The 70,946-nt window shown below is 47.1% G+C and overlaps 1 protein-coding gene across 4 annotated transcripts; it reads left to right on the top strand.

The window, feature by feature from the left end:
• Positions 1-16,167: 16,167 nt before the first annotated feature.
• On the top strand, positions 16,168-43,500 carry LEMD1 (LEM domain containing 1). 4 transcript variants are annotated; one of them, XM_047705056.1, is made up of 7 exons: positions 16,168-16,244; positions 17,667-17,787; positions 18,595-18,717; positions 21,350-21,420; positions 23,449-23,526; positions 41,605-41,681; positions 42,838-43,495. In XM_047705056.1, the coding sequence occupies exons 2-7, from the start codon at positions 17,706-17,708 to the stop codon at positions 43,031-43,033; spliced, it is 627 nt and encodes a 208-aa protein (XP_047561012.1). In that variant the 5' UTR covers positions 16,168-16,244; positions 17,667-17,705; the 3' UTR covers positions 43,034-43,495. The 4 variants fall into 4 exon arrangements, with proteins under 4 accessions (XP_047561012.1, XP_047561014.1, XP_047561013.1 ...); XM_047705058.1 differs by lacking the exon at positions 16,168-16,244 and adding an exon at positions 16,891-16,926 and having other exon boundaries at positions 42,838-43,500; XM_047705057.1 differs by lacking the exon at positions 16,168-16,244 and adding an exon at positions 17,251-17,448 and having other exon boundaries at positions 42,838-43,500.
• The last annotated feature ends 27,446 nt before the right edge of the window (positions 43,501-70,946 follow it).

The following is a 70,946-nucleotide window of genomic DNA, read 5'->3' as shown; positions in this document are numbered from 1 at the left end:
GATCCAAAAGCCAGAAATCCCCCAAAGCGGGCAGCCCCAGCTCCAGGCTCTGAAGCTCAAGGGTTTCTTCATGGGTACTGCTCTGTCTCCCCGTCCTTGGGCAGCCTTCCCCCCACCCTCATCTCATTCCGGTGTTCCATCCGAGAGGCAGAGGTGGGAGGAAGGCTGCAGGAGAAGACAGCAGGACCCAGCCAGGTCCTCAGGACTCTCCCCAGCCTTCGTCGCCGTGGCAACGCTGCTATTTTTATCCCGTTGTTCATGATGCTCAAAGCTCTGACTTTCTCTGTTCCAGAGAGGCCAGGCGGGCTTCTGCCCTCATCCTTCAACACAGCACCTTCTCCCAGAGGCCTGAGAAGGAGAAAGAGTAATGGAGGAAAGGGGGAACCCTTGGTCTTGCCTCAACTAGAGGAACTGTCTGGCGGTGGTTCGCCTCTGCACTTTTGAGCCTTTGGTTTTTGAGCTGGCTTAGGCGCTCCGTTTCATATTTTCAAGGAGATCAAAACTCCCCACGTTCTCCCCAAGAGGCTGCTCCAGAGAAGAAAGGAAGAGCAGCTACTCTGGATGTCTTTTCCACAGGGCTGTGACACTGGTGGTGGTTGTTCGGGGGAAGTGAGGGGCTAGCTGCTGCTCCTCTTGGGAAATCAGACCTCGTTCTGCAGAATGTCTTATTGGTACAAGCCAAGCCTTGGCCCCTTGAAAGGGGGCGGAGAACAAAGTCTGATTAATTAGCAATCAGATACACTTAACATCCCTGGGAACTCTAAACCAGTATCTCCCTTCTTTCCTCTGCCCCTCCACCCAAGAACTAGAGCAATTGGGTTTCATGTCTTCATCCAGGCTTTATGCACAAAGCAAGTTAGCACATATCCTCCAGGCTGAGTTCCTCTCCTTCCTTCCCTAGCCCTCCCCCATACCGCCATGTTTCTTCACCCCGGGATTGAGGTCTTAAACTTTTTTTTTTAATGATTTTATTTATTTATTTGACAGAGATCACAAGTAGGCAGAGAGGCAGGCAGAGAGAGAGAGGAGGAAGCAGACTCCCCATTGAGCAAGGAGCCCGATGTGGGGCTCGATCACAGGACCCTGGAATCATGACCTGAGCCGAAGGCAGAGGCTTTAAGCCACTGAGCCACCCAGGCACCCCGAGGTCTTAAACTTTGACAATACCCCTAAAGTCAGGGTTTAATGAAAGGATTTCTTTTTTTTTAAAATATTTTATTTATTGAATATAGAGAGAAAGAGATCACAAGTAGGCAGAGCACCAGGCAGAGAGAGAGGGGGAGGCAGGCTCTCCACTGAGCAGGGAGCCCGATGTGGGGCTTGATCCCAGGACCCTGAAATCATGACCCGAGCCGAAGACAGAGGCTTTAACCCACTGAGCCACCCAGGCGCCCCGAGGTCTTAAACTTTGACAATACCTCTAAAGTCAGGGTTTAATGAAAGGATTTTTTAAAAAATATTTTATTTATTGAATAGAGAGAGAAAGAGATCACAAGTAGGCAGAGCACAAGGCAGGGGGCGGGGGCAGAGAGGCAGGCTCCCTGCTGAGCAGAGAGCCTGATGCAGGGCTCAATCTCAGGACCCCGAGATCACGACCTGAGCTGAAGGCAGAGGCTTAACCCACTGAGCCACCTAGCCACCCCAATGAAAGGATTTCTTAGGGCTGATTCTACTCTGTCCCTTCGCCTGGCCCAGCCGCTGGTCCTCCCCCTATGTCCCCACCTCCCCCACAGTGGTACACTGAGAGTCAATGGTGCTAACGGTCCCCACCTATATACTCTGATGGTCAGTTAGATTTGAACCCAGCAGCTGGGGCAGCTGGGCTGGGGGGAGCCCCTCAGGCACATCCTCAAGACCATGACCCTGGAGACCCAACAAAGTGGCAATCATACTGTGTCGGGCTCTTACAGTGAGGTTCCGCCTCAGCTGAACTGACTCGGGGATGGCTCAGTTGTCTAGGGTGGCTGGGATGCATGTACTAAGCTACTAATTGGTTTCATTTTGGCTCAAGTTGCACGGTTTCCCAAATCCATGCACCTGGAGTAAGCACTTTTCTGGTTGCCTCTGAAAAGCACGCCGGCAAATGCTTCTCTGTTAATTGCTGTAATAAACAGACTTTATTATATCCCTTTGCAGTAAATGAATTATGTTGTCAGGGTAGATGGGGTATCCGTGTTTATTTCGCACTGTGATACGCTCCGGCAGCAGAAGCTCAACATTTATTTCCACCAGCTCTGCTGGGGAGAGAAAGGGGCATGGAGAGCAGGAGGAAGTCAGGAGCGTGGACATAAAGCGAGGTGATAGGGCTTAGAAGGAGGCTCTGGGACATGAACTGAGCCCCTAGAGCTGTGAGCTTCCCTTGTGCTACCTATAATACATTGAGGGAAGGCAGGCCTCCTACCTCCTCGGAGTCCCAGAGAAACAGTGGGACCAAGCTGGCTGGAGGAGGTGGGCTGGGAAGTGGGGAAGGTTGTTTAAGATTATAATACAATCGCATAAGCTGAAAAGTGCTTTCGTTTTTTACAGAAAGAATAAAGACCTTTAAGTCGGGCTTCTCAGGACTGTTGACAGAACAAATGGGAATTTCCAAGCTTACAAGGAGAGCAAGATGCTACAAGATGGCATAATATTCAGGATAAGAATTATTATGTGGTATGTTAATTGCATATCAATAAAAGTATTTTTTGAAAGAATTCTTTGGGATGCCTGCCGGCTCAGTCAGTAGAACATGGGACTCTTGATCTCGGCGTCGTGAGTTCGAGCCTCACGTTGGGTGTAGAAATTACTTAAACATAAAATCTTTAAAAAAAAAAGAATTATTATACCATGACTCCACTTTGATCAGAGGGACAGAGATTCCAAATTACCCCTGAAACAGGGGGACCTGAGAGGAGTTTGGGAGGCTAGAGCCGTAAGTTCTAACCCCAAAGCCAGCATCCAGTAGGCATGGAGTGTTTTGGGACAGGACAAGACTAAACTGAGGTTTAGAATAGTGGATTCCCTGCTTCTCCTGCTCCAGCCACCATGCTGCCTAGCACAGAAGCACTCAGTGTTTGTTTTTTCTTAAGGATTTATTTATCCATTTATTTAGAGAGAGGGAACGTGAGCAGGGGTAGGGGCAGAGGGAGAGAGAATCCCAGATAGACTCTCTGCTGAGTGGGGAGTCCCACACTGGCCAATCCCAAGACCTGGAGATCATGACCTGAGCTGAAATCAAGAGTCAGGTGCTTATCGGGCTGAGCCACCCAGCTGCCCCTCAGTGAGTCTTTAAATGGTCTGTGGCAGGTCAGTGCCTTCCAACTTTCAGTCTTCGGGAGTCAGCCGGGGACGCCGCCTTTAGCCCTTAGCCTGTCAGTACCGGTCCTCACCTCCCTGTGTGGGGAAGGTGTGCACTGTACTGCTGTCAGCTCAAGCCCTTCAATCAAGATCTTGAGTTCTGACTCTGTGCAAAGTTCTGTGGGAGGAGCTGCAGGAAAAACAGGGAAATCAGACATTGCTCTTCCCCTTGCGGAACTCACAATTAAAAAAAAAAAAAAAAGCAACATGCCAGGGCTTGAAGGATGCAAGATGCCTTAGGTAGAGTATATAGCAAAGTGTTTTAAAGCTGCAGGGGTCTGAGAGAGCAGAACTGTTTGGAAAATGGGGAGGAATCAGGGAAGGCGTCACAGAGGAGGTGAATTTCAGCTGAGCCTTGAAGGATGAAGAGGATAGAACATTTAAAGCGCAGATCCTGGGACCCTCTCTCCTCCTCGCCAGTCTACAGACATCTGCCTGTGGTCAGATGTCCAGCCAGAGCCAGCCAGAACCTTGCAAGCAGGTGTTGTACATAGCCTCTTCCATTGCAGGTGGGCCCTATTGTTCTCAAATTCCTCTCCTCCCCCAAAGAGTCTGAAATCTGAAATTTCATTAGTGCTTCCTCTCTTTTGCTCCAGGCTTTGGTCCCCTTGGGTTTGTAATCCAGGAGGGAGGCAAACAGGGGTCGATTGTCAGGCATCACCAGCTACATCAGATGCCCTCCAGAAGCGGGTTTCATTAGGACGAGGGGAAAAGCATGATAGCATCAATGGGCATCTGGCTGGGGATGACGTGGTGGGGAAAAGGGGACAAAGAAAAGTGTAGCTGGGAGGTGTGACAAGGAACTACCTCTACCTCCTCATTCTGCCCAGAGGGGGCTATGCACGCCTGTGCCTGCTTCTGCTCCTCCATTCTCCAGACCTCCTCCCTCCTCTTCCCTTCCCCTTCTTTTTCTCACCAACTACCTTTTTCTCTACCTTCCTTCCAAAGAGACCGTCAGAAAACCTCAAAGACATCATATGATGTTCCATCAAGTCCCAGCGCACTGCCTGCGTCCAGAAGTTGAGGACAGAGGTGGGAGCCGGCAGTCCTAAAGCCACCCCCCCACAGTGTTTTTATCCTGGCTCTGCTCCAGCTAAGATGCTTGGGAGGTGGTCAGACAGCCAGTGTCTTTGTCTGTTTGAACCTCAGCTTCCCTACTTGTAGAATGGGTGAGTCTCTGCCTCCAACTCCCTTCCTCTGAATTGGCTATGGAGGAAAGAGTACCAGACTTGGCGCTCTGGTCTGTTCTCCTCATTAGCTGTGGCGGTCGGGAGAACTCACTTAATCTCCCCAAACCTCTGTTTTGCCTATGTAAAATGCAGGTGATAATGCCCAGCCCCCCACCCCCCAATCTTATCAAATAAGATAGCGTGTGCTTAAATGCTTCCTTAGCTCAGGGGCTAAAGACGAGTTACCCGACATGGTCATTTGAAAGAAGAGTTACAGGGGCGCCTGGGTGGCTCAGTGGGTTGGGGCCTCTGCCTTTGGCTCAGGTCATGGTCCCAGGGTCCTGGGATGGAGCCCGGCGTTGGGCTCTCTGCTAGGCAGGGAGCCTGCTTCCCCTTCCCTCTCTCTCTGCCTGCCTCTCTGCCTGCTTGTGATCTGCCTGCAAATGGATAAATAAAATCTTAATTAAAAAAAAGAAAGAAGAGTTACACAGGGCAAAAGATTTTGCATATCTCTCCTGTTGTACTGCCTCTGGCACAGCGTTGGGTATGGGGCAGGGAGTCCGTAAACACAGGTCAAACTGAATTGAAGACGCTTAGGGGTAGGTCAGGAGTTACTAAGTAAGCTCAAAGGTGTCCTAGACCACGTCTCCTTTCTCCGGTAATAGATAAGAAATGGTGCATAGATGGGCTGGCCCCTAAGTGCTGCGCCCTGTGGCGTGCGGGAAGCGAGCTCGGAATCGTCTAACTTCGCATTCTCCACCCCGCCCCCACCCTGCGTCCCCCACCCCGCGCCAGCAGCCGAACCTTCTCGGACCCGCACTTCCCCCAGCTCCATGCGGGGCGCGTCCTGCAGGCGGCGCTCTCCCATCATCTCAGCGTCGGCAGAGTAGGGGCTGGGGTAGGGAGCGAGGGGGAGAGGGGAAGTGTGGAGGAAAAACAGCCCCACGCGTCGCTCACATATTTACATCTGAACTGTCAAAATAGTTATTTTTAAGTCGAGTTCCGTCTGCTGCGGGTTGGGAAGCGGGCGGGGTGGGGGCGGGGGCGCCCCGCGGCGGCGGAGGGGGCGGGCGGTGGGGCAGAGCGCGCTTGCGCGCCCGCCGTGGCGGGCGGGGGGTGCCGTGGGGGGTCCTGTGAAGGGTGCCGTGGGGGTGCCGTGGGGGCTCCGGGGCTCCCGGCCGCGGGGGTGTCCTGGCCGCGGGGAGCCTGAGCCCCGGGTCTTGGCCTGTTTGCTCGCGGCCGCGGCTGACTCTGCAGTTCCTGGTGGTCCAGGCTCGAGCGGAACGGAGGCCCATCCTGGCCGAGGTGGAGCTCTGTCCACTCCTCCCTGTCCGGTGGAAAGCATCTGCCACGACTGGTTCTCCACGTGCTCCGTCCCTGATCGCCCTCAGTCTGCAAGTTCTTAGCCTAGCTCCGTAGCTCTAAGCTACACCGTGGGCCCAGGTCCAGATCCACATCCCATTTTGAGGACCGGGCTCCCCACCCACACACCCGGCCATCCGCCCCGAAAGCCCTTCCCAGGAGGGAAGGAATTGAAGGATTCTTTGGGAGCGGGTCAGCGTTGGGTGGGGGGAGGGGGTGTGTAGCCTGAAGATAACGACCCTTGGGTGTGCGGGCAGGGGCGAGAATGACTTAGCCCTAAATGTCCGCGGAGTGGCGAGCATTCATTTTTCTCGGCAAAGTGAGGGGCCAGTGGGTTCGACCCTTATGACGCTTCTTTCTGGCGCTCTTGCTTGCTGTCTGAGGGGCAGTGGGATTTGAGACAGACGCTGGCTGGCCCGGCTGCCATCAATATGTGTCCCAGCCCTGTCCAATGTCTGCTCTGTAATGAGTCGTGTTTCGGAATGTCACCTCTGTTAATGGGGAAATGGCACCTGTGCACAGCCGGAACCACCTCTCTGTCTTCATTAGGAAGTCCGCAGCCTGGCTGCCGGCGGCCCTCGCTGGGTGACAGATGATGGGGATGAGGAGTGAGAGCAGCAGCCTCCTGCTGTCCAGGATTCATTCCCAGACAATGACTCTGAATGCCCGTCCCTGCCCTCCCCCTCAAAATAGACAGCTGGTGGGGGGGCGCGGGATGCCCTTCCAGGGCAAAATGCAAGGACTGATGAAAATCGGGGGAAGGAGAGTTGGAGGTGTCATTTTCAGAAACAGACACCTGCCTAGCCACCGTGGTCTTCTGTCTAGACTGCATTTGGGGGCACCTTCTTCCTCCCTACCCCACCTGTCTTCACAGGCCACCTTTTATGTCCCCCCTAATTTGTACACCGCGCAAAAGCCACAGGATTGAAATTCTAACGCGAGGCTTCCCTCTAGCCAGGTCTGCATATTGCTTCCCAGGCAAATCCCACTCCTTTTGAATTTCAGCCGTCATGACTATGGGGACAGAGGACATTGAGATAAGCCAAGCCCCAAAATGGCATGAGACACAGACATGGCTTCAGAGGACCCCTGCTATGATGATAAAAACATCACCATGGAGACCATATTCCTCTGATTCAGCTTAATGCTCTCACCCTCCCCAAGAGACTGTGGCATGTCCTTCATCTCCTCCACAGCCCAAGCAAATTAAGCTGGACCCAGAAGCATCCTTCCGTACTCTCTCTGTGATTGGAAGTGGAGTGGGTTAGTACCAGCTTTGGAGGGTTTGGGTGATGGTGGTGGTTGGAATTTCCTCAGGCAACTGTTTGATCCAAGGAGCTACGTAGGTCATTGGTTTCTTGACTGGAGCTGGGGGTAGAAGTGGTTTCATTTTGCCAGGTCTTCATTTTGAAAGGGCCTGTGAGGGGGGGCCCCTGGGGCTCTGAGCTCTGCTCATTATCCCTCTTGTCTCAGTAAAGGGCATCCTTGTCCCCCTAGATGTTGGAGCCAGAAATCTTCCTTCCATTCAAGCCGGAGAGCCATTCTTGACACCCCATTCTCCACCGGACATTTGATCCATCCCTAAATCCTGTTGGCTCTCCCTCCTACATCTCCCCCAGATACGCTTACCTGCTTCTCCACCGCCTTCACCTCAGTCCAAGCCATCACCTCTTCCTGCCTTGTTTCTCTGGTCTCCTCTCTCCCATGCTCTTGCTGATGCCATTGAGGACCCCTGGGCTTCTTGTTCTGGGCACTCAAGCTAGACCCTCCCTGACCACCCAATCTGAATGAACCCCCTGCCCCCCGAGTCCTTCCCTGTCACATCAGACTGTCTCGCTGTCACACTCTGAAATTGTTTTTGTTCACTTCATTTGCTCATTTGTCCGCTTTCCCCTCCTAGGACACGAGCTCTAGGAGGACAGGAGCCCCATTATTTTGCCCTCAAATTCGCGGCACTAAGAACAGTGTCAGGCTCGTGGTAGAACTCAGGAATTATTTGTTGAATGGATGAATGAATGAATGAATGAATGAACGAATGGCTTGCTGTAACCTAATGATACCCTGTGTCCAGTCGTGCACCACTCCTACCATTCTCTCTGAAGCATCTAGAGGCATCCCTCTCAGACGCAAATGTCATCAGGTCACTCCTTTGCTCATAGCCCTTTGCTGACAGACAAAATGTTCACAACCGTGGAAGCAGAGTGAAAGGTATGTGTGAGTTTCATTAAACTTTCACTTTACTTGCTTATAATTTCCTTCTGCTTGAAACTTTTTATTTTCATTTGACAGAAAGGGAGAGCACAATCAGGGGGAGCTGCTGAGGGAGAGGGAGAGGGATAGGGAGAAGCAAGCTCCCCAAAGAGCGGGAGCTCAATGCAGGACTCAATCATGACCTGAGCCAAAGGCAGGTGCTTAACCAACTGAGCCACCCAGGCGCCCCTGCTTGAAACTGTTTAAAGCTAATTGGGTTTAAATATTACAGAAGTGAGGGGCGCCTGGGTGGCTCAGTGGGTTAAGCCTCTGCCTTCAGCTCAGGTCATGATCCCAGGTTCCTGGGATTGAGCCCCACATCGGGCTCTCTGCTCACCGGGGAGTCTGCTTCCCCCTTTCTCTCTCTGCCTGCCTCTCTGCCTACTTGTGATATCTGTGTCGAATAAATAAATAAAATATTTTTTAAAAGATTATGGAGGTGCGCCTGGCTGGCTCAGTCAGTGGAACACGCAACTCCTAATTTCGGGGTTGTGAGTTTGAGTTCCATGTTGGGTGTAGAGATTACTTAAAAATTAAAAAAAAAAATCTTAAAAAATTATGGAAATAAAAAATGTCCCCCACTCTCCTCAGGATAAAGTCGAGAGCTCCTTGTGCTTCCCAGCACTGCCCCCCACCCCCCAACCCACCACCATCAGTGTTGCCCCTTAGCTGTCACCCCATTGCTCTGTACACTCAGAGGATTCCCCAGGAAACATCCACACTCCTTATTACCAGGAACAGACAGAATTCTCTGGAACAGTTTTGTTTTTATTTTATGAGTATAGAATGGACTAGATTTTTGTATGGTTGTTGGAAAGCTAGGTCAAATTGGAAATCCTCCGGCAAGTACAGTAACCGTGTATATGGGCCATTAGGGTTTCCTTCTCACTCAGCTCATTCTTGGCTCTGTTTCCTGTTCCTACTCAGTCTTCCTTCTTTTGCTTCCACCGTGATTATCTTTCCGTGGCTGTCCCAAACTCTAGCAGAGTCTCCTTTACGCCATGAGAATTGACCTCTCCTGGGTTTTCAGGACAGGACTGGATCTCCCATCACACCCTCTCCCTCTGCTTTGTCTAGTCTTCTCTCAAATGTGGCCGCTTCTTAGTGAGCGTTCTGAGTGTTCGTTGTGCTAAGCCAACACCTTCCCTTGACTGCATTGGAGGCCCAGCCCCCCAGGGCGGTCCCTCTCTCTCAATGTTCCTTGGAGTAATAGCTTTATAGTTCTTTATAGAAGGACAAGCTACTTTTGGTTTCCCTGGCTTCAGGAGGAAAAGTGGGGTTGAGGTCAAGAGATGCCGCTGTCACATCTGTATCACCTCCCCACGGACACCCCTCGGATATGTCCCTAATGCCACAGCATAGAAATGAGGCTTCCCTAACAACTCACACCTTTGAGCACTTATCTGTGGGCACTTCCTGGAAATAGTGTTTTAGGGGCACCTGGGTGGCTCAGTGGGTTATGTGTCTGCCTTTGGTTCTGGTCATGATCCCAGGGTCCTGGGATTGAGCACCACATCTGGGGTCTCTGCTCAGTGGGGAGCCTGCTTCTCCCTCTACCTCTCTGCCCACTTGTGCTCTCTCATACTCTGTCAAATAAGTTAATAATATATATATATGTATCTTTTTAAAAACATTTTATTTATTTGACAGACAGGGATCACAAGTAGCAGAGAGGCAGGCAGAGAGAGAGGAGGAAGCAGGCTCCCTGCTGAGCAGAGAGCCCAATGTGGGGCTTGATTCCAGGACCCTGGGATCATGACCTGAGCCGAAGGCAGAGGCTTTAACCCACTGAGCCACCTACGCGCCCCTGAAGTCTCTTTTTTAAAAAAAGATTTTAGGGACGCCTGGGTGGCTCAGTGGGTTAAGCTGCTGCCTTCGGCTCAGGTCATGATCCCAGGGTCCTGGGATCGAGTCCCACATCGGGCTCCTTGCTCAGCAGGGAGCCTGCCTCTCTCTCTGCCTCTCTGCCTGCTTGTGTGCTTTCTCTCTCTCTCTTAAAAAAAAAAAAAAGATTTTATTTATTTGACAGAGAGAGAGATCACAAGCAAGCAAAGAGGCAGGCAGAGGGGGGGGGGAAGAAGGCTCCCCACTGAGCAGAGAAGCTGATGTGGGGCTTGATCCCAGGACCCTGAGATCATGACCTGAGCCGAAGGCAGAGGCTTAATGCACCGAGCCACCCAGGCGCCCCAATAAAATATATATTTTTAAGTGTTTTAAGCACTTAGGATGCATTTATTCGGTTGTCAGTAATTCCATGAAGAATGTACAATTATGTTTCCATTGTAGAGCTGTAAAAGCCAGGACCTGGGGACACAGAGCTTATAGGAAGTGACAGGTCCATGATACACACAGAGGCAGTCTGACCTGAGAGTTTGTGCTCCTGACCACTCTGCATTTGCATCTCAAGGCTCTGCCAGGCCAAAGCCTCTTTGCATTCCCTCCACGACTGTTCATGACCATTTCAAGGGGAGACTAGGGTCAGGAACCCATGGCATCTCCCCAGTGGTATCTCTTCCTCTGAAATGCATCTTGTCCTGCACTGCCAGGCTGGTCTTTCTGATGGCCTTGCTCTCATCACCGGGGATCCTCTGTCAGTGGCCTCAAGGGGCGACCCATCATTGCCATCAGAGCACCCCAGAAGGGGAGGATCCTGGAGGCAGAATGGTCGTGGGGGCCTATACCTTAATAGGAAATCCAAGGACTCTCTGGTTCAACTGTATCCATCTGTTTCTCTAAGCAAATCCTTTGCTGGAGCTACTCCATTCCTTTGTTCATGATGTGTCATTGCCTAGAATGCCCATCCTCCTGCTTCCTGCCTATCCAGACCTTGCCCGTGCTTTAGCTCACACTCTGAATTCCATCTCCTCTGGGGAGCTTTCCCTGAACACTTACCATCCCAACCAGTGCTGATTTTTTTTTTCTGCTTTTGAACTTCTGTGGAACCCATGGGTACCACTGTGTTGGTATTCGATTATGAAATTTGATTTACCTTTTCCTGGTGTGTTTTTGGTTTCTCCATTTAGAACATAATCCCTATGAGGACAAAAAGCACATTTTAGATATCTGTCACCGTGGATTATCCAAAATTTCTTGCAGGTTTATGCACAATCAATCTCCATATGCAGGGCTTACAGAACACTAGGAGGGAAGCCCTCAGGACCATAACTTGTCAGTATCTAAGGTTTGGTTTGTCTTCATAACACGACTAGATGTCATTTTGGTTTTAGGAAGCAGTTCAGAAAACGGTCTAGATGAGTGGTTTCCTAACTTTGTATAGCAGTGAAATTCTTCCTTTAAATACAGGCTTCAGGGGTGCCGGGGTGGCTCTGTCGGTTAAGCATCTTCCTCTTGATTTCAGCTCAGGTCATGATCCCAGGGTCATGAGATCAAGCCCCAAGTCAGGCTCCGCTCAGGGCATGGAGACTGCTTAAAGATCCTCTCTCTCCCTCCCCCTCTGCCACTTGCCCCCCAACCACTTGCGTGCCTGCTCCCTCTCTCTCTCTCCCTCTCAATCAATCAATCACATAGAAGCAGTCTTCATAAGAGCTCAATTTGGAAACCAGACAGGGGTAGAGTTCCTCTGGCTGCCCTTGAGTGGGGCGGCTCTGTGCCCGCACCCCTCCTTGGTAGCTCAGAGGAAATCTTGGGGTCAAAGTATTATGGCTTAAAAATCATGCGGGGTGGGGATCACATTTTACTTCACATAAGAGGAATTTACAAACTGGAGTTACTGAAAAAGGAAACTATATGCACTCATTTTATTAAAAACATATTTGCTGGTATCTTTGTAAAATAGCAATTAAGTGGCTTTCTCCCCTTTGTTTCACACACATTTGTTTTGTTTTTTTCTCCATTAACCTTGTTCATGCCTTATTCTCTTGAGAAGACGCTTCTGCCAGAGGCCTGACTGCATTTGATTAAACGATCTGTTTACTCCTCCGTTGTCCCCCGTCAAACAGGCAGCAGAAGTCCCATGGGGTTCGCCTGGAGGCTCAGCCGGACGCGGGTGCCCGGCGCATAGTAGGTGCTCAGCGACTGAACCCCCAGGGGATCTGAGTCTCTGGTTGTATGCAGCCTCTTGGAGAGCTAGACCCGGCTCAGGGCCCCCGAGGATGATTCACCAGGAATTTTAACGTGAAGTGGCTTTCTCCTGCCACTCAGCTGGAATCTGAGCAGCTACCCTGCTCTCCCCCTCCCCTGCCCAGCTGTTACAGGCTCAGAGAATATTAGTTAATTTTAATATTAGCCTAAGAAAGATTAATTAGGAAGGCAAATTTGCTCTAAAAGGTGTAATTAATTCCAAAACCAAATAGGAGAGAGTTAGGGATTATCTGCATCGTTGCCGCCTTCAAGTAGTGTGGGTAATCCAGGGCTGACTAGACGAGAACGGAAGCCTTCCCGTGTCAGTGCTGTGTAGACCACACTCCGTATGGTTCCTTCTGTAAGGCGACTCATGGAGGAGACAAAAGATTGATTTATTTATTTTAAAAGATTTTATTTATTTATTTGACGGAGAGAGACACAGCGGAAGAAGGAAGACAAGCAGGGAGAGTCGGGGAGGGAGAAGCAGGCTTCCTGCTGAGCTGGGAGCCGGGGGTGCCCAGGACCCTGGAATCGTGAACTGAGCCGAAGGCAGAAACTTAGCCAAATCACCCAAAGATTTAGATGGAGCTCGTGCCTGCACCAGTGAAGTCAGGAGGAAACATCCAATCAGACATCCTGTCCTGGCTATTCCAGCTCTTAAATCATTCACGAATCATGGATCTTCCTCTCCAGTCCTCCCCGTGCCCCTGGCCTGGTCCAAGTCTGAATCAACTCTTTTCCGGACTGCTGTCACAACTCCCCAAGTAGCCTCCAGACTTTGCATTACTAACTCAGTCTCCACTCAGAACCAAACCTAAATTACATCACATGCATGAACATGGAACCCCCAGCCAGTGCAAAAGAGAAATTTAATCTTGCCAGATCCCACTTCCAAACTTCCAGATGTGCCCAGAGGTGAAGGGTTAACTTCCACGTGGCCCACAGGCTCCTTCACAAATCAGGGGCCAACCTGTCCTGCAGCTCATTTCCCTTCTATCACTATGCTCCTAGAATGGCTCTCCCCAACCCCCCTCATTATAGAGCTCATTTCGGAAGTCTCCGCCTAAATGAACCTTTCAACACTTCGAGGCTTCCAAATCTGGGCTCCGATAACTCTCTGTTAACAGCTTACCTGATTCCCCCATCATTATTTGTTCTCTTTTTCTTAAAGGAGACAAAGAGCCCCTTAAAGGGAGAACTGTATCTTCAGATTCTCCTCTACCACTCTCCAATTTAGGCCAAGCATGATGTCTGTCCCATAGGAGACGATCAATAAATATTCGTTGAAAGACTTAGAGTTCCGTTAATGACTCCAATGATGATGCCAACTGAATTTGCCCATTTGAAACCCAAACTTCCTCTTCTCTCCCCTAGTCAATAGTCAATGCAGTTCGAAATATCTGGGAAGATGCCTCACTTCACCACTTCCTTTTGCCCGCCTCGCGGAGGCTCAGAGGCAGGTGCCTTCAGAAGGAAAGTCTGGGATAATGACAAGTGATGCAGACTTCAGCCTGACAACTGCTGATCTTTTTGCTTCAGCTGATTTCCCCCTTTGCAAACGGTTATTGGCAATTGAAACCGCAAATCTACTATCTGCTCCCCTATGTAAATTGCATTTACATTTAAATTGTGCATTCTTCCAAAGGAAGGGGTTGGTAAATAACAGCAGATTAAACTTGAGGAGAGGAAATTGTGCCCCACGTCAAACCTGAGACCGAAGGGACATCTGGCTTCTACTATTTCCGTTATTTCGGCTTAATAACAGCATGTGGCATTAAGGGAAAAGAAATTGGATCTACATTTTAATGAAAAGAGGAAGCTCTCAGGGTTTAGATACCTTATCATGTTGAATACCTTCTCGATTGGCAATTAAAACCTGCTTGCCTCAAGAAATGGAATAAAATATCTTTGCAACCATGGAGGGAATAAGAAACAAAAACTAAACAAGGGCCCAGGACTGCACAGATGAAACCGAGGGAAAGGGGAGCTGCAAACATCAAAATCAAGTATTTCCGGGTCCTGCAGAGTAGAGGAATTCTTAAACAGAGTAATGCTGGGAACAGAATCCTAGATAGGCTGGTGGATCTTCCGGAAAATAATTTCAGACAGAATAGTTTGCACATAATCGGAGGCTCAACCCAGTCAGATGGTCTGATAGAATCCTTTGTCGCCTAGTTCCTTTAAACTGCAGAGGTCTCAGAAAATATTCTAGAAATGCCTGTTTCATCCTAATAGTCTGTTTAAATGCAAGCAGTTCCACCTGCTGGCTGCTTTTTTGTTGAAAGCAATTCTGGGAAATGTAAACAAAATGCTTATGCATCCTAATAACCCAAGCCTATCATTTGTTTGCTTTCATTGAAACAAATGTGTCAATTTTCCAAGTCTTTGTTTGGGGAATCCAATGTTTGGATGTTGGCAAATGTTTGCCTTACATGTTTGTTTGGAAACTGATGCTCTATTCAGAAACTCTGGAGCTGTAGCCCTTGAAACCACAGCCTGGAATCAGTCTCCTGACGATACACAGAAAGATGTTTAATCTTTTCCCAGAATCCGGGTGGCGTTGAAATGATTGAGTCCCATGGACAAGTGTGAATGGGATGGGGCCTCCTAGGAAGAAACTACACGTGGAGGCTTTGAGGATATGGTTCACGAATAATTAGAATAATGGGAAACATGTATATAGTGCTTACTAAGTGCCAAGCATTTCATGTGTATTATATTGCCACCGAGTAACAGCCCTGTAAGGTAGGTACTATTGTCATCCCCGTTACAGAGGAGGAAAAGGAGACACAGGTTAGTAACTTACCTTCCTGATGTCACCCAGCTGCTAAGAAATAGAGCTAGGATGGCCTCCAAGCGGGCTGGCTCACTGTCTGTCCCCTTAACCCTTTCAGGTGACTCCCTCCTATCCCTGGCATTTAATGAAGGTAAGGTGTTCTCCCATATTTAGGTTTTGTCTTGCATAACTGTTTCTAAATTCTCAGCCATTCTTTTTATAAAAGACTCAAGCTGATCACCTAAAGGATCTTCTTATTCTTAAACGAGCAATTCCTTGACAAGTTAATATAGCCATCTTCTCGGCCTAGAGTCCAAGGCCAAATTACCTGCCTACCACTGTGTTGGGTCCATGGTCAAAGGAGCGAGACTGATACAAAGCGAAGGTCAAGCAAAGCTTTATTTCGCGCCAAGCATCAAGAATCAAACTGACCGGCCAGGGCCGTCTCTTGCAAAGAGGCGACCCCTCCCAGCCTCACAGACTAACTTTTATAGAGTGGAGGCCATGTGGTCGAGCCTGGCCACACACAGGTGGCCAATTGAATTACAATTCACCCTATAATAGTTATTTGAACTAGCCTATCACTCTGGTCAGAGTTGGCGCCCAAAAGGCAGGGCCTGCATTCTTGGGTAGTTAGGGAGGTGCTTTCCTGATTGGATCATCCTTGTATTCTGGGCTCTGTTACCTCCCTCTGACCTGACACGTCCTGGTATATGGGCTCTGTTATCAGGGGCTGGTCAGTCATATTTTACTGGTTTCCCAGACTTGTTTCTAAGTAAGTTCCTCTGGGTGGGGGGAGCAGGGTCAATCTAAGTTTACTGCATAAACAACAAAATGGCTCGCTCTGGCTAAGCAGGCCCTTACACACTGTGGGTCTTTTGAAGATGGCCGAGACCCTTGAGTTTGTTTGATTTTTCCTTTATCTTCCCAGTTTCCTGGCACTGTTTGGTTGGGTAGCTGCTGGTCTTTCCCCTCACTTCCTGTGCATAAATGATAACTTCTCTGCATCCCTTGACATTTTATCATGGCAGACTGCCTCTAAAGTCAACCAGTGTCTCCTTCCGTCTGAACTCAGGTTAAATTAATCATCTGGCTTTCACATCAGTCTGTTGCTATGGGGTTTACTGATGTCACACTGTCAGGATTATGATTACCGTAATATCTAATAGGCAAAGAGGCACCGGTTGTTACTAGAAACCCTTGGGTGAAAGTCCCCCAGCTTTAGTAACCAACCCAACTGCATAGACTTTAGACAACCATGTAAAGGGGTAAGTGGATTAATCATCCCATTGGATTCCATTTGAATCTTTTTCTTCCGTATGTGTGTTCCCTCTAGGCAATTGCCTAGTGTCACTTGAAATTGATGAGGGTTCTTTTTGGAGGTTATTTTGGGGAAGGCGGCAAAACAATAGACAGCTGTTCTCAAGAACAAATGTCATGGGGCGTGCCCAAGCTAGCTTCTAATGATAATAAGAATAATTTTTTAAAAATCTGAGGTGTATTGTCCTTTTCCTTTCTATATTAGGTTGTTTCCTAAGGACCAAAAATGTTAATTCAGCTTCCCCAACACATAGAAAAGAAGGGAACTTCCATTTACTAAGCCCCTACTGTGTGCCAGAATGTGACTGTGGTGCAAGTGTAGCTTTAAAGAGGAGAACTGTAAAGGAGGCGTTCTCCAACAACCCTGTTATACATGACTACTCACAGCTTCTTCTAGCTTGTATACCACGTACTTCCTAATTGGACATTGACTGATCACCAATAAAGGCAAAGTCATTACTTAAAATTGGTCCAGACCCTCTTACACTGAGTGATCGTCTTGCAGTGGTTTTCACAGCAATATTAAAAAACCTGGAAACATAATAGAAGTGAGGTACAACACATACACTTCTGTATTACAGATCTCTGTTGAAAGGTGTGACAAACGGGTCTTTTCCAAGACTTTGTTAAGTAGGTGGAGGGGTCCTTTTGGGGGGATACATTTATCTGGTGCATAGATCTGATGGAACTTGAGGCTGGTGTAGGATGGGTAAGCCAATCATGAGTGCTGTAAGCTTATATAAATCAATTTATGTGCCAGAGAATGAATAGCTGACTTTTTTTTTTTTTCCAAATGCCAATTCAGCAATTACAAAGTCTGCTGGCGGTTAATTAAAAACTACCATCTCTTTATGTTCAGAGTTAAATTACAAGTGTGAAAACTACTAGTGTTTGCAGTAACTGAATGCTCTTGACTCTCTGTACTCTCATCAAAAGGAGGGCAGGGATAAATAACTTTTATTTAACTCACTAGAAAATCTCTCTCAGCTCTTTCATATTTAATTAACTTCTTATCTTCTCGGAGCCCGAGTCTTACTCAGAGTTCCTAAGCTGTCATAGAAGTATTTGTTCCCGTGTTCATTTGAGGCAGAAGACTTTTCTCCCATGAGATGGTAGAAAAGTTAGAAATAATTCAACCCTGGAGACACTGAGGAAAGTAGCACTGACCCAAAGCTTTGCGTGGAGGCAACCTCAACCCAAGAGAGATGTATGGTAGAGAATGGTGGTTTTGGGGTGGGAGGTGTGTTATTGCCTGCGCATCTCCAAAAGTGGAGGGATTGGGTTGTAAGCCCTTCTGTGGACTTTTGGGAAAGTTCTAGTTCTTCTTTGTAAGGCTGCTTTAACGAGTTGACTGTTTTCCTCTTTCGTAGATTCCACTGTCTGAAAGAGACCCAACTCCTCGTCACACCATGGTGGATGTGAAGTGTCTGAGGGACTATGAGTTACAGCATGAACTTAGTAAGCTCGGATTCTCACCTGGACCAATACTCCGTACGTATGAGGCAAACATCAGAGACTCGTCCTTTATTACTTACAAACTACTTCCCAAGATTTAAAATTATTTACAGCGGAAGGGACATACACAACTAAAAAACATTAACATGGAAATAGAAAAAAAAAATTTCTTAAAACGCAGAAAACCGGGATGCTTGGGTGGCTCAGTGGGTTAAACCTCTGCCTCTGGCTCAGGTCCTGATCCCAGGGTCCTAGGATTGAGCCCTGCATCGGGCTCTCTGCTCAGTGGGGAGCCTGCTTCCTCCTCTCTTTCTGCCTGCCTCTCTGCCTACTTGTGATCTCTGTCTGTCAAGTAAATAAATAAGTAAAAATAAATTAAAAAAAAAAAAAAACACAGAAAACCATAAAAAGGGAAGGAGTGAGAAATACACCCAGATTCTGTGCACAGATCACTAAGTAGGTTGCCCGAGAGAAAGGATTGGTTTCTTCCAACGAGGAAAACCCGGTTACTCTTGGTTCTAGCACCCTGTTGTTGTTGTTTTTTTTTTTCATTTCTAGTCTGTGCACTATGTTAACTTTATGTACTTATTGTTAATACTCCCCGTAGATAGGAAGTGCAATTTTGTCAGTCTAACTTTTGGATATATCCAATGGAGACCTCACCTTAATTGCTTGTGGAAGGAAAGGAGTGTGTTGAGTAGCTGTGGGGTGGACCCAATTGTAAAGACCGCAATTAACCATGTAAGGTACAAGAATAAGGATCCCTTCCTGAAATACCGCGAGCGCAGTGAGATCGCCTGCAGGAATGGCACAGCTTAATCCGTTCTCCACCTCCTTCTTCAGCTTCCACCAGAAAAGTGTATGAAAAAAAGTTAGTGCAGCTGTTGGTCTCACCTCCCTGTACACCACCTGTGATGAATGGACCTGAGGGGCTGAACGGAGCTCAGGATGATGACGGCAGTAAAGGTACGATCAGAAGCTGTACTGTTTGATAACAAATGTGGGCTTATTCATACCTGGTCTGGGATGCTCTATGCAGCTGGAAATGCTATGCAGGGTGAACTATGAATTGGCCTTATGGCCTGGAGAATTGGCCCCTGGGCCACAAAAGGAATCCATTATTCCATGGCTATGTTCATGCCAACAACTCCACTGGGTGGAAAGAGGGGGAAGGACTGATCAATTTGCAGGTCCTCTTATTAGCCAGAGCCAAATCTGTGTTTGATTTCTAACACCAGGAGTTCCTACAGGTGGTTTTCCACATCTCCTTTGAGGCCCCAAACTCTGCTTTGCCTCAGTCAATAAATGGGACGATTATTTTCTTCAGATTAAATGATTTCAAATCCATTCAGAAAGATGAACCAAACAGAACCTCCCGGAAGTCCTATGCCTACTGCCCTCCTGGCTTCATGGGAGCTGACCACAGCTGGTCTCCTCCAAGCTCCAGGGTAGGTGCAGAGCTGTGGTCTCTGGTATCTGGCGGGGGGGGGGGGGGGTGCCGGGGGGGGGGGAGGGCTTCTGTTCCAGTAGCCCCTCCCCCCACGGGCACCATTCTCCTGTAGGGGGTGGGCTCAGAGATTCCTACAATCCATTCCAAGGCTGTTTCATTCAGTAAATATTTATTAGGAGTCCTCTAAGAGGCACAGTAAAGTAACAGGAACTGCCATGCCTGGAAGGCCCCCCCACCCCCAGTGCACTTCTGGCCTAATGTGCAATATCTCATTTAACTCTCACAAACTTTTAGCTGACGTTCTGATAGGCAGAGTGACCGACCCAAAAATCAAATAGCTAGGACACAGCCCCACAATGTGCCATGAACAGCAAGGTCCATTGTCTCCGTCACCATTACACAGCCAGCTCCTGGAACATTCCCAGGCATGAAGTGGGAATGCAGGATGTGTTTGTTGAAAGAGGGTGACCGAACTGAGATTTGAACCCAGGTCTGGTTCTCATCATTGTGCTCTTGCACAAGCCTTACACTGCTCTCATGATCTCTACTTTGAGGACGAACACATTACCTTTTTTACTGTGTTTGACCTACCAAAAAACGGCAATTTCATACAGCTCAAGGGAGTAGTTGAACAAGTAAGATAAGTGCCTGGGGCCTTTTGAAAAATCTGCTGGTGATGCCTGGTATCGCCATAGCACAGTTCTGAGAGATTTCCCTAAGTCCTGCGGGGTCAGCCTCATTAGAAAGAGCAGCAGGGCTGGGGGACCGGACCCCATGGGCTCCTGAGCATACCCCAGGCCCTTTCTGCAAGGGGGATATGTTCAGAGTCCTGTCCCAGACCTGGGACTGCGGGTGTTTCCTGCCCTAGACAGGAGCTGAAGGGACTAGACCAGTTCTCTGATGAAATGGAGGGCCAGGCTGGAAGGTTCCAGAGAGGAAGGCTTGTGTCCTTACTGCTCACAGCTGCTCACGACGGTGATTCAGAGCTGCACAGCCAAGCTGTGGTGGTCCCAGACCAAGCTCTCCTGCTTCCCAGCACGCAGCCCTCCACAGAGGGGCACGCATGCCCAGGCTTCGAAAAAAATGGGTCCTTCCATTTGTAAGCTTTGCCATTACCTTACAGACTGTGTCCACCTGATGCCAGACACGTGCAGGCACTTAGGTCAGAGGAGAAAGCTCTGGGTCAGTCCCTCCCTTGTCATGCAATTCTGTGGTGTCAGTGGACAGTGCTTAGGTCGGGTATGCAATGACTGCTTTCTCCGGGTCAGGTTTGAATCAGACATTTAAATCTGCTCATTGGAGGAGCCTCAGAGACCCCAGTGCCATTAAAATGAAGGGGTTGCCACAGGACTGATAAAGTCCTGGGGAGATTCACAGAAACACCTCATCCTGGGGGAGGGGTGGTCAAGGTGGGGAACGTGTGGCAGGGGCCAGTTCAGAGGCGAAGCAGTAGGTAACCCAGACAACGGGTGGATTTGATTTTTTTTTCTCATTTTCACTCGTTTTGGCACCGAGTGGACATAGCTTTTATGGTCGAAACTCTTCTCCAGCTTCCCAGATATTTCTGAGTCGGAGGGCTCCTTTAAAATCCCCTCCAGCAGCTCTGCTCCGTATGCAACAGTCATGATTGCTGCGTGTTTATCAAAATGCTTCTCCACGGGCTGAGGCCAAGGGCTGATGAATGACCACCTTTCCTGCCCCTGGCAGTATCCCCGATGGTAAAGTCCTTTAGGGCAGGTCTGACCTTCCCGCCTCTGGGGGCTTCTTCTGACCTGGAAGGAGAAAGTCCTCCCGCCAACCTTGACATTCAGGGACTGGTGAGGCTTGCAGCTGGTTCAAAAGGGCAATAACTAGACTGAAAACAGCTGCCCAGAGGCGTGGCAGGCTGTGAGCTCCTGGAGTCATACAGACATGACAACCTTCCTGTTAGGAGCCCTCCCTGTATCCCCAGGGGAAGGCCGCAGAGCTTTGCACAAAGGCCACTGCAGAAATGCCCTTTACCCTCAGTAGAGCAAAGTGAATTTTCTTCCCCTCATGAAATTCTTCTGCCCTACAATTGGGAGAATGCACCCCGATGACTGGTGTTTATTTCCTTCTCTAGCTCATATGTTCTCATGGCCTATTCTCCTTTTGTTTTTCATGATCCAGAGCTTAATGCCACTATCATTTTGAAAGGAAATATCATTCTCTCATCAGAAAAAAACAAGGGACCCAAAAAAGTATGTACAATTCTAATGCATGAATACTTTTACCCATACTATATTAAACATAGGAAATAGCACTCCTCCTATGTATTAAGAAAGGAAATAGCAAAAGTGACTACATTCTGTTCCAGCGGGAAAATCCTAGTTTACAATAGTTCACTGTAATGCAGGTTTCTGTCTTGTGAAACTATTGCCATGTTCTGGCTCAAGACCCAGAGTCACCGTCCTCCTGTCCCTCCCTGAGTTTGCGGCTGCCCTGCTTTGCCCTCCGACCGCCATTCCCCACCCCCACCCCCACCCCTGCCCCTTTCCCTGCCCCAGGGTCCACATTTGCAGGGAGCCCTGGGCACCCACCTTGAGCAGAGAATCAATGTGAGTTCCTGCTTCCTTCTCTCTCTCTCTTTTTTTTTTTAAAGGATTCTTTTTTAAAGATTTCATTTATTTATTTGACAGAGAGCACAAGCAGGCAGAATAGCAGGCAGAGGGCGAGAGAGAAGCAGGCTCCCCACCAAAAGCAAGGAGCCCGATGGGGACTCAGTCCCAGGACCCTGGGATTATGACCTGAGCCAAAGGCAGCCGCTTAACCGACTGAGCCACCCGGGCGTCCCCCTGCTTCCGTCTCTTTTCCAGACACTGAGCTCTGGCTTCTATCCTCAATGCTGTGTTGAAGCTCACGGCCAAGTGTGTGAAGGTCAGAGGTTTTGTCATGAGGTCTCACTGGCTTAGAGTCCTTCTTCCCCCGGCTTCGTCCTGGGGCTTCAGGGAAGTCACTTAACAGATGTCAACTCCTCATACGGCTTGATAGCTGGACCTACTTCATAGCATGGGGCGAAGGGAAAGCTCTAGAATGAGGCACGTAATTAGTTCACATAATGAACTCCAAGATGCCAACCCCAAGGATTTTTCCAGTCTTCTGACCACTGTCCCTCCGTATTTAGAGATGCCTGTCTCTTTCCATTTTGAGGACACAGTGGTGGCTTGGTTCCTGATTCTGCCCTTCTGACAGTTTCCATTCTGACTATCTTCAGGCCCCTCAGGGATATCTGTCTCAGGCCCCCTCTCCTCCTGCTCTGCATCGTTTCCTTTGCCCACCTCCTTCCCTTTGCCTCCTGTCCTCTTTCCACACAGAAGCCTCCACACGGGCCCTGTCCCCCGAGGCAGAGGCCTTCACATCCAGCCACTTCCCGGAGAGCTCTTTCCTTTGCTTTCCTCGTCTTTCTTTCCTTCATCCCCTCCTTCCTGCATTCATGCAGCAAATGTTATAATGGTGACACTTCATAGATTATACAAAGCGTATTTATTCCTCTCCCCAGGGTGAGCTCTATCTCCCAGCTCCTCCCACAGAGGACATCTAGGACCATGCTCATTTTCACTCACCCCAAACCTGCATTTGTGGCCTCTGTTCACCTTGATGCTCTCACCACCTTCCGGCGGTCCGGGCTCAAGGTCTCAGAGTTATTTTGGAACACTGATTGCCCCTCACATATAAAGAGTTGCCAGTGGATTTGAATTATGATTTTTAAAAATCCATGCCTCCTTTCTGCTCTCCTAGCTTGCATCCATATTACTCATGACCCTGAGATCAAGACCTGAGCTGAGATCAAGTCTGACGCTTAACCAACTGAGCCACCCAGGTGCCCCCATATTACGCGTTTTAATTTTATTGGAACAATTGTAATATCCTCCTAACTGACCTCTGCCTCTAACGTTCCCTGATTCCATTTGACACATGTGAGCAGTGTTTGGGCCGTCTCATTCACTCGTCTAGAAACAAGGTACAAACTTGCCATACAGCACGAGGAGACCCCAGTATCTCCCACATCCTCCTACAAATTCTTCCCTGCTTTCCCACCTCTCTCACTTCCTCCCCATGTGCTTTTGCCTCAACTGTTCCTTATGCCTGGCATTCTTTTCAGCCTCCAACCCCCCACTCCATCCCCTGCCCATTTTTCTTCTGGTTAAAATCTTGTGATTGTTTAAGGACCCGACTCCAAGGCCATGCCTGTGCATTCCCTTAAAATTGCCATCCATCCCCTTCCACAGCTGTCACAGGCCCTTGCACAGAGTAGGAGCCCAGAGCTAACCCCAGTGCATCTACCAAACAGCTCTAGCGACAAACAGGTTAGTTTGCCAGCATAGCCCAGTACTGAGTACTCCTCACTGAGTTTCAGTAAATGAGAAGGAAACGTGAAGTACACATTCCTGTAGCTTTGGTTTCCCATTAGGAAAGAATTTGAATCTGATGAAGTAATTCTGATAGTTTATCAAACATTCTAAAAGAATTTTTAAAATCTTCCAAATGGCTCATCAGAGGGATCCTTCCCATTCAGAAAACCTGTCGGCAGAACACCCCTTTGTCTAGTTCCTGCACAGACACAGAGGGGAAAAAAAAAAAACAACCTGAGTATTTGCAGTGCATGGGGATGGGACCGGAGCCCTTGGGTCTTTGCCTTCCGTAAACCTGAAATAAAACCACATCAATACTTTGAATTGGCAAGAGAACTCAATAGAAAGTTTGTGAAGCCCCAAATGTTTGGATCTGAAAGATATATAGAAGCCATTCTGATTCTCAGAAGGGCCTCAAGACATCTGTTCAACTTTAAATTCTGAAGTAAATGTAAATAAGCATTTAAATTTCCATGTAAAGGGTGGTAAAAAGTGAGTTTATGGAGTCCCTTGTCTAACACTATAGACTTCAACAACATAAGAGCAGTGGCGTGTACCTAACTGTCCTGTGAGTAGCTGGAGAGGCAGAATTTGCGCTGCTTTGAAACACCAACAAGCACCTGTTTCTCTCTTATCCTAGTAGGGTTTCCAGTGGATACCTCTTGAGATTTGGCTTATGTCCCTTTCCGGACGCTTTGTAACCCCGCACGTGCCTGTGTTTTAAGAGACCACATGCGCAGCCCCCTGCTTTGGCGATTAAGACCCCTCAGAAAGTCAGGCCAATGTATTTTTTTATTGGGGATTTTTTTTTTAAATTTTCAGCATAACAGTATTCCTTGTTTTTGCACCACACCCAGTGCTCCATGCAATCCGTGCCCTCTCCAATACCCACCACCTGGTTCCCCCAACCTCCCACCCCCCGCCGCTTCAAACCCCTCAGATTGTTTTTCAGAGTCCATAGTCTCTCATGGTTCACCTCCCCTTCCAATTTCCCCCAACTCCCTTCTCCTCTCTAACTCCCCTTGTCCTCCATGCTATTTGTTATGCCCCAAAATAAGTGAAACCATATGAAAATTGACTCTCTCTGCTTGACTTATTTCACTCAGCATCATCTCTTCCAGTCCCGTCCATGTTGCTACAAAAGTTGGGTATTCATCCTTTCTGATGGAGGCATAATACTCCATAGTGTATATGGACCACATCTTCCTTATCCATTCGTCCGTTGAAGGGCACAAAACAGATAATCATATCAAAAAATGGGCAGAAGATATGAACAGACACTTCTCCAATGAAGACATACAAATGGCTATCAGACACATGAAAAAATGTTCATCATCACTAGCCATCAGGGAGATTCAAGTTAAAACCACATTGAGATATCACCTTACACCAGTTAGAATGGCCAAAATTAGCAAGACAGGAAACAACATGTGTTGGAGTGGATGTGGAGAAAGGGGAAAACCCTCTTACACTGTTGGTGGGAATGCAAGTTGGTGCAGCCACTTTGGAGAACAGTGTGGAGATTCCTCAGGAAATTAAAAATAGAGCTTCCCTATGACCCTGCAATTGCACTACTGGGCATTTACCCCAAAGATACAGATGTAGTGAAAAGAAGGGCCATCTGTACCCCAATGTTTATAGCAGCAATGGCCACGGTCGCCAAACTGTGGAAAGAACCAAGATGCCCTTCAACGGACAAATGGATAAGGAAGATGTGGTCCATATTGGGGATTTTTTTCATCACATGAACTCGGGGCACAGCGGGTGCCTCCTGTGATGGAGAAGGCAGGAAAGCCAATGTGTGTAACACAAGCTTTAAGTCCCTCCCACCAAAGAGGGCAAAATGGGATTTGGGGTGCTGGGGAAGCAGAATGATCTGCTACATCAGGCTGCCTAGAGTGGCCTTGGAGTAATGTGACCCTGTCATTTACACCCCGCACAGGATGCTTTTGAGATGAAAGGGGACACTTCTAGAAGGGACGCCGGAATAACGGGAATCCAGCAGGATGGTCCTGGCAAACCAGGGCATCTGGGCACCCTGGGCTTAGGAGTGGTTCCAGGGGTGGGCGGGGGGGGGTGTCTACATGTGTACTCCCAACTCTGGACAGCTGCTTGTCCAACCCCCAGAGGGCTGCTGGGCCCGGGAGCTGTGTGCTCTGCAGCGCTCCTGGCCCCTTCTGTGTCTCCTTGTTCCCTCCCAGACATGCATGCTCGGTGCTGCCAGCATCCCGGTTCACTGTTCTCCCAGCGCAGAAAACTCTCTGCTCAGTCTTGCCACCTATGCTACACATTCCACTGGGAGCTTCTAAAAATAAGTTCCATGAGTCTGGGCCTCGCAGTCTGCCTTTCTGTCCTCCCCGACTCCCACCCTCTGCCTAAGAGCTTTGGCTTCAGGTTGTAAAACCCCAAACCTACAGTCTTTGAATGGTCTGCATTGAACCCGGTGCCAGGCCTACGGGGAGAGGGGGAGGGAGCTACTCAGTCTTTGTTGGCTGAACCCAAGGAAACCTTTTCCCTATATTGGTGTGGACCATCTCCCTTTCTCTGACTTCCCATTCTGTACCATCTCTTTTGTCTCTTAGACATACCTTAACGTTTTCTCCTGAGGCACAATGCTTAGGGCCCTGTGAATTGATGACCACCCAGGGAATGGTTGCAACAGATTTTCCACCCCTGGGTCTCAGCCTGTGAATTAACAGCTATTTACCTATACTGGACATTGTGCTAGAACTTTCTGAGGAAGAGAATAGGTGCTCAAGGTGCCCTGGAGGAGCTTAAAAACAAGCTCTGGAAACAAAGAATGTGTGTATTAAAAATCTGGACTTTAGAGCCAGACTGCCTGGATTCAAATCCCAGCTCTGCCACTGACTTAGACAGGACACCTGACCTCCCTGTCTTCATTTCCTCATCTATAAATCAGGCTCATAAATGGTCTCAACGTCATAGAGTGTCACGAGAATGAAGTTAAAATATGTGAAACAGAGTAGAGATGCCACACCGTAAGAGCCACATAGGTACAATAATAGCTAGTATTATCATCAGTACAATTGTAGAAAAAACATGATATTTAATTATCTACAAAATAAAGCAAACTACTTAGTGGAAATAATATGATGGCAACTGAACGTCAGTATTGAACTCCTAAGTGCTACAGAGAAGGGTTTTTCAGCGTGCCCACAGGTATATTTATCGAATTAAATATACAGATGTAATTAAAGATTATTCTCTATATCAGTGCTGTGTGTTGAATGGGGCAGAACAACCTTTGAAAAAAAAGTCATATGTGTCCTCCTTGTATATAAGGACGCCTTCTTAATCTATGCTAAATCCTTCCCCTGCTTTTTGAAACATTGAAAAAATAACTTACTTATTTACTTTTAAAAGATTTTATTTATTTGACAGAGAGAGAGATCACAAGTAGGCAGAGAGGCAGACAGAGTGAGAGGGAGAAACAGACTCCCTGCGGAGCAGAGAGCCCAATGCGGGACTCGATCCCAGGACCCTGAGATCATGACCTGAGCCGAAGACCGAGGTTAACCCACTGAGCCACCCAGGCGCCCGAAAAAATAATTTATTTTTGAAAGGATTTCAAACTGAGGGACAGTGGCAGGATTGGTAGAAAGAAATCCTAGATTGCTCTCCCCCAGATTATCCAGGGGTTAGCTTTTACCGCCTTCACTCTGTGCGTGTGTGCACGCACGTACATGTATGTGTCCACACACACGCCCTACCATTGTCTTTGAACCGTTCGAGGGTCCACTGTAGACAGGAAGTCTCTCAGCTCCCCTGCACATCTTCTGCTACCCCCAAAGGACACCATCCTCCATAACCACCATGTGGTGCTCTGAAGAGAGACATAAACATGGATTCAATGCTGCTGTCTAATAATCAGACCCCACTCAGATTTCACCAATTGTCCCCGAAATGTCTTTCTGCTTTCTGGTCCACGACCAGTCCAGGGACACACTTTGCCTCTCAGCAGTCTTCTTCAGTCTGGAGGAACAGTGCCTCAATCTTTCCCTGTCATCCTTATCCTTGACTGTTTTAGAAAGTACAGGCCTTTCATTCTGTCTGATTTTTCCTTTTGACTATTCAGAGAGGCTTTGCATTCTGGGCAGAAATACCTCAGACGGGGTGCTGTGCTCTTCTCAGAGCATCACACCAGGGAACAATGTCATCCTGTCCCACTGCCGGTGACGGCAACCTAAATCACCTGGGAAAGTTGGCGTCTGTCAGATTTCTCCATAAAACCGTCATTTTCCCCCTGGTAACCGATCCGGCTTTTGTGGGGAATTATTCTGAAATGATACCAACATAGTGTTCCTCATCAAACCTCATCCATTGTCCCCAGCACCCATGGATGACTGCCTGATTCCGCCTCCATTATGATGATGGCCCATTAAGATTTGTTATGTCTAGGGGCACCTGGCTGGTTCAGTTGGTAAAATATGTGACTCTTGACCTCGGGGTTGTGAGTTCAAGCCCCATGGCGGGCAGAGAGATTACCCAAAAAAAAAAAAAAATTAAAAATAAGGATAAAAAGATTTTCTATTTCTATCCTTCCTTCTGTATTTTTTAGTTGACATTCTACCATAAAGAAGAGCTCCCCTTCTCATTCATTCGTTCGTGTATATTAGCATGGGCTCGTTGATTCCTTTTGACCCATGGGTTGTATTCATTGATATCATTTTAATGCTCAAATTGTTTCATTTTGGCCTGTGGGAGCCCCCTTCAAAACGTGTACTGTGTCCTTTTAACAAGTCCTCATTATTCCTTGAGGATTTTCTTAATTTCCAGCGCAAGAAGTTTCAGTCCCTTCTTATGCTTTCCCTGCCCTGGGAGCCTTGGTTCCTTTCATTGCAGGGTGGTTTTGGAAACCAAAATCGAGGCATTTAGGAAGTTCATTGCTCCTGGGGAGTCGTGGCTTCCAGGCCCTCTCAGTGAATAGAGCTAAAAAATAAATGTCTGCATATGTACACATACACCTAAACATCTGTAACGATTTTGTCTCTCTCTCTACCTATAGTTAAAAGCCATGAGTCCATGTTGATCTCCAGTTCCAATCTAATATTTCAATGTTCCTTCTACCCTTTCCCCTTCCTACGACAGTGAGAAACCTGGCTTCTGTTATACCCAATATATGTTTGGTCAATTTAAAAATTTTTGTCAGTGTAACAAGTCTCCCACCATAACAGCTACTGCCTCTTCTACAAAACTCCCATGACCCCCTCCTCTGCCACTGGACGTGCCAACCCCTCCACGTGGCCATTCTCTCACCATCCCTCTTCCTTGGACACAGGGCACACTAATGCCTTCATGCTGTCCCTTCCTCTCCTTCTTCAACCATGAGGGGCCCCAATGTCCCCCTCCATATACACAGCCCCCTGCCCTCCATCTCTTTGGCCTCTGGACCCGCTGACCTTCAGTACCCATGTCCCCTCTTCCCACACTGACTCCCAGGGGAAGGAAAGGAAGGGAAGGAAAGCTTCATGTCTCTTTTTTCTTCTGATTCTGAGGTCTTTTTCCATATCTTTGTGCCAAAACTCTAATAGGATTTTTACTCTTACTATTACTATTATAAGTTACCATGTTGGCCTGTAATTAGCACGTGTGTTGACTACCCTGAATGCTGCCCTCGGGAGGCCCGATGTGCCAAGGGAGTATGTGTTAAAGGACTACTTAAGTATGCAGTTTGAGCTGAGTTGCATGAAAAGGTTTTAGAAGACCCCATGTTAAACATCGCTGTAACCGTTTCTTAATCAATTGAAAAACATCCTTATTCCCAGTAGTAGTTGTATATTCCACTTGGGTCAAAGTGAAGAGTAAATTACATATTCTATAACTACTTAATAAGCCCTCTCTTCTTACCTGTAACGTGCTAATGGGAGCTAAATACTGTCTTTACAAGGAATGTAATTTAACATTCTCCCTACAAAAATACTAACCTCCTGGCAGATATATTTAAATATGCTTAATGATCAATATGTCTTTATCTTATTGATGACATGCTGATTCTTTCTGTGTAATAGAACCCAGTTTTTGAAATACAAGCGCAGCAGGAAGAGATAGTGAAACCAAACTCTGATTACAGTGATAACATGTTAATAAAGGTAAAATTATTTTTGTAAAACTGAATTATGAGTAGTGGTGTTCTCTTCCTACAGAAAAAGATGAATTTATTTAGAAAATTCAGCTTCTCCTTTTCACCCCCAAATATAACCTGACTTTGGCTAATTTATCCTCTGCATTACGGGTCTATGGCTCCATGTATCAATTTAGGGAGAGGAGTTTCCCCATTGCACCTCCTATATGAGAACCCCAGATTATATTGCTCTCTTGGGACTTGTTAAGGTTTTGTAAGCAGCAGACCCTGTTCATCACTGTTCATAAGTTCAGGCGTGATTTTTTGGTCATTATTGATCATGGGATTTCCTATTTGATAGGCTTCTTGAAGGAGGCTCTGTGGCCTCTTTCAGATGAAGGATGAGGAAACAGGCCAAGAGGGATTATGACTCACCCAAGACCACACGGAGAGGTAGCAGAAGAATCAGAAATAGATTTCCAGCCTCCTAATTTCCATTCTATTGCCCTTTCCTTTAGATCAGGTTGCCAAAAGGGGAGGAAGGACAACCAGGCACCTGAGTAGTGAAACAGCTCCCCCAAGTGTCTCTTTCCATGATATCGCAGAAGGCTTCCTGGACAGGAGTTCACTTGTGGAAGCGGGGGCTTCTGGTCTGGAGATCGCTTTGTAATGAGAGCCCTTAGGAGGCATTCTTCCGTGCTCCTTCCATTCACACGCAGAAGCCCTAGTACAGAAATGAGCACTGTTCAAATGGGCTGACATATATGCAGATAGGCAGCTGGAATTTGCACAAGGGGACAGAAAAAAAATTCAAACCTGAAAATATTTTTGACGTTTTATGATGATAGATCTTAGGCATCTAAAAAAGGTATAAAGAATTCTATAATGAGCAGGTAGATTCCCACCCCAGAGATTAAAAAAATAAATCCGTTCTGTTGATGACCAATGGAGCCCTTCTTGATCATATTCCTTCCTCTTCCTTCCTTCCCTGCAAGGAAACCACTATCCAGAATTTGCTACTTTTCCTTTCCTTTATAGTACCCACAAACTTTATTTTCTCCTGATTTTAGATTTTATTTAAATGACATCGTCATAAGGCACCTGGGTGGCTCATTTGATCAGGAGTCCCACTCTTGATTTAGGCTCAGGTCATGATCTCAGGATCATGAGATCGAGCCCCAAGTCACGTTCCACACAAGGCGTGGAGCCTGCTTGGGATTCTCTGTCTCTTTCCCTCTGCTCCTCCCCACCTTCTCTCACTCACTCACTCACTCACTCAATAAATAACACCATCATATAAATATTTTCTATAACTTCCAATTATCATTCAGCATTATGCCATGGGCTTCTTCCAATATTTATAGTGCTGGTTCATTCATTTGTACTGCTATATAGTTATTGTAAAAATATATTATCCATTCCTTATTTATTGGACATTTTGATTGTTTCCAGGTTTTTCTAATACGAGCAATGGTGCTACAAACATTGTGATATGTGACTCATTGTATACATGGGCAAGAATTTTTTTCTGATTGAATGAATACACCTAGGAGTGGAATTACTGGATAACCAGGGACACAAACCTCTTCAACTCTAGAGATATGTTAAATAACCCTACAAAGTGACTTGCATCATTTTCCATTTCTACCAGCAATATATGAAGAGCTCTGTCATTCTTAATCTTCTTCAAAATTTCGTATCACAACACTTAATGTTTATCAAAGTAGTGGGTATAAGATTGTATTTCATTATAATGATAATTTGCTTATTATTACTTATAAGGTTGAGCATGTTTTTGATCACTTGTGTTTTCTCATCTATGAAGTACCGGTTCGTGTCTTTTGCCCATTTTTCTATTAGGTTATCTTTTTCTTGTTAAGGTACAGGAACTCTTTGTATATTTTGGATACTAATCCGTTGTCAGTCATAAGTGTAGCATGTATCTTCTAGTAGTCTGCACTTATCTTTTTTTTTTTATAGGAGTTTTGGGTTCACAGCAAAATTGAAAGGTGCAGAGATTTCTTATCTACTCCCTGCTCCCATACATGCATAGTCTTCCCTTTTACCATCCCCCACCTGGGCCCTGTTTTTTCACTCTTTCCTCAGTGACTTAAAAAAAAAAAGTAATGAAAAAAATAATTTCAACTTTAAAAAGTTTCTAATAAATAATTCTTCTATGGTCTTTCACCCAGGTTTACTGGTTTTTAACATTTTGCCATATTTGTTTTATCATTTTATCTATTCTTTTCCTGGACTAAATTGTAAACATCATGATCTTTTACGCCATCCCCAAAACTTCGGTGTGTATTTCCTTAGACTGAAGACATAAAGATATTCACACTACAGTGACAAGAATCAGAAATTTTTCTTTTTTTCTAAAGATTTTATTTATTCGAGAGTGAGCAGGAGCGAGAGAGCACAGGAAGAGGGAGCAGCAGGCAGAGAGAAGAGGGAGAAGCCGACTCCCCACTGAGCAGGGAGGATGCTACAGGGCTCCATCCCAGGACCCTGGGATCCTGACCTGAGCCGAAGGCAGATGCTTAACTGACTGAGCCACCCAGATGCCCCAGAAATTTTTCTACTAGGATTAAATTGACATAAAATTTCCTACTTTAAAGTGCACAATTCACTGACATTTGGGGGCATTCATAGTGCTGTGAAACCATCACCTCTATCTAGTTTCAAAAGGTTTTCATGACCTCAAAATAAAACTCAATACTCGTTAAGCAGGTCCTTCCCAACAGGTTCTTGGCTACTACCAACCTGCTTTCTGTTTCAGTGGATTTCCTTCTTCTAGATATTTCATACGAACGGAATAGTCAGTCTGTGAGATTTTGCAACTGGCTTCTTCCACCCACCCAACGGTTTGCAAGGTTCATCCACATCACAGCCTGCATTCGTATCAGCGCCTGAGAGAATAACGTTCCATTACACGAATAGACCACAGTTTGCCCACTCATTCGTCTGTTGATGGACATTTAGGTCGTTCCCACCTCTTTCACCTCTTGGGAAAAGTGATACTCTAAAAATTCAAGGACAAGAATTTGAATTTCCATTCAAATTCTGTTTTCAATTCTTTCAGATACACACCTAGGAGTGGAATTGCTGGGTCATGTGGTATTTCTGTGTTTAACGTTTTTAGTAGTGGCTAAATCAATTTCCACATTAGCTGCAGCATTTTACCTTCACACTAATATCTGAGGACCCAGGTTTACCATACCCTTCACAACACCTGTCATTCTATGCCAACTTGTTTTTAGTTTTAGTCACATCCTGGAGGATGTGAAATGGTATCTCAGTGAGTTTGGATTTGCATTTTCCTAATGACTAATGATGTTGAGCATCTTTTCACGTGCTTATTGGCCATTCATATATCTTCTTCAGATAAATGTCTAGTCCAGCCCTTTGTCTGTTTTTTAATTAGGTTGCTTGTCTTTTTATTGTTGAGTTATGAGTTCCTATATATTCTGAAAGCCAGACTGTTATCAGAGAAAAGATTTGCAAATATTTTTTCTCATTTTGTGGGTTGCCTTTTTACTTTCTTGGTGATGTCTTAAAGGTCTTCAGAAGTTTGATTATGATGAGTATTTGGTATAGATTTCTTTGTGTCTGTTCTGTCCTCAGAAATTCACTGAGTTTCTTGAATCTGTACATTTATGTCTTTGGCCAAATTTGGGACATTTTCAGCCATTATTTCTTCAAATATCTTTTTCAGCCTGACCTCATTCTCCTCTCCTTCAGGGACTCTGATGACACAAATGCTCAGTCTTCTATAGTAATCCCCCTAGAATCTCTTTATCTGGGTGTGTGTGTGTGTGTGTGTGTGTGTGTGTGTGTGCTTTTATTTCTTTTCCTGTTTTCTGTGTTTTGTTGTGGGTGATTTATACAGTTCTATCTTCGCATAGATTGATTCTTTCCTCTGTGTTCCCCATTCTTCTGTCAAGCCCATCTAGTGAGTTTTTAATTTCGGTGGTTGCATTTTTTTTTTCACTTCTAAATTTACATGGGGCTCTTCTGTATATATATCCTACTTTTCTGTGAGGAGTTAATTTTTTTTGTTACAAAACGTTTCATATTGCTCATATTGCCTATGAAAAGCATTTTATGGTGGCTACTTTAAAATCCCGGTCAGATAATTCCAACATCTGTGTCATCTCCATTGGCTGATGTTTATGAGACTCCGGATCTCAGTTAAATCTTTTGTTTCAGCAGGCCTCCTCAGACTCCACACTGAGGAACTGTGGGGAAGCGGGGGAAGAGGGGCCTCAGCTCTTTGCTGTCAGGTGGGGATAGGAGTCCAGGTCCCGGGGTGCCTGGGTGGCTCAGCAGATTAAAGCCTCTGCCTTCAGCTCAGGTCATGATCTCAGGGTCCTGGGATCGAGCCCGCATCGGGCTCTCTGCTCGGTGGGGAGCCTGCTTCCTCATCTCTCTCTGCCTGCCTCTGCCTGCTTGTGATCTCTGTCTGTCAAATGGATGAATGGAATCTTTGGGGGAAAAAAAAAAAGAAGTCCAGGTCCCCCTCCGGGCCTCCAGTGTCACCCTGGTCTGGGTGTGGGGCACCTTGTTGCTGGGCTACTGTTGGGGTGGGGGCTCCTGTGTGGCCTCCATTGACTCCACCCCTGTGGGGAGGGGGAGGATTTGACTCCTGGGGCTGGTGGTCCAAGCTTCCCCCCTGCACCTTGGCTGGTGGGGACAGGGGTGGGCTCTGTGGCTGGGGTACGACAGTGATTGTCAAAAAGTCTTCCATCATGCTTGGTTGCTCCTTTCTCCTTTCCTGTCCTTTGGCTTTTCTGGGGGCTTTTTCCATTTGCACCCATTATGGTTTTCAGGTTGCCCTTCTCCAGCACTCCCTCTGGGGGTAAAAGCACGACCCAGGACACTCACCATGTGTCATTTCTGGGTGCCAAGGTCCCTAGTCCCTCTGCTTCTCTCCACCTTTCAGCATCTTCTTATATTTGCTTTATATGTAATGTCCAGGTTTTGGAGCAATACTCAGTAGAAGAAATTGAGAGAAGCGTATCTATCCCATCTTGTTCCCAATCCCATTTCTGAAGTCTGTCCTTTTTCTTCTGATCTGCACTGTTAGCTTTCGTCCTATATCAAATTTCCATACATATATGGTTGTTTCAAAATGTACCCAGGATTTGTTTTAACCACGTATGGCAAGGGGACAGATGTGGAGAGAATGGCCACTGAAAGAGTTCGTGGCACGCAGGGCCACGTGGGGAAGTACCAGGGTCAATGGATGCGGTGGGGCAGGGCGGGGGGGGGCGACCGGGGGCGGTGAGAGAAAGATATGGGCACCAAATTCATCGTGGTTTTTGTAGGAAGAAATTGGTCAGGCAAGGTAAGCATTTTAGAATTGGCTAGTTTTAACAATTTCAATGGACTCCAGGCCACAGGACTGGTTCCTAATTGGCCGGTATCTGGCCCCGGGCTGAATTACAGCATGGGAAATATTGGCTTGGTGTATGAGAGGTAAAGGAGGTAGTTGGGGATATGGGTTTGGGGTTGGTTGACTTGCCTCTGATAGGCTTGCTCACGTGCCTTCTCTCTAGGATTAGCAAGATTCAAGATGTCAAAGCATCATAAACCACAGATAACAAAAGCCGTGATTAATTCAACAGGGTCTCTATTCTGATCAGTTGGTCTGGCTTGTGCCAACAGCAGAATGTTTTAATTACCTTAACAAGCCCCCCATCCTCCTTTTTGTTTTAAAATAGATTCTCTATTTGACTTGTCCTTTTGTCCTTCCATATAGATTTTAGAATAAGCTTATCACGTTCCATGAAAAATTCGGACTAGAATTTTGATTGAAATTTTATTGACTTTATGAATTAATTTGGAAAGAGCAAAATCTTTATTCTGTTTATTGACTCTTCCTGTTCATGTTCTTTACATTAATTTAAATTTTCTTTAATGTCCTGCAGTAAGATTTTATAATTTTCTCAGTGTAGATCATGTTCATCTTTTATTAGATTTAGCAGGTAGCTGTGTTAGGTTATTAATTTTTGTTGCTCTTGGGGATAGTATCTTTTAAAAAGCATGTTTAAATGGTTTGTTGCTAGTATATAGAAATAGAATTGACTTTTGCATATTGATCTTATAACAATGACCCTCTGCAATTATAATAATTTTTCTGTAGATTTTTTTTTTTTTAGCGCAGTTTGTATATCTTTCTTTCTTTCTTTCTTTCTTTGTTTTACTGGGCTGGCTAAGTCTCCTTTGTTACATCATTAAATAAGAATGGTAATAAGAATTCTTTCCTTGGTTCTGATTTTAAAGGAAATACATTTAGCAATTGCCTTTGAGATAATTTTTGGTGTAGGTATTGGAAGACACTTTTTGTCAAGTTAAAGAAGTTCCTGTTCTATTCCTGGTTTGCTAGGAGAGTCCCTTTAAAAAAAGAAACAAACCAGGAATCATGACGATCATAATGTTTTCAACCTTTCTTTTGTTAATGTGGTAGAGATTATTTTAGAAGGCTTTTAATTAATTCAAAATCATGACTTAGGTTAACAGAGCACAATGTTGAAAATGAGAGCTTTATTAAATCAGGGCTGAGGTAAAAACAATGAAGTAAAAGTCTGAAATTACTGTAGGATCTGTTATTAATGGAATCATTTTTAGTCAATAAAGGACTTTGAGGTTAACTCAATATTAAAGAGCTCTAAATCAAAAGGATTTTTCCTGCCTGGGAGCAGGTTCACAACGGCCAGTTTGTCAAGCTATTGGTAAAAATGTCTGGTTCTATAGTATAAGCTGTTTTTGAAAAACTGCATCCACGAACTAGCGTGATTGGAAAGTGTAACACACTGTAGTTAGGAAAGGGTTTCATCCCCGACCCCTGGAACAGCACTGCCTCCTGATACACACAGAGGCCAGCAGTAAGAAATCCTGGGTAAAGGGCGCCTGGGGGGCTCAGTCGGTTGAGCATCTGCCTTTCAGCTCAGGTCATGATCTCAGGGTCCTGCGATCGAGTCCCGCACTGGGCTCCTCGCTCAGCGGGGAGTCTGCTTCTCCCTCTGCCTGCCTCTCCCCCTGCTTGTGCTCTCTCTCTCTCACTCTGATAAATGAATAAATAAAATCTTAAAAAGAAGTAGTAGTAGTCGTCGTCGTCCTGGGAGAGTAAGAGAAAGGAGCGGGGAAGAAGTTAGCACAGTTCGGCATGGTGCCCGACACCCCCTCTCTTGATTGCCTGTAACTGCATGGGTCAGGCTATGACATCTCTGGCTAGGTTTGGGGGGTCTACCTTGTCAAATACATGTCTCGTGGATATGCAAACATACTTCTATTTCCTCATTCCCCAAAATGAATTGTTTTAAGTCAAAGTAGATCATTTTCAAAAATCAAATACATTTTTTGATGAGTAAGCATTGAATGAGAAAACAAAATGATTCTTTTTTGTCTGGTTCTGGATATTAGCCCAGGGTTTTGTAGTTCCCTATAATACAGTAGGGCATAATATCTCATACACACTCTGGTTGCTGATCCCATGGATATACTAAGTAAGCCAGAATTAGCAGAAAATTAGTTTATCTAGAAAAATCTTCCTAAAAAAAAGAACAGTTCATCGAAGATAAGAAATCAGATGGCTACAAGTGTCATTTCTATGGGAAATGAATTAATGATTTGATCATTTATCAGTTAGTGAGAACGGTTTTTTTTTTTTTAAAGATTTTATTTATTTATTTGACAGACAGAAATCACAAGTAGGCAGAGAGGCAGGCAGAGAGAGAGAGGGAGAAGCAGACTTCCCGCTGAAGAGAGAGCCCGATGCGGGGCTCGATCCCAGGACCCTGGGATCATGACCTGAGCCGAAGGCAGAGGCTTTAACCCACTGAGCCACCCAGGCGCCCCGAGAACGGTTTTTACAAACATGTTCTGCTCTGCTTCTCATGATGAGTTTCCCCAATAGAAATATTACAAAACAAGAACACAAAGCACTGGGTCCAGAATATGGGGGGTTCGTTTACAGTTGTGCTTTCTCCTGATCATGTAACCCAGGCAAATAGTTTCACTCCTATAAACCTCAATTTTCTCATTTATAAAATGGCCACTACATAGGGTGTCTGGGTGGCTCAGTCACTAAGCATCTGCCTTCAGCTCAGGTCGTGATCCCAGGGTCTTGGGATTAAGGCCTGCATAGGGCTTCCTGCGGGAAGCCTGCTTCTCCCTCTCCCACTCCCCCGCTTGTGTTTCCTCTCTGGCTGTCTCTCTGTCAAATAAATAAATATAATCTTTAAAATAAGATAAGATAAAATAAAATAAAATGGTCACTACAGAGTTATTAGAAAGAATATGTGGCTGGGGGCATGTTGAATGCCCAAGACAACAGATGCTCAGAACATGATATTTCTAATTCTCTTCTAGTAAAGCCTCATTATCCACCTTCTGCAGGATAGTAGAGGGAGCATGAGCAGGGGCTCTGAGACTACGCCACCTGGGTTGACTCCTGGCTCTGCCATCTCACGAGCTGTGTGGCCAAGGGCACGTGATTTAAACTCTCCATGCCTCGGTTTTGTCATTTGTGAAATGGGCGCCATAAAAGCATCTTCCTCACAGGGTGGTATTGAGAATTAAATGGATTTATTTATGTAAGATGCTTAGAGTGGTGCTTGGTACACAGGAAATAACTACATAGGTGTCAAGATTATATTAAGACACTCGTTTATCGAATTGGCATATCTCAGGATTATTACATCTGTCACTACAGCTGTGATCAATAACATGTGGATGGGTGACATTTTCTGACTTGAATGCCAGGGGGTTAATGAAGAGGGTGGGGAAGCAGAGGCGGTCACAACCTTAGCTGTGAATGCTTTGAAAACAGCCAGACTTTTTTTCCTTTTTTTTTTTCAAATTCTAGCTCCGGGCATAGGGAGAAAGGAGCATTACACTCCCCCAGGGGGGCGATTTCATTCTCACTAAACCATTGCTTTAATGAACACCAATATTTTTTAGTTCCATTGCAAATGGCATTTATAGTGAAAACCGTATTTTAACAACATTAAAGGAATTTTTTTTTTAAATGAAAAATGAATCAACTCTAAACGCGCCACCTGACACAAAAGCCATTTCATTGTTTCTATTTCCCTCTAGTTGCGGTTTATGGGCACGGCGTGGCGTAAGCTGTTGTCATCACTGTGCGTGTATAATTCTCTACTCTGTTTGCCATGATCAATAACCCTGACTTTATAATCATTATTATTATTATTATTGATGGCTGAACAGTCAAGCTGATAAGCCATAATTACTCCTTTTTTGAAAACCCAAATGTCCACATTTCATATGCTATAGGGGGAACTCTACGTGTGAATGATAGTCAAGGACAGAAATGATAAAAGGAGAGGCAATCAAAGACCTAAACCTCCTTGTGGCAGGAGGGAAGAGAAGGGAGGGAGTACTGGATTGCCTAAGAGCTGTGAAATCCTATAATTTGATTTTGCAAAAGACTTCTACCCCCAATGTTTTGTTGAACAGACCTATTTTTGCATGTAGGAGAATTTAAAAGAAGTTGCATGTGATGGGTACGTGGAGGCTCATTATCCTGTTGTCTACTTTTGTGTCTGCTTGAAACTTTCTATAATTAAAAAGGTTGAAAAAAAAATGTGCTTATAAACGATTTTTCCTACACCCTTGGAAATAGTTTGAAGCATCTCTCGGTAAGCAAACCACCAGTAGCCCACGTGGATCCTTGAGAATTTTCAAAGTCCGTTTTCTGCAATTGTCCCCCTCTTCTGGGAAATCATAGAGGTGTGCACGTGTGTAGTGTCTGCACTGGGCTGCTTTCTTGATGTGGCCTTCCTGTGCTGGGCATAGTTTCCCATCATCAGCAGAGGCCTGGCTTGGGTATCACTAAGCTATTGTTAAGAACATCTCTGGGGCGCCTGGGTGGCTCAGTGGGTTAAAGCCTCTGCTTTCAGCTCAGGTCATGATCCCAGGGTCCTGGGATCAAGCCCCACATTGGGCTCTCTGCTCAGCAGGGAGCCTGCTTCCCTTCCTCTCTCTCTGTTTGCCTCTCTGCCTACTTGTGATCTCTGTCTGTCAAATTTAAAAAAAAAAAAAAAAAGAAAGAAAAAGAGAACATCTTCTTTAAGAAGGCAAGGCAAGGGAGTAGAGGTGAGAGGTGGAGGCCGTAGCTGCTTGGGCATCCGTGGCCAGTACTGGGAAGGGGGTGACCAGTCATAAATGATGGTACACCAAGGGGCACCTGGGTGGCTCAGTGGGTTAAGCCGCTGCCTTCGGCTCAGGTCATGATCTCGGAGTCCTGGGATCGAGCCCCGCATCAGGCTCTCTGCTCTCTCGGGGAGCCTGCTTCCTCCTCTCTCTCTGCCTGCCTCTCTGCCTGCTTGTGATCTCTCTGTCAAAAAAAAAAAAAAAAAAAAAAAAATGACGGTACACCAAGCCATGCTCTCTCCCCAGCCCACCTTGGGCTGAGACCATCAGTCCTGCAGACACAACACCTGCCCGGGACATTGTTTGAGGATGATGAGGCCCGCATCATAACCATGAGTGGACAGTCAGCTGAACTAGACACATGAGGAAAAACAGCAACATGCAATTAATAATAATGACCATAATCATAATCATTATTGCTAATAATAATCATTATTGCTAACGTGCATTGAATGCTGACTATGGGCCAGGAGATGTTTTAATCATTTTGCATATATATATATTTTTTCTTTTTAGACTTTATTTCAGAGAGAAAGAGGAGAGAGAAAGAGCACACATGAGCAGGGGGAGGGGTAGAGGGAGAAGCACACTCCCTACTAAGCAGGGAGCCCAATGTGGGGCTCGATCCCAGGACCCTGGGATCATGACCTGAGCTGAAGGCAGTTGCTTAACTGAGCCACCCAGGGGCCCCTCACTTTGCATGTGGTAAGTCACTCCATCTTTACAACTCTATTTCACAGGGAGGAAACAAAGGCATAAAGAGCTGTACCTTTTCACTTTATTGGAAAAATAACAAAACGAAAGGAAGTTTTGGGAAAAGAACAGAAAATGTGATTGTCCTGACTTCTATACCTTTTACAGGACAGCATTTTCATTTTCTGAAATTACTTTCCTGTTTTGTTTTTTTAAGATTTTATTTATTTATTTGACAGAGAGAGACATAGGGAGAGAGAGAGGGAACACAAGCGGGTTGGGGGTGGGGGTGAGGAGTCCGAAGGAGAGGCAGCTTCCACTGAGCAGGGAGCCTGATGCGGGGCTCAATCCCAGGACCCTGGGATCATGACCTGAGCCCAAGGCAGATGCTTAATGACTGAGCCACCCAGGCACCCCATACTTTCCAGTTTTTGTCCATGGCCAACTTGCTTTTCATTTTATTTTTATTTTTAATTAATTTATTTAATTTTTTTAAAAGAGTTCTTTATTTCTTGAGAGTGAGAGAGAGAGAGAGGGTGCACATGAGTGTGCAAATTGGGGTGGGGGGGTGCCGAGGGAAAGGGACAGGGAATCCTCAAGCAGATTCCCCGCTGAGCATGGAGCCCCACGCGGGGCTCGATCTCACGACCCTGAGACCATGACCTGAACCAAAACCAAGGGTCGGTCGCTCAACTGACTGAGCAATAACATTATTCTTTATATACAAATGCCTGCTCATAAGAAACAAAAAAAAAAAAAAAAACAAAAACAAAAAACAAAAAAACTCCAAGCAATAAGGCACAAAGAGGAGCAAAATAAAGAGTTCGTTACCAGAGTGTCTATTGTTAAGGCATGAGTCACTGCAGTAAAATATTACTCCATGGCATGGGAATGTTTTTGCTAATTATTGAATAAAGGCAAACTGGAAGTTTGTGTTATGAGGTAGCTAAAGACCTGATGTACCAGAAACATTGATCAGTCCTCAGAGTATATGGCTTTTTCTAGAATAAAAAAAAAAATAATAAAGTCCTTTGTACCAGACCTGGGAAACAATAAATTCTTTTCTTTCTGTTCATTAGAGACTCGAGACTTCCATCACCAAACCAAAAGCCCTAGATATCAACTGCCTGGCTTATAAGCATTCTGAGGGAATAAGGTAATGCTTTTCTTAGCATGTGAGAGGATATTGTTGTCTTATACAACTCCTGGGGACAAATTTGTTAGTCAAATTTCTGTGAAGGGCTTGAGGCTGAAAAGAATCTGTTGAGAAAGAAAAGATTCGTAGTATCTCATCATTTCTTTTTCTTTTTTAAGTTTTGATGTATTTGTCAGAGAGGGAGAGAAAAAGAGCACGAGCAGGAAAGCAGCAGGCGGAGGGAGAAGCAGGATCCCCACTAAGCAAGGAACCTGATGTGGGGCTCGATCCCAGGACCCCAGGATCATGACCTGAGCTGAAGGCAGAGGCTTTAACCCACTGAGCCACCCAGGCATCCCCATAGCTCATCATTTCAAAACTGAAAGGACTTTGCATGAACTATCTAGTTCACCACTTAAGTTTGGAGATAAGGAAATAGGCCAAAGAGGCTGGATACCGAAAGTCACCACAAACTGAGACCAGAATCCATGTGTCTTGATCTGTAGTCTTTGAAGACATTTATTCCTATTTATGTCCTGGAAAATAGGGAGAGAGGGGGGGGAAAAAAGGAGCAGGTAGTTGAAATAAGAGCTCAAGACAGGCCATTTTATTTGTTGTTCAGAAAGAAAAGTCTTCCGGAAAATTCCAGAACTTCTGAATAAAGTTAGGCAGATTTCCAGGATTAGACAAGTGGGTCCATACATAAACTCTCACTAAGAGATTTCAGAACATACCCACTTGTCCTTTTAAATCAACATTAGCAGATTTCGAAAGCACTTCCCATCCTACCCCTGAGGGGCAGTCCTTACTCACACATGTGGAGAGAGAAAGGAGAGAGCGTGGGTCCTGGCATCCCCCGTCCACCTGGACCCATTTCCAGTGGGGGCTGACGGGTCTGCGGGTCCCTGCGGCAGGCCTTGGGCCAACATAGGGAGACGTTGTGCAAACGGGTGGTACTACTAAAAAATGCCTTTGGGGATTTTAGGGATCTCACATCCCTGTGATACCTCGTTAGTCTCACTTGTTGAAATCAGCATAGGTTTTAAACAAGTAAAGGGCTGCTCGCTAATTTGTAGCCCCACGACAGTTGCTCCCTTGGGGCCCAAGGCCCACATACGTTAAAGGGGTGCTCAAGTCATAGCTGTCCACAGCCCTAGGAGCCCTAATGTTTTCACAGGTTACCCACGAGAGCATCAAACACCAGATGCAGAGGACGCAGCACCCGAGAGACCGCCGACTGCCCCGTGAACAGGAGTTTTGGGTACGGGAACCTAGAAATTCTTCCCATGGGCTTGAAGTTCGCTGTGCTTGGTATCTTCATCATTGTCGTCTTTGTCTACATAACGGTGGAAAGGAAGCCGTTCTTTGGCTAAGTGCTTTAGGAACAGAGCAGGGAGGGAGCAGCTGAGCGCGGCTCCAAGCCCTCCAGCTGCAGGAAAGAACAGAAAGACTGCTCCAACGGGGTCACCCAGCCCCACAGCCAGGTCGCTTTCCACTGTGCTGCTGCTCTCACAAATCCGTACCCAGGCTCAGGATTTCAAAGCCGAGGGGGCCTTACGTGCTGTCTGGTTCACCACTGTGTTTCAGGATAAGGAACTAGGCCGGGGAGGTAGAGGACAATGCCAAAAGTCGAAATGAACGAAAACCAGCATCCACTGTGGTGGGAACAAGGGACAGAATGGGGCACTCCTGTCGAGGAGCTTGGGCATAAGGAGTCCCCTGGGTCGTGCTGGCCATCAATAAAACCGCCGCCACATTTGAGCATACTTCCAAAAAGAAAACTGTGCCTTGCGTTTTTCTTTTGAACTACAGGGCTAAGCCCGTAGGTCCCACTTTATTCACTCTTCCAGTGGTAGAGTCAACTATGGGAAAGGCCCCTGACCGGTAATTAACAAAAAAGGAACGTGTCTAGCTCGGCAAACACAAAGCCATATCCAGCATCACCAGTCATGAAAGGGAAGCAAGTCAGAGCAAGATAGCAATTTCGCCATTGAAACTAGAAGGTTTGAATAAATTAGTGCCTGATGAGGGAATGTTGGCATCATGGACTCTGGGAGCAGGCAGAGCTGGGGAGGCGCCTGGCTCCTTGGACTTTGGGGGGGGGGTCCTAGTTCGCTGTGTGTCAGTTTCAACTTCTGAAAATTAGAGATAGAATAGACCTCTTAGGGGATGAAGAATTTGAAGAAATAATCCATGCAAAGTACTTAGCTTGGTCCCCACCTGATGGGTAGTAAGCATTCAAGAAATACTCAAGCAGTGTTACACTTCACCACAATATTTCTACTTCCTGGAGGACCTAATTCTAGATACAGAGAAGTCTTCCTCCCCTGCACACCCCCCACCTGCTTTTTAAAGTTTTTATTTAAATTCCAGTTAGTTAACATACAGAGCAATATTAATTTTGGGTGTACAATATAGTGACTCAATGCTTCATACAACACCCATTCATCACAGTTAGTGCCACCCTCCTTAATCCCCATCTCCTGTTCAACCCATCCCCCCACCCAACTCCCTTCTGGTAACCAGCAGTTTGTTCTCTATAGTTAAGAGTGAGAGGTCCTTTTTTTTCCCCCTAAAGATTTTTTTACTTATTTGACAGTGAGAGAAACAGTGAGAGAGGGAACACAAGCAGGGAGAGTGGGTGAGGGAGAAGGAGGCTCCCCACTGAGCAGGGAACCTGATGGGGGACTTGATCCCAGGACCTGATCCCAGGACCCTGGGATCATGACCTGAGCCCCTGAGCGGAAGGCAGATGCTTAATGACTGAGCCACACAGGTGCCCTGGGAAGTCTCTTTCTTTCTTTGAAGTAAACTCTACATGCAACATAGGGCCCAAACTCACGACCCCAACATTCAGAGTTGCACAGTCTATTAATTGAGCCAGCCAGGTGACCCCACCGCTAATTTACTTTAAAATTTTTAAATTTTTTTTAAACTTACTTTTTTAAAAATGGTATTTTTTTTAAAGACTTTATTTATTTATTTGACAGACAGAGATCACAGGTAGGCAGAGAGGCAGGCAGAGAGAGAGAGGAGGAAGCAGGCTCCCTGCCGAGCAGAGACCCCGATGCGGGGCTAGATCCCAGGACCCTGGGATCATGACCCGAGGCGAAGGCAGAGGCTTTAACCCACTGAGCCACCCAGATGCCCCCAAAATGGTATTTTTAAAATATGTTATCCCAACTGTACAAACAACACCAGAAGAAAATACACAAAAATGTTAACAGTACTTCCATGATGGGATTCCCTAATTTTCTTTTCCTTGTTCCTACTTTTCCACATTTTTAAAGATTTCTATAAGCAGGGTATGTTAATTTGCTAATGAGAGAGAATACGTTTTAATATTTAAAATGGTAATACTGTATTACAGTTCGACTGCAGGAAACATAAAACTCTGATAAGGGAACTTAAATAAGTAAGAATTTATTTTTATCTCATAAGAAATTTGGAGGTTAAGACATATAACATTGGTAAAAATAACCAAACATAATATGATTCTGATTCAAGTAAGTCAACTGTAGAAAAAATTAAGATAACAAAAATCTGGACTAGATATTCAGTGATAATAAGAGATGTTGGGGGCTGCCTGGTTGGCTCAGATGGTAGGCCATGTGACCCTTGATCTTAGGGTCGTGAGTTCGAGCCCCAGACTGGGTGTAGAGATTCCTTAAAAGGAGAGAGAGAGATGTTAGATCGTAGTGAGCAGCAGCAGCTATTCTGTGACCATGAGGTAAAAAGCATATGAGAAAGGCTGAGAGAATCACAAAGACGCTAGCCTGTTATCTTTGAACTGCTAAAATTAGTGCTGCAGCTCAGGCTAGCACATTAGCATTTAAGGCAGAACACAAGGGCTAACCACATCCCTCTCCACAAGAACAGTAAGGGAGAGGGGTGCTTCGGTTAAGCGTCTGCCTTTGGCTCGGGTCGTAATCCCAGAGTCCTGGGATCGAGCCCCGAATTAGGCTCCCTGCTCATCAGAGAGCCTGCTTCTCCCTCTCCCTCTGCTTGCTCCCCCTGCTTGTGCTTTCTCTCTCTGTCAAAATAAATAAAACTTTAAAAAAAAAAAAGAACAGTAAGGGAGACTGGGGATGTGAGCATTTGCGCTTTAGCAATCTCTGTCTGAGACAGACAAGGGAGAAGAAGGTTGGGTGTAAGAATAGGAGGAAGCAACCTATAGTGATGATTACATGTTCTTTAAAAAGGACACTTCTGTTCTTAATATAATTAAGCATTGAAAAACCCAAGTGTCTCCTAGAAAGGCTGCTTCAGTACTTTCTACTTTTGTCAATTAATTTTTGTAAATTGGAATCTTGGAATCAGTGAAAGCGATATGCATAAGGGACCTGGTCAGTGCCTTTCCACTCCGTGTGAGCCCCCAGCCAGCAGCATTAACATCTCAGGACCTACCCTCATCGACTAGGCTGGAACCTGCCTTTCACGGGACCCCAGGATGTCCACACATACTAAGGTTTAAAAAGCCCTGAGCAGGGACGCCTGGGTGGCTCAGTTGGTTAAGCAGCTGCCTTCGGCTCGGGTCATGATCCCAGCGTCCTGGGATCGAGTCCCACATCGGGCTCCTTGCTCATCGGGGAGCCTGCTTCTCCCTCTGCCTCTGCCTGCCATTCTGTCTGCCTGTGCTTGCTCTCTCTCCCTCTCTCTCTCTGACAAATAAATAAATAAAATCTTAAAATAAATAAATAAATAAAATAAATAAAAAGCCCTGAGCAGCCCACCACCATCAGATGCTTATGTAGGGAGAGTCCTAGCTCAAGCCTCAGCCAGGCTGACCCTAAGAGTCAGGCCCGAGGACCAATGGGGTAGGTCCATCCGGAGTCTATGAACTCTGCAGAAAGGGTCCCCCTTTGGGAAAAACACATCTAAAAGGAAGAGACTCAAGCATACAGGTTTGATTCCAGGAAATGTTTCACTATTCATTCATCCAATAAATTATTTAATACCTCCTGCACACTCTCAAAAGAAGAGCAAATAAAATCAATATTTTTGATGTAATCAAATAAATCAGATTTTCAAATCAAATATTCATCAAATGATTTAATTCAAATCAAATCAAATCAGATATTCAAATCAAATTAATCAGATTAATCAAATAAAATCAATAAAATCTATATAAAGTATAGTTCCTGTTCTCAAGGACTATGCCGTCTGAGCAGGGAGATAGGGATGCCAACAGACATCACAGTGTTCAGCGGTATCTTTGAGATGGTAGGACAGGGTGTTCTGGGAGCGCAGAAGAGGGCAACTTTCACAGGTGTTGGGAGCACACGTGGGAGAAATATCATTGCGAAATCCCATATGATGAACAGGAGGCAGTCAAAAGAAGGGGGAGAAAAGTGGATGAGGCTATGGGAACCATCTTCAGGTCAAGGGCACAGTATTTATGGAGATGAGTATGTGAGAGATAGCAGGCACGTTTGGGGAACCGCAAGGGAAAAGGAAGGGGAAGTGGTGAGAAACGGGGCCAGAAGGAAAGCAGGATTCAGATCACGGTCTTGGGAACCAGGTTAAGGAGTCTGAACTTGATTCAGAGGCAGAAACTTGAGAAGAGGAACGCCTCTAAGAACTAACCTTTCCAGGGCACCTGGGTGGCTCAGTGGGTTGGGCATCTGCCTTGGGCTCTGGTCATGAACCCACGGTCCCAGGATAGAGCCCTACATCAGTCTCCGTGCTCAGCGGGGAGCCTGCTTCTCCCTCTCCCTCTGCCTGCCTCTCTCTCTTTCTCTCTCTCTCTCTGTCAAAAAATTGGTAAAATATTTTTTAAAAAGGAAAAAAAGAGCTAACATTCCCTGCCTCCCTCATTGTCTTCTCTGTTGGTTCTCGTGGCTTCCCTGGCTTCCCAGGAGAGCTAGGAAGAGAGGGCTTCTTAAAGAGCTGTCAAACCGAAGGAGTCATTGGTCAAATCCCCCAGGGATGTTGGGAGGGCACCGCAGTTCTCGGTGTGTCGGGGCCCTGCAGCCACAGGAGCGGGGAGCCCAGCACTTACCGGAGGCAGCACACCGTGACACACTCTCCATCATGTGTGCCGGCAAATGCAGCAACGCGGTGAGAACCAGGGTGGCAGAGAAGACATCCACTGGGAGAGCGGCCATGGGGCACCTCCACGGGTCGCCCAGGGAGAGAAGGACTGGCCACGGTTGCCCAGAGCAAATAGGGTGGGGGATGAAAGGAAACCATTAAACCCCCCAAAATGCACTTGCCCTGTTGTGTGAATATTGGCGATGTGGGTTGGACCCAAGTATTTCAGGAGCCTCTCTTCCAAGGCTCCCCTTCCCCTGGTCATGTGGGGGAAGTGTGTGTGGGGAGTGGGGCTGACTGTCCCCTCCACCCCAAGACCAGCGCCCTCCATAGGAAATGGCCGCCAAGGTGAGGTCACCAAGCTGACCTCAACAGAGGGCCGGAGGAGAGGAGGCCACTTCCTCCACTGCCCTAATTCTTCACAGTATAACACGAGCTGCAGAAGACACTTTTCTGAAATCTCAGACATAACAAGGAAGCTAAAATGTGGGCAGGAGAGAATGAGCCTATTTGAGTGGTCTTCCCAAAGAGTCCCCTACCCGCCCTCACCCCACCTCCGGCTCCATACCGATCGGGCAGAAGCCATGACACTGAGATTTTCTTACCTTGGGCCAAATCAAATTCCCAGGCAGGGCTCCCTCTCCCACTAGTCTCAGTAATAGAAAGAGAATCCATATAGAGATTTATTCTCCTCTTGTCCAGAGCAAACTCCCAGCCATCGGGCTCTGGTATTTTTCCAGTTCTAACTACTCATCTGCCTTCCCCTACAACTCCTGGAGCTCCTTGGGTTGGGGACTGTATCTTAATCATGTCTGGATCTCTTCTCAAAGCTCCGGCTTCACTCTATGCAGAATGAGCCCACTTCATTTTTAAGTGGATTCCAACCCAAATACACATGCGAAACCACAAAACCAATACCCCAGATTTTGCCTCCTTTTCATCCCTGTGAGGAGAAGTTCCTGAAATGAGCAAGGCGCTGCTGAAAGGCATTCCCAATCAACCTCATTATGCAGTGTTTACCCTGGTAACAGGCTGTCATTCCCAGAGCAGCACAGCGCTCATTCCCGTAAATGTCACTACTTACCTCCGGGGAGGACCTGCCGCCCAGACAGGGGCTCTGGTTCCCCCGATTGCCCAACGGTTCAGTGGTGGAGCGCTGGCTGGCGAAGCGGAATTCAGCTAATTGCGTGTCACAGAGGGGCGCTGGGTTTCATGGGCCTATGTTCTACATGGGGGCGAGGAGGCCCAGCCTATCACATGTGTGCTGTTAAAATCTCTACCCAGCCAACATCCAGGCTGGCAGATGGGAGAAATTCTTAAAGGCTCTATTTCTGGTTTTTAACATTCAAAGAAACACTGTGCTACCACCTCTTAAAAATAATTGGTTAGGTACCAAGTTATTTTCATTGCCACAGTCATAAATAAAGAAGTGCTAGACCACATTATTCATATCTATAGTAGCTGATGATTATTCTTCACTCAAGGAAAAGGATTATTGACGTTGGGGAGGTTGCCTTTTCTTGCCTTTTTTTTTCCTCCCTCTTTCCTTCTCTCCCCAAAGCCCACCCCTGCCCCCAGCCAAGAAAAGCCTTGTTGATTAGAGTAATGGGAAGGGGCTGACGTGGAGTAAAATTAAACTTCACTCTTGCCTGAAGCAAGAAATGATCTCAAGACTAAAATGAGAAAGTGCGTAACAACCGTAGCCCGTGCTTCGGGAGAAAGACTCCCGTAGAAACCAGCGTGGCAGAAAATGAGATGGGAGCCAGTTAGCTGGTGTGAAGCCCCTCTAACTTTTAACAAGCTGCTCAAGAAGGAATGAACCTGTTAAGAGGGAACAGAATGCCAGCGCCGCTGTCACCCATGGCTCCCATGCCCGCCTGGGTAGGCAGCCCGCTCCCGCGTCCTTCTGGAGCGTTCTGGCAAAGCAGGTGGGTGGGTGCCGAGCAGGGGCAGATGGGGGGGTGAGGGGGTACAGGGGGGCAGCAGGGAGGACATGTGTGTGCTCATTAGCCTGGTTACCGCAAGCTCCCTCTCAGCCTTCAGGGACCACATTCGCTGCAATATAATGGCTCCTGCAAACATTCTCATGTGTGTTGGGGTGGGGGTGGGGGTATGTAACCTTGCGAATCAATCCCGGGAGAGCCAGAAGGGGGTTATTCTAGAAACACTCAGACATGAATGAGGGCGGCTCTCTTCATTTCCTGGCAATAAGAATGGTGTGACAGCTACAATTTCCTAGAGAGCCATTGTTAAAATCCTCTTTGGAGTTCAAGGATTCACTAAAAGTATGTGGAGGGGACAGAGTGAGTTTGTCTTTTTTTTTTTTTTTTTTTTTTTTTTTTTTGGCTACAACTGTGTTTGGGCCCTTAGGAGGGGAAAATGTTATTAATGTCCATCACCGTCCTCATCCAAGGGCACCTCTTTCCCCTTTCATGAGACTGATGTTGGGTAACCCCTCCAAGGGGCCAACCAGGAGGAGGGCAGGTTCACGACCCTTATGAACAAGGATGACTCTGCTGCTGTGAAGAACACGTCTTTCCTACTTACCCTGCTGGGGAGTCGAAATCTGGGCTAAGCAGAGCAACGTGGGGCGTCTGGGCAGCTCAGGGTTAGGTAGCTGCCTTCTGCTCGGGTTCTGATCCCAGGGTCCTGGGACTGAGCCCTCTCCCTCCACTGCTTTCCCTGCTTGTGCTCTCTCTTTCTCTCTCAAATAAGTAAAATCTTTAAAGAAGAAGAAGGAGGAGAAAGAGAAGAAAGAAGAGTGACATGGAGGAAAGTGCCCTGAGCAGGGACTGAGAGGATCTAGGTTCCCATTCCAACTGGGCCCCTTGCTGCTTATAGGAATGTAGGGCTTTCTTGGGGTCTCAGTTTTGTTCGTAAACTAAGCCCCAGAATTCTGAGTCAGAAACAAAGCCATGGGAGTCTTGAAGACATTGTGCTAAGTGAAGCGAGCCTGTCATAAAAGGACACGTGCTGTAGGACTACCCTTCTACGAGAGACCTAGAAGAGGCCAATTCCGAGAGACAGAAAGTAGAATGCTGGTTGCCAATGGGGGCGTGGAGAGACAGAGTTCCCATTTTGCAGGATGAAGGGCATTCTGGAGATGGACGGTGCTGATGGGGTGGCACAGTAGTGTGAGTGTGCTTCATCATAGAACTGTACACTGAAAAATGGTTAAAATGGTAAATTTTGTGTACATTTTATTACACTTTTTAAAAAAAGGAACCAAACAATTATGCACAGTGTTTGCTTACAGCATCGGGGGTCTCAAACTCACACACTCGCAAGGGCTATGCAGGGCTAGTGTAAACGAGGTGCGAGCCCAGTGATTTGAAGGGCGCACGGTACACCAGAGGGGGCAGTAGCTCCCCAGCCCAACCAGGACGCGCTGTGCGTAGTAATGTGGGTAGATTCTTCCAGAAAAGCGAAAATTCTGGATGTTTAGGCGAAATCTCTGAATTCTTCAAATTGGCAACTGATTCAAAATTTGTAAAAAACATAAAAAAAAAAAAAAAACCTCTGGGCCAAACAAAATACATCCACAGTTTACATTCTGCTTCCAGACCTCCAGTGTTCTCCCTCTATGTAAATGCCGCTTTGTGTCACAATGGCTGTCCTTTTCTTCTTTCCTTGCCAGCATCCCACCCCAGATGAACTGAATCTGGATAAGCCCTTGACTTTCCACGTTGCGCCCATGGGAACCCCACCAGAATGTGCCAGAACAGGAAGGGTCCATGTAGGTACTGTAACAGGTGGGTATGTGGACATCAACCTTGGGATGGTTCTAGCAGAGTCCATCTGGGATCTGAGGAGCTCATATGCATTTTCTAGCCCCAAAGTCACTTTCACCCCACCCCCCCCAAGTTCCACTAACACTTACCATTATTTTGTTTGGTTTTAATGGAGGCCTAGTGAAATAGCCCTTTAACAGCCCCGTCTCACGTGATGACTTCCATCTCCCGGGTTTTGTTTTGAAACCAGTCCACTTCCCCACTGTATCTGGTGTCCGTTCCTGTAACCGTGTTCAGAGGTCAGACAACATTGTACATCCTTCTTCATTTTGGACAAGCGTGGAAAACGAGAGTACATCCCAGTATGTGAGATCCCCGGGGTTGAGGGATTTTTCCTTATCAGAGTAGCGGCGGCCTTGCAGATTCTAGAGGTTTCCTGTATTTCACTTATAACTCCAATACTGCAACTTGGCAAGAGAACATAGACAGCTTTCTGCATTTGCTAGCAGCTTTATTTAAAGGTGGGATGTTGCTTGCAAAAGTGGGCCATTTGGAGAGGTGTAGAGAACACATCAGCAATCATCTGCCAGTCTACTTCTTGCTTATACCAAATCTGGTAGCAAAAAGGAGAAAATTGGGCATTTCCTTAGGCTAGGCTTTCGACAATTAATTCTCAGTGACAGCACATATGTCTCCTGCTTGTGAGAAGCCATCAAAAGGTTCTTTTTGATGGGATATGCTCTCCCAAAGTGGGGAAGCCGTATTGCTTCGATGAAAAGACCTGCATTCTCAGCAAACCCAGCTGCTGAGGGGAGTTCATGGCCCCCGTATTCAATGAGTCTCTCTTGAGCTCCAGCGTGGCCCTAACCCCAGTGATACCTCATCTAGCTGGCAGTTTTTTCCAGACCATTAGAGTTTGCTTCTTTGAAAGCAGTGGCAATTTTCCTCCTGTGAATCATTCTGTTGATATTTACAGAGAGCCTATCGGGCGCCCAGGCCTGTGCTGGGAACTGCGGTCTGATGACACGAAAGCGGACAATCCAGCGGGGAAAGCAAAGACACAGACTGAGGCTTACGCCTTGTCCAGAGTATGTCTGCGGACGCTGTTTTGGCGCTCTGCCCAGATTTCTTTCCCTGGCCCAGTGTACCCAGCCCTGCTTTGCGGGTTGGCTGCAAAAGCTCGTGGAGGACTCCTCTTTCTGAGAGTCATCCTCAGCGGCTAAGGCCCACTTCTCCTGCTCAGTTTATACCCGCCTTGAGCAGCCCACAGCCAGAGACTAACTGATACAGATAAATGAAAGGGCAGCCCCTTGACATCAAGATGGGGAGAGGACAACTCTGCAATGTTATTTATGTATTTATTTTTAAGATTTTACTTATTTATTTGACAGAGAGAGAGAGAGAGAGAGACAGCGAGAGCAGGAACACAAGCAGGAGAAGCAGGAGAGGCAAAGCAGGCTTTCTGCCAAGCAGGAGGCCCGATGTAGGGCTCCATCCCAGGACCCTGGGATCACGACCCTAGCTGAGGGCAGACACTCAATGACTGAGTCACCCAGGCAACCCTGCAATGTTATTTTCGATCCAGAGGACCCTGCCTGCCCACCCATCTACCATGAATCCAGCCAGGACTCCATTTTGCCTGGGACCAAAGCTCCATGTGGCTCTTTCCCTTTATCCTGCTTCAGAGCATTACAGGTCTTTCCGAAGAACACTTCTTTTTTCTTTTTAGAAGGGGAGGGGCAGAGGAGGAGGTAGGGAGAGATTCTTCTTTTTCTTTTTCTTTTTTTTTTTAAGATTTTATTTATTTATTTGAGAGAGAGAAAGTGAGTGGTGGGGGGAGGAGCAGAGGGAGAGGGACAAGCAGACTGGGCACCAAGCCCAGAGCCCAGGGCAGGGCTTGATCCTACAACCCTGAGTTCACAACCTAAGCCAAAACCAGGAGTTGGCCACTCAACCAACTGAGCCACCCAGGCAACCTCTGAAGAACACTTCTTTTTTCTTTTTTTCAAGATTTTACTTATTTATTTGAGAGAGAGAGCAGGAGCAGGGGGAGGAACAGAGGGAGAGGCAGAATTCCTCCTAAGCATGGAGCCTGATGCAGGGTCTCAATCCCAGGACCCCAGGATCATGACCTGAGCCAAAGGTGGATGCTTCACTGACTGAGCCATCCAGGCACCCCCTGAAGAACACTCCTTTTAACAAGTCATAGACCCTAAGTGCCTATCTTGGGCTCTGTGCCCGAGGGACCCAGCCCGTGACAGTGTTACGGGGACCATATACGGTGGAAATCTACCTGAAATGTAACACCCTTCTTTGCCTTTTTAAGCAAAGACTCTTAATAAATATAGTTGTGCATATTTGAAGAGACATTCCCTTTTGTTTCCTCCTCTGCCAAATGAGGGTCTCCCTGCCAACTCCCATGTGTCTTTGGTTTATAACCATGAACATCCCTTTGGGGACAGGTGGAAAGAGAGATCGACCTGGGCTCAAATTCTGACCTGGCACCTGCCAGCCGGGGGTTGGGGGGTGCCGTGAGGCTGCGTGGCTGGGGGGCCGTCCTCCAGCTGCAGAGTGGGGAACTTCGAGTCGCACGGGGTGGCTGGGAGCCGTCTGTACCTGGAGCACCTGGGGTGGTATCTAGCAGTAAGTCATAGTTGTTACCGTCAGCCATATTTCACTGCCGTATGAAAATCGGGGTGCCCACAGAGGCCTGTAAGACAGCTTGCCCTGCACGAAATGGCCCCAGACTTGTGTGTTTTCCAAGCCTTTGGTTTTGTTTGTTTTTCGCTCTGCTTTCAACGATCAACTATCTCCAGCAGTTCTTCCCGCATGTGCATCTCCTGGCTGTAGTCTTCTGGAGGTTGGAAAGTTGGGGAAGGTCATCGCGCAGATGTGACTGTCTGTTAATGGGTGACCTGGACCCCGGGACTCAGAGGCTCCTTACCCTCTCCCCTGTCCTCGGAATGTGGGTTCCCCTTGACTTTTCCGCCCCCAGAGCCTGCCGCAAGGATGTGGCCTTGAGATGGTGATGTGGTGTTGAGAACACCTGGACAGTATGCTCGCCTGAACCCAGGTAAGGCCTCTCTCCCTGTAAATTTCGGATGTGGGGGGCAGCTGCGGGGATCTTTTCATCTTGCCGCCGCCCAAGACAAGCCTCCTGGGTAAGTTCCCTTTACTTGTTAAAGCTGCACCTACCAACTTGGAGTGGCCTGCTTTTTCTTGGTCTCTCCCTGCCTTCTGAGTGTGGGGTGGGGATGGGGGGGGTGGGCGTGGGGGGACAGAGGGGGATGTAATTTCAGATTTCGCCAGAGAAGCTCCCAAGGAGGTTACCAACAAACCTGGAGAAACCCTCTCACCAGACTTATTAGAATTGATTGGGGATGGGGTGCCTGGGTGGCTCAGTGGTTTGAGCCTCTGCCTTCGGCTCAGGTCATGATCTCAGGGTCCTGGGATCGAGCCCCGCATTGGGCTCTCTGCTCAGCAGGGAGCCTACTTCCCCCCCCGCCCCCAGCCCTTGCCTGTTCTCTCTGCCAGCTTATGATCTCTGTCTGTCAAATAAATAAATAAAATAAAAAAGAATTGATTGGAGGTGCATTATTATTATTAAATCTCTTAGCCTAGTCAGACTCAGCCCCTGGTAAGGGACATATGTGTAGCTCTCAACTAGATGGTGAACTCAGAGCACCAGAGCCCCATCTGGATCCCCAAAGAACCCTCAGTGCCTAGCCGGTGCTGACAGAGAGAAAGGATCCTGGGAATGTTAGTGGGAACACAATTCTAATAAGGACCGGAAAGAAAATGTAGGTCAAGAGGCTCGAAACAAGGGCCTGAAGCTCGGTCGCAGCAGATGTCAAGCCCATGGTTTCGCTGAGGTTTCTGGGTAAACGATTTTGAGATTAAACTGGGTGTTCATATGCAGGTGGGTCCTGAAAGGGACAAGGGGAGGGTGAATCTTACCCTTCAACCAATGTGAGTTGACAGTTAACATTCTGCTTTTCTCTTGCACAGTCCCTGAGATGAGCAGCGTGTCTTTGTGGGTTCTGCCAACAACAGAGAAACCCCACAGAAAAGCCACGTGGACTTCTGACTCCTCCAGCTCCTGATCGCCTTCTTGTCATTCTCCTTGGATGTCTTTCTCCTGTGTTTTCTGAAATGACACAGATCCTGCCAGCCTGTTTGGGGGCCAAGACATCCCTTGCTCTTAGAGCATTGGAGAGACGCCAGATGAGAGAGATAGGCTGCTCAACCAGCTGTCTTCGCTGTCCAGGCCACGGGGCAGGTGTGGGAGGGGAGCCGGATTTCCCAGCCTCGAATTCCACAAACTGCTGCAATGATGCATTTTGTTCACGCAACTATTGAACTGGCGAAGCAACTGCCTGACCCCGGGATTGCTGGCGGAGAGCCCGGGCTTCGGGCTTCTTATCTAACAGGAGCCGGCTGTGCAAAAGTCTTGGCGGGGCTGCCTTCAGGCCTGGCAGGGAAGTATTTTTCTTCTTTATCTTAAAGGCCCAGCAGCTTCTGGGCAAATCTGATCTGGCCACGCAAGTGGAGATGGGACATCTCCTTGGAGCCCTTCACGATGCCAGTTTGGACTGAAGGCTCAGAATCCTTACCACACAGATTCCCTTGATCCAGTGGTCCTTAATCTGGCTGCCCATTAGAATCACTTGGGGACTTTCTTTTTTTTTTAACTTAGGAGAAGAGGGAGTTGGGGTGGAGAGGAGCAGAGGGAGAGGGAGAAGCAGACTCCATGCTGAGCGCAGAGCCTGATGCGGGGCTCAACCCCGGGGCCCCCAGATCATGACCAGAGCCCAAACCAAGAGTCAGATGCTCAACCAATTGAGCCACCCAGGCGCCCCACTTGGGGATCTTTTAAATGCTCACTGACCCCGGGCTGTACCCCAGACCAATGGCATCGGATTCTATGGGGGAGGAACAGAGGCACGGGAGGAGCCTAGGCTTAGGGGAAGGGCCCTGTGGGGAAAGTTAAAACTTTTCAAATGATCTAGCTCAGAGAAGAGGAGGGGTGTGGCTTTAAGATTCATCTTCACTGGAGAACCAGGCCAGGTCTAAGAGAGGCCCCAGTGATCTGTGGCAGAAGGCGAAGTAGCTTCCGTACGGCATCAGACTCATGGGTCTGGGGTTCTGGTGGGACCACCTCCTACCTCTAAGATCTTGGGAAACTCACTCTGGGCTTCCGTTTTCTCATCTATAAAATGGGAGTTAAAATAATCCTCACCGCCCACCCCTGCACAGGTTTTGTGCAGTAGGTAATATATGAAAAATCTTTGTACCTAGCTGGTATTCAAAAAGCAGCATTTCTTCTTAATACAAGCCGTGTTGCTTGGCCCCAGTGGAGATCCCTTTGGCTGGCTGTCCGCTCTACACTTGTAAGCCTTTCCCCATTGAAGTCAGATAAGCGGATTAGGAGAAATTTAAACTGTTAAAGCTGTTCCTCTAAATGTTTTCTTTTTTTGCTCCATGCTTTTTTACATTATTTTCCAATCTTCTCATATGTTCATAAGCAATTATGTTTTCACAGCATACCTGGCACGTAGAAGTACAAATGCTTAATTAAGTTCACCTTTAAATGATGGAAAAATAAACATGTATGGAGGCTGAAGAAACCGTGGGAGAACTTTTCCTTGCTGTTCTTGGCCTGGTGATACCCTCTTTTATTTTTATTTTTTTTTTTTTAAAGATTTTATTTATTTATCAGAGAGAGAGAGGGAGAGAGAGCAAGCACAGGCAGACAGAATGGCAGGCAGAGGCAGAGGGAGAAGCAGGCTCCCCGATGAGCAAGGAGCCGGATGCGGGACTCGATCCCAGGACGCCGGGATCATGACCTGAGCCGAAGGCAGCTGCCCAACCAACTGAGCCACCCAGGCGTCCCGATACCCTCTTTTAATCAATCACATACTTACCAATGATATCTTCATTGAATTCCACTCCAAGGATGTGAGGTTGACCTAAATGCCCCGTGCTGAGTTTGCTATGAAACTTTTTTTTTAAATAAGATTTTATTAATTTACTTGACAGAGAAAGAGACAGAGAGAGGGGGAACACAAGCAGGGGGAGAGGGAGAAGCAGTCTTCCCACCAAACAGGGAGCCCAATGAGGGGCTCTCTCCCAGGATCATGACCTGAGCCAAAGGCAGACGCCTAACGACTGAGCCACCCAGGCACCGCTGCTGTGAAACTTTTCACCAAAGTTAAACCATGGGTGTCTTCTGTTTGTTTGTTTGTTTTGAGGATTGAGTTTTAACAATTAATAAATATACTTCCTCGTTCTGAAATGCTATAAGGAATGACACAGTTGGAACTTCCTTAAATGTATACACAGGCCCAGGAAGTTTCCAGAGTATACTTCTGTGTAAATTAAGGTGCTAGAAGTAAGTGGGGTCTGTGGTCACACAAAAAGTTGGTACTCACCCAAACTTAGCAGCATAGGTAACCTTAATTATAAGCTTATCTTATGCGTGGAGCTGGGCTAAGTGTTTTTATAGGCATTATTTCATTTACTTCTCTCAGCAGTGCTGGGAAATAGGGACTATAAGAATCCTGATATTACAGATCAGGGAAAATGAAGACCCAGAAAGTTGATTTATTCAAGATCAAGTGGAGAGGGCGCCTGGGTGGCTCAGTCAGTTAAGCATCTGCCTTTGGCTCAGGTCATGATTCCAGGGTCCTGGGATCAAGTCCCATGGTGGGCTCCCTGCTTCTCCCTCTCCCTCTGCCTGTCCCTCCACCTGCTTGTGCTCTCTCTAGCTCTAATAAATAAATACAATCTTAAAAAAAAAAAGATCAAGCAGAGAACCGGGATAGAAACCCATATCTACATGATGCTGACCGCTTTGCTCTTAGAAAAAAACAAACAAAAAAAGGGGCAACTGGGTGGCTCAGTTGGTTAAATGACCGACTCGATTTCATCTCAGGCCATGATCTCAGGGTCATGGGATGAAGCCCTGCAACAGGTTTTGGGCAGTCTCTCTAAGATTCTCTTCTCTCCTGCCGCAACACCCTCCCCTCCCCCGACATGGGTTTGTGTGCCGGCTTTGTCTCTCTCTGAAGGAAATAATTCCTTTTTTTTAATGATTTTTTTTAAGATTTTATTTATTTATTTGACAGAGAGAGATACAGCCAGAGAAGGAACAGAAGCAGGGGGAGCGGGAGAGGGAGAAGCAGGCTTCCCGCTGATCAGGGAGCCCGATGTGGGGCTCCATCCCAGGACCCTGGGATCATGACCTGAGTCGAAGGCAGCCACTTAACGACTGAGCCACCCAGGTGCTCGTGAAGTAAGTAATTCCTTTTTTTTTTAAGATTTTATTTATTTATTTGACAGAAATCACAAGTAGGCAGAGAGGCAGGCAGAGAGAGAGAGGAGGAAGCAGGCTCCCCGCTGAGCAGAGCCCCATGCAGGGCTAGATCCCAGGACCCTGAGATCATGACCTGAGCCGGAGGCAGAGGTTTTAACCCACTGAGCCACCCAGGTGCCCCGAAGTAAATAATTCTTAAAAATAAGTAAATAACATGGGACGCCTGGGTGGCTCAGTTGGTTGGACGACTGCCTTCGGCTCAGGTCATGATCCCCGGGTCCCGGGATCGAGTCCCACATCGGGCTCCCAGCTCCATGGGGAGTCTGCTTCTCCCTCTGACCTTCTCCTCGCTCATGCTCTCTCTCACTGTCTCTCTCTCAAATAAATAAATAAAATCTTAAAAAAAAAATAAGTAAATAACCAAAAAACCCCCAAAACTTTAGAGATATAATTAACATACCATACAATTCAACTATTTAAAGTGTACGATTCAGTGGCTTTTACCAAACAGAGCTGTGCAACTCTCACCGCAGTCCCTTTTAGAACATTTTCATCGCCGACCCTCACAAAGAAACCCTGTCTATCAACTGATGAATAGGTAAAAAGATGTGTCATATCCGTACAATGGAATATTATTAGGCAAAAAGAAAAGAAAAGAAGTGAAGTGCTGATACAAAAGATTTTTTTCTCTTGTGGCTCCTGTTTCTGGTGTCCTAGCTAAGAAACCATCACCTAACTCTAGTTAACAGTACTGTGTTGTATACTTGAAAGTTGCTAAGAGAATATATGTTAAATGTTGTCACCACCAAAAAAATGGTAATGATGTGAGGTGATGCGAGGTGTTAACTAACCTTACTGTGGTAATCATTCGGCAATATGGACATGTACCTATCCTATCATCACTGATACACCTGAAACTTACATATATGTCAATTGTATTTCAGTAAAGCTGAAAAAACATTGCCTAATCCAAGGTCATGAAGATTTATGCCTCTGTTTTCTTCTAGGAGTTTTATGGTTGTAGCTCTTATATTTAGATCGTCAAAGCTTTCACTCTTAGGCATTACGCTTTTCTGCTTGAATGGACACAAAGACATCCACAGCCCATAACGGAAGCTGGAGCCTGAGATTCTGGTTTTGTTTTGTTCTGTTTTTTTAAGATTTTATTTATTTATTTGACAAATAGAGATCACAAGCAGGCAGAGAGGCAGGCAGAGAGAGAGGAGGAAGCAGGCTCCCCGCTGAGCAGAGAGCCCACTGCGGGGCTCCATCCCAGGACCCTGAGATCATGTCTCAAGCTGAAGGCAGAGGCTTAACCTACTGAGCCACTCAGGTGCCCCAAGCATGAGATTCTTTTTTTTTTTTTAAGATTTTATTTATTTATCTGACAGATCACAAGTAAGCAAGCATGAGATTCTTATGTAATTGGAATTTGGAGTGACTGCTGGATTTCGGTGATCTATGTTTCTCCCTCTCCAACTATCCTTATTATTAAGAATTAGGGGGCTCCTGGATGGCTTAGTTGGTTAAGCTCCTGACTTTTGGGGCACCTGGGTGGCTCAGTCGGTTGGGCCTCTGCCTTTGACTCAGGTCGTGATCCCAGGGTCCTGGGATCGAGCCCTGAGTTGGTCTCTCTGCCCAGCGGGGAGCCTGCTTCCTCCTCTCCCTCTGCCTGCCTCTCTGCCTACTTGTGTTCTGTCCATCAAATAAATAAATAAAATCTTTAAAAAAAAAAAAAAAGCACCTGACTCCTGACATTAGCTTAGGTCTTACTTAAAAAATAAAAATAAATTTAAAAAAACGTTTAAAAAGAATTAAACCACTTGGTCATGTCCTGAATATATGGGAAAATCTTGGTTTACAAAAGCAACATACATTCCCGTTTCCGTGACTCTAGTTCAGGTCTTCATCTACTCGCTGAGATGCTATTTGCTCAGTTCAAAGCAGGCCAAGTTCCTTGCTCATGGAGCTCATCATCCTGTAATGAAATCAGCTGCTTGTCAGTCTATTAGGTTAGAAGACAAAGACTATGCTGTTCCTTTTCATCAGGATGCCCTTGGTGCCTAGCAGGGGCTTCATATACCACTGCAAAAAGGAAGCCTTCAGGGGCGCCTGGGTGGCTCAGTGGGTTAAAGCCTCTGCCTTCAGCTCAGGTCATGATCCCAGGGTCCTGGGATCGAGGTCCTGGGATTGAACCCCACATCAGGCTCCCTGCTCAGCCAGGAGCCTGTTTCCCCATCTCTCTCTGCCTGCCACTCTCTACTTGTGATCTCTGTCTGTCAAATAAATAAAATAATTTAAAAAAATTTATTTTAGGGGCGCCTGGGTGGCTCAGTGGTTAAAGACTCTGCCTTCGGCTCAGGTCGTGATCCCAGGGTCCTGGGATCGAGCCCCGCATCAGGCTCTCTGCTCAGCGGGGAGCCTGCTTCCCCCTCTCTCTCTGCCTGCCTCTCTGCCTGCCTCTCTGCCTACTTGTGATCTCTGTCTGTCAAATGAATAAATAAAATCTTTAAAAAATAATAATAATAAAATAAAAAAAATTATTTTAAAAAAAGGAAGCCTTCATGGTGTCCTTCTTTCTCAGCTCATTACCTGGACCAAACCCATTTTACAGTCTGTTGCCAGATTAAGATTCCAAACACTGCTCTGATCATTTCACTCCCTTTCTCAAAATCCTTCAGGGAGTCTCTCTTGCCTTTTGAGCAGCTCAGCTCTGTAGCCTGGCAGTCAAGCGCAACCTGGCTCTGGCTCATCCAGCCTCCCCTCTCCTGGCCTTTCAGCACTCCCGAGGCATCTTAGGAGTCAGTCAGGCTGAGGGCGAAGCCCTGTTTCAGTGCTCGTTAACTGCTTGACCAGAGTCCCACATTGCTTAAACCCTCTAAAGCCTCAGTTTCGGGGCACCTGGGTGGCTCAGTGGGTTAAAGCCTCTGCCTTCGGCTCAGGTCATGGTCCCAGTGTCCTGGGATCGAGCCCCACATCAGGCTCTGTGCTCTGCAGGGAGCCTGCTTCCTCCTCTCTCTATCTGTCTGCCTCTCTGCCTACTTGTGATCTCTGTCTGTCAAATAAATAAATAAAATCTTTAAGAAAAAAAATAATAAAGCCTCAGTTTCTTCACCTGTAAAATGGGTACTGCCTTTGTAGAGGTCATTGCAGTGGGTTACAAACAACACATTTAAGCACGTGGAATATTGTAGGGACTTGATGTATGACAGTGACCATTTGCTCCTATCATAAGATTACCAGATTCAGTAAATAAAAATACAAGATGACCTTAGTTAAATTAGAATTTCTGGTTAATGACAAATTTTTGTTAGTATAAGTATATCCTAAATATTCAAATTTAACCAGGTGTCCTATATTTTATCTGACAAACCCATAGTCTGAAAACATGGATGCTTTGTCTCTGCTTAAACGCCCTCTGCTCTAAGTTACCAAAACCTGACACACCTTTGAAGACCTGGTTCAGAGCCTACCTCTCTTTACAAGGTGTTCTCTGGGGGCACCTGGTGGCTCAGTCACTTAAGCACCTGCCTTCGGCTCAGATCATGATTCCAAGGTCCTGGGATGGAGCCCCGAGTAGGGCTTCCTGTTCAGCAGGAAGTCTGCTTCTCCCTCTTCCTCTGCCCCTTTCTGCACTCATACTCTCGCTCTCTCTCAAATAAATAAAATATTGTTTTTTTTTAAAGATTTTATGTATTCATTTAAGAGAGAGACAGAGACAGAGTGAGCACAAGCAGGAGGAGAAGCGGAGGGAGAGAGAGAAGCAGACTCCCTGTCAAACTGGCAGCCCGACATGGGGCTCGAACCCAGGACCCAGAGATCATGACCTGAGCCAGAGTCAGACACTTAAATATCTGAACCATCCAGGTGCCCCGCAAATAAATAAAATCTTAAAAAACAAAACAAAACAACAACAACAACAACAACAAAAACCCAACACGATGTTCTCTGGTATTCTCAGGTAATTATGATTTCTTCTTCCTCTCCACCTCCAAAAAGCAGGCTGGTCGTATGTCACTCAGCACATGTCTCCTTCCACTCTGGGGGTCGATGTCCTGTGTTTTATCCCCTCTGGAGCCTGAAAGCTTCCCAAGCACACAGACCATACCTGCTGTGCCGTCTCATGCTTTGTGCTCAGGAAGTGCCCAGGAGATATGCGTTAAGTGAGAAAAAAAAAAAAGAGAGAGAGAGAGAGAGACTTGATTGTCCTTAAATCAAAGCTACTTTCTCTTTCCATTTGCAGAGTGGATCCTCAAACCCCCCCCCCCCCCGCCCCGCTTAAATCCTGCAATCCGTGACACATGGGCCTCCCTGGCATATGTGGCTTTTTAAGAGACTTAATTTGAAATCTTCCAATTTAGGAGAAAGAGGGGAAATGTTCATCTTTTCCTTCTCTGGACAAGGGAACATGAGTTTATAAAAAGGGGGGACAAAAGACTCCACATCAACAGACCTGTTACAAAATTAAATAATTGCAACATTGAATGAGAACATCTCCCCAAGAATGGAGTTCTCTTGTGTACGCAGGCAGACAGACGTATTTCCGCATCTGTTTGAGCAGGTTTGGACTGAAAAGTGGAAAAATGAAATCCCCCTGGCACTATTTGCCAAGGGATTTGCTCCCCTCCTTTGTCTATCGTGTGAACCCTGGAGTGGCTGAAAACTACCCACTTTTGTCTCTGGGTTCAGGCAGAAGGGAGAAATCTTTTCCAAAATAGCCCATAGGATGGCTGAGTTCCCTGAGACAGGATTTGGGGGAGGACAAAGGCATCATGTGGGCGTTTTATGAAGGCTGTCTGGACTGGGGGCTCTGTCATTTGGAAGGCATCTGCTCTGGCCGTTTGTACATCTTACGGTAATCCTCTCCCGACTGCCTGCCTCGCCTTGTGCTCCCTCCTGCCCACTTTGACTGGCCCTCCCCGCCGTGCCCTCTGATGTCAGGCCCCTCTCTTACTGCTCTAATTCAATGCTTTCTAATTGGATGCTCTGCCTGGCTAATGGCTTCTACCCAACTGCAGGGCTGACATTTACTTACTTGATTTCCACCCCTCCCTGTGCTCTCTGGCCTTCTTTGTGAGCAGAGCTTAAATTAGGCAGAATTTCAGATCCAGCCCCTTTTTCATATTTCTGCTGGGGCCTTTTTTTTTTCTTTTTGGCAGGGAGTGATAATGGTGGTGGCTGAGAAGAGCCTTGGAAATAGATGGAAACAGACCCTGGGCTGATCAATCCTGACACCTGCAGATAAATCCAGCTTTGTGACTTATCTGTATCCCAGGACCCCAGCTGACTCTAGGCTGCTTTCCTTTGTTTGCTTTTTAACCTGGACCCCAGCCTGCTAATTTCAACTGGAACATGCTTTCTTTACTTCATCACCTAATATCAGACCACTGCCAAAAGCGTCGTTTTCATCACTGGAAACGTTCCAGGCTGCATGTCAGACCTCCTTGTCTCCAGGATTTCACATTCAGAACTGTCATTTAGGGTGGCCGTCATCTTAATGACTACCTTTGCTGTCATGATCTCACCTCCTCCCCTTCTCTTCCCTGCCTCTGGACGTGAGTGGCCCTGGAGAGATGAGGGGAATTTTCCCGAACGGATTTCACATTTGAAACATCTTCATCCATCACCATCTTCACACCTGTCTCTCAGTCTTGGAACACCGAACAAAACAGAGAAGAAAGGAGAGCCAGCCCCTCCAAATATTTGCCTAGAACGGACCAACTGAGGTTCAAATTATTCTCACATTATGGATTATGGAATTTATTTATTTAGAGACATCGACCCACAAGGCAAACAGGGATCAGCAAGCTTCCCTTTGGCTTGGAGCCGTTAGGCGGCGTGGGGCCAGTCTCCAGCATCACCAGGCAGCTCTCATTTAGGCAAGCTGTTTGCTTGTGGTCTGTAATCTGTCCCCAGGGATCAGTTTCACTTGATTCTTAATTATATTCTACTTTCCACCCCCTCCAGTCGTTTTACACACACTCACACCTTCTCTTTAATTGGGCTGTAGCAATCTCTCAAGCATTTTTAATGTGGCGCATAGTTCATTTTCGGCTGTCCTAATGGACAGCTGTCTCCCCAGGCCAATGTGTGACAGCTTGCAGCCCATGGTCACCATGTCACCCTGTTCAGGGGCCAAAGTACAGCTCTGAGGGGAGTCTGGGAGACAAAGGGACAGATAGCTCTGGCAGCGAGGCCATGGCAAAGAAATGGCTCCTGGAACAGATGTTGAAAAGCAAACCAGAGGGGCGCCTGGGTGGCTCAGTGGTTTAAAGCCTCTGCCTTCGGCTCAGGTCATGATCCCAGAGTCCTGGGATCGAGCCCCGCATGGGGCTCTCTGCTCAGCAGGGAGCCTGTTTCCCTGTCTCTCTCTCTCTGCCTGCCTCTCTGCCTACTTGTGATCTCTGTCTGTCAAATAAATAAATAAAATCTTAAAAAAAAGAAAAAAGCAAACCGGAGTGCCGTTCGCCCCCTTATGCCAGGTGATGGAATGAGGAGCCGAGTTACTAAAGGCAGCTCAATCACCCAGGTGTTGCCTCTGCAGATGAGAGACTGATGTTCAAGCCTCAGGAAACCTCCAGAATATCTCATCTCCATAGGTGGCCCATTACGGACAACATCTATAGGGCTGAGGTACAAGCCCCTCCTCCCTTGGCAGCTGACACCCCCCTCCCCCAGTCTCGAACTTCTCGCACTCACTCTCTGCGTTCTCTTTATGGGGAGAGGGCCAGGGAGTCAGGACGGAGTGACTGTTCCCTACGTTGAAAGGCTCACGCTGATGTACCCGGTCACATAAACACACGTGAACATCGGGGTGTCACTTACATACAATAAAATCCATTGTTGGATGGTTTTTACCAAATGTTTAGAGCCCTGCAGCCACCCCACCGAATCTGAGCGCACAATGAACCCATGAGACAGATTCATGTTACCCTCTCAGTGCTAGAGCTGTGGTAATGGGACCCAAAGCCTGATGACAGTAGCGACAACAATGGCAGACACACACGGCCAGGCGCTGTTCCAAGTCCGTGACACACTCCCCGCATTGAATCTTCTCCATAACCCCTCTGGTCTCATTGTATACATGAGGAACTTGCCCAGGGTCTCACAGCTAAACAGTTGGGAGTGGATGTCTCGTGTTCCGTCTACATTTTTTAAAGATTTTATGTATGTATGTATGTATTTGAGAGCAATCACAAGTGGGGGTGGGGGACAGAGGGAGAAGCAGACTCCCCGCTGAGTGTGGAGCCTGATGCGGGGCTCCACTCGAGACTCGATCCCAGGACCCTGAGATCATCACCCGAGCCGAAGGCAGACGATTAACCAACTGAGCCACCCAGGCGCCCTTCAATTCACATTCTTACCCCAACAGTACCTTCTCAGAGAGTACAAAAATGTTCCCCTCGTTGAGATCTTATTTTCCTAAAAAAAAAAAAAAAAAAGTTTTTTTTTTTCCCCTCCTGAAAGACAATGCCCCCAAACAGAACTCAAAGTCCTAGAAAGGAGAAGCACCCAGACCGCGTCTCCGTGAGCCCTCGCCTGCTTTCCCTCCACACCAGACGCTGCTCTAACTTCATGGACAGAGGCTGCCAGGCTAAACGCTGCTGCGTTTTGTTATCCCTTGAAACACTAGGCTTTTCATCTAAGAAACTTCCGTGGGCCACCTCTCCAAGCAAAGTGATCCAAACTGTCCTGAAAGGTTCCGCCTGACCTGGTAGAACCCGTCTAGCTTGGCCAGCAGCGCTGAGCGTTTCTGAGAGAGGTGCTCGCCCTCTCTGAACACTGCCGCCCCATCTGAGAACGCAAAGGCAAAGGTATGGGGTGGCTCTTTGGGACTCTAGCACGAAAAGGTCACCCCACCCCTCTGCCTTTTGCCCAGCGCACCCCCACGCCAGAGGGAGGAAACCTGTGATTTTGCCCCTCGCATAAACGCCCTTCCCTTTCCCTCTTCCTTCCATTCTCTTCCATCTAGCAGAGGAGTCCGGCTCCCTAAATCTTCTTTCTGTTGGTTAGTTTCCATGGCAGTTATTGTCTGTGTGTGTGAGCGAGTCTGCCCCTCACCCTCTCCCCTTCCAGAGCGGGGCCCTCGCAGCGGAGGCGCGGCAGCCGGGGAGGCAGGCAGAGGCGCCAGGGCTCTGGCTGGTGGGCTCGGGTCCTCTTGGTGAGGCGGTGGCGGGGGTGGGGTCAGGCCTTCTGGAGCTCAGGGACCCCCGAGCTCCCGAGCATTCGGGGTGGGGCCCTCTGCAGACAGCCCTGGCTATACCTTGGTTCATCCGCCAGAAACAGCAGCTGTGGGCTTGACAATTGCAGAGGAAGCCCTCAGGACTCTGGGGCTTCAGCCTGCTCCTGGAAGGAGCCTCCGAGCCAACCCCTTGCCTGGCCCTCTGCCACCCCCTCCCCTGCTTTCCCTTTGGCAGATGATCACCTGATATCCTTTATGCCCTGGTCAGGTAAGTTCTATTTCAATCTGTCTACAAGGACTGCGGTCTTGGCATTCACAGTGGCTGCTGCCGGCAGGGGGGTGGGGTGGGGGGACAGGCAGTGGTGCTAATGGGAGGAGGGCTGCTCCGCCCACACGGGCTGGCGGGAGATGGGGACGGGCGAGGGTCTCAAAGTGCCTTTCTTGCTCAGCTGGGCCTCTCTGGCTTTGAAGTTAAGGGTTCCTTCCCAGATGATTACATTCAGAGATCAGCGTCTGGGGCACCACAGACTGACGTACAGCCAATATCCAAGACTTCTGGCTTCTGGTCTGGATTAGGTTCAACGTATTCGATTATCAACCACATACAAGTTGTCGTGCTTGGCTCCAAAGGAGCTGCGACCATGACCTGCAACGGGGCTCCTGCTTTTAAATGCTCACCATCTGGTGAAAAAGAGCGAACACCTACACAGACGGGTATGCGGACCTCGGGATCAGATAAGCTGAGCTCAATACCCTATTCCGGCTACGTGACCTTGGCCAAGTCCCGTAGGCCCTCAAGTCTCAGTATCCTCATCTGTAAAATGTGGATAATAATAGTGCCTTACAGGTAAATGACACATACACACACGCCATCATAAAACTTAGGTCAGTTCATGACGTGTCGGATCACCATAGGCTTATTAACTATTACTATTACTTAAATTATAGAAAATGTGTAAAGAATTCGATGTCGCCCTTTGAATACCGATGGTGATGGTTATTATCATGCGAGGCAGTTGTTAAGTGGTAACACAGTGGCACTTCCAGAAAGTTCTATGGAAACACGGGAGAGCCTACTCTCACCTGCAGGGATAGTGCCAGGCTCCTGGAGAAGGTGGGATTGAGACTGAGCACTGAAGAATGAATAGGGTTTCGGCATGCAGGAAAGAGTGTATCCAGCTGAGGTGTGGAGAAGGGAAAAGAGAGGCCTCTTGGCCACCAGCTCAGAAAGAGCTTGGCTGGAGCCCAGGCACTGAGCCTGGCCAGAGGCTGGACTGCACTTCAGGCTCCCCAGCAATTTGAGGACAAGGGCCAAATATGGGGTGTGACACTGTGAATACTGGAGTAGCCTAGCTAGCACTGGGAGGAGGGGGAGTGTGACACCTGAAAGAGACCCAGGCTGGGAGCCTGAGACTAGGGTGCAGGTCCTGGCTGAGCTCCCAGTTGAACTAGGGGCTCTGAGGCTAACCTCTTCTCTTGCTCCAGGTTTGTTACTCACCTATGAAATGGAATGATGGCAACTTGATTTACCTGATGATTTTACTATCATTATTAACCACGGCACAGGAGTAAGCCGTTGTAAATCAGTATGTAAAACGCAAAGAACTATTGTTCAAGATAAAGGAAAATTTAGTGTATCATCTGCTCAGCTCTGGGGGAAACGCAAAGGACGAAATCATCTCTAACAAGGAGGCTTAAGAAAATCATCTAGTACAATACCTGACTCATAATAGTAGTTGAATGATCGCTTTCATAATTGATGTATTGGTTGACTCATTCATTGATTCATTTCATGTTCTTGGAGTACCTACTGCTAGCTTGGTAATGGGAAAGAGGGGTGAATTAGACAGCCATGGGTCCTGCCCAGAAATGCTTACAAGCAGCTCACGGAACTGGCAGTCTGAGGGTGCCCTGTGCTCCACCAGCAGCTTCCATCCCCCTGGCCGCAGTCCGGCTTCTCACTGCTGTTAGACATTTATTTTTAGTTGATTTTAAGCTCCGGAGACACACCACCCCTATGGGTCTTCAGAACACCTCCTCTCTGCCCTCTACTGGCGGGGAGTTGTAAGGGCTTGGCGGTAAACAGCTCAATATTCATTACTCATAAATACCAAGCATTCCCTCTGCCTTTCATCACCCCTGAGATGAACTGAAGTGCCTTAATATTTAAAAAGGAAATGAATTTGTAATTAGCACCTTAATGTTATATCAGAGCCATTCCAGAGGTTTTCTATTTAAATGCAAATTGAACCTTCCTGAAGAAAAGCTAGTAATTGATGAAAATAGATAGTAGGAGAGGAGGAAGCAGGAGGGAGGAGGGAGGGGGAGCACATGTGGAGCTGTTACTGTTGTCGCTGCCTGTCGTTCACACTCCCCTGATGCAAAGACCAGGCTCGGGGAGCCAGAAGAGGGCCTAGTTACCTAAACTCTGAGCCTCAATTTCCCCTATCTGTTCAGGGAAAGGGTGGGGAGGGGAGAGGATCTCTAAACCAGCAGCCGTTTGGGTGGGCTCTTACTAGGCTGCTGGAAGTCATCTCAGCATCATGGTGGCCTGGAGAGGATATGGGCTTTGGTGTCAGCCAGACTGGGGTTTGAATCCAGGATTCTCTTCTGAGTAGCTATGACAGCTGGGGCAATTTCCTAATCTCTCAGAGCCTCCCTGCTCCCACAAAGTAAGCCACTGTCAATGCTTTGTGCCTCTCAAGATTGCTATAAAGATATAGGATAAGCAGGAAAAAAAACGTGCCTGGTATACAGTTGGTGCCTAACAAATGTTAGGTTCCTTCCATTGTCTCAAAAAATTGCTGTACCAATTTAACCTGTCAAGGTAGGTAAGAAAAGAAAAAAGGTAGGATCCTTCTTTCCCTTAAAATAACCTAGGTGGGAGGTGGGGGAACAGAAACATTTTCTGTAAAGGGGCAGATAGTAAATATTTGGCGCTTTGTGGGCCATATGCTCTCTCTGTAGCAATGATTCCCCTCCGCTGTCGTAGCGGGAAAGCAGCCACAGGCAACACGTAAGTGAATGAGCGTGGCTGTGTTCCAATATAACTTTATTTAAAGACACTGAAATGTGAATTTCATACAATTTTTTCACCCATCACAAAATATTTTTCTTTGGATTTTTTTCCCCCAAACATTTAAAAATGTAAAAACCCTTCTGAGATGGGGAGCTGTAGGCGGTAGGCTGGGTTTGGCCTGCAAGCTTGCTCACTCCCCCCCTAAGATGGGACCAGACCTTCACACCAGGGGATTTGGGCGGAGTCTGTACCAAGGAACCTCTTGGAGCACAATTCCCGAGGCTAGGAGCACAGGGGAGGGATGTCATCCGAGGAAGCAAATAGCCCTTTCTGGGCCGGGACCACCAAGGACAAAAGGACATCCAGGATCCCTGGTGGTGGCCTCTGCTGGGGAGCCAGCCACTAGGTCAGGGAGTGAGTACAGGTGTCCTTCTGCTTCTTCCTAGTGATGTCCAGGGAATAACTAATGGCCCCTGGATGCTGAGCAAACAGACATAGTCCCGCGGTGACAAGCCCTCGTCCAGCACCGGGAGGAGAGGAAGTGTTAGCTGGAAGGAGATCCAGGTTAGGAGCCGGAGACCAGGGTTCCAGAAGGGTGCTCAAGGGCGCAGACCCTGCTGCTGTCTCTTCAGCCGGGAGCTCAGCGCAGGCTCCCTGGGCTCCTCAGCCCACCTGGGAGCGCCCGCTGCTGAGGACTGGTGGACCCTCTGATTCAGCCAGGCTTGGCCTGTTTCTCTCCTTTCCTGGGCACTCTGACATCTGTTCTTCTTTTTTTTTTTTTTTTTTTTTTTAAGATTTTATTCATTAATTTGTCAGAGAGAGAGAGAGATCACAAGTAGGCAGAGAGGCAGGCAAAGAGAGGGGGAAGCAGGCTCACTGCTGAGCAGAGAGCCCGATGCGGGGCTCGGTCCCAGGACCCCGAGATCATGACCCGAGCTGAAAGCAGAGGCTTAACCCACTGAGCCACCCAGGCGTCCCCTGACATCTGTTCTTAAACACACACCCA

The sequence above is a fragment of the Lutra lutra genome, chromosome 15, assembly GCF_902655055.1.
Source record: "Lutra lutra chromosome 15, mLutLut1.2, whole genome shotgun sequence".
NCBI lineage: Eukaryota > Metazoa > Chordata > Mammalia > Carnivora > Mustelidae > Lutra > Lutra lutra.
This window is presented reverse-complemented; position numbering and strand designations above follow the sequence as displayed.

Bases quoted from the DNA above. Each gene is read 5' to 3' on its own strand.
- LEMD1 (XM_047705058.1), top strand. From the start codon at position 17,706: ATGGTGGATGTGAAGTGTCTGAGGGACTATGAGTTACAGCATGAACTT. The intron at 17,788-18,594 runs GTACGTATGAGG...CTCCTTCTTCAG, and splicing joins CTCACCTGGACCAATACTCC to CTTCCACCAGAAAAGTGTAT. The intron at 41,682-42,837 runs GTAATGCTTTTC...ATGTTTTCACAG, and splicing joins AAGCATTCTGAGGGAATAAG to GTTACCCACGAGAGCATCAA.